We start from the raw sequence: 65,683 nt of genomic DNA, 5'->3' as shown, positions 1-65,683 counted from the left end.
GAGCTGTTAATGAGGAATAGTGCCCAGAGGCCCCCGGGATCGGCTCCAGTACCAGATTCCCGCAAAGAATCGTGGCCGTAGACATGGGAATGGACGTGGAAAGCGTGGACGCGGAAATGGACGTGGCAACCGACATAACCTCGGTTATGGTTCCGGTAAGGGCCGTGGTATCTCTAAACCAAACCGCCCTGCCCACCCAACCAATCAGTCTGCCTGCACCAGTTGCGGAATGTTCAATCACTGGACAAAAAACTGTCGTATTCCCAAGTTTCATTGCGATTTTTATCAGAAACATGGGAAAGCACCTGCTGAAGCTAACATGGCCCTGCAAGTTGATGCTAACGACACCACCATCGAGCCGACCGATCCCATGGACTACGAGATCTCAGATCTCCTCGATTGATTCTTTCATCTGAACATGTGTTGTTATCAAACGGCACACATCTGGACATTCCAGATGCATTATACTCACCCAACTCAAAAAGAAATCTTTTAAGTTTTAAAGATATCAGACTTAATGGTTTCCACATAGAAACCCAGGGTGAAGGGAATAAAGAATCCCTACTGATCACTAAGATCACACTTGGCCATAAACAAGTCCTCGAGACTATACCCGCTTTATCTACTGGCCTTTACTATGCTAAGGTCAGTATGATTGAGGCTAATAATGCTCTCAAAGCCCGGTTCCAAGACTACACTATTTGGCACGACCGGCTTGGTCATCCCGGTACAACCATGATGCGTAAATTAATCCAAAGTTCTCAAGGACACACCCTTCGAGAAAACCGAGTCTTCCCTCAGCACCTCATGTGCACAGCTTGCTCCCAAGGGAAGTTGATCACTCGGCCTTCACCAGTAAAAGTGTCCAAAGAGACATTGCATTTTCTGGAAAGAATCCAAGGAGATATCTGTGGTCCCATTCACCCACCTTCTGGGACATTCCGGTACTTCATGGTACTAATAGATGCTTCGACCCGTTGGTCGTATGTATGCCTGTTGTCTTCTCGGAACCAAGCTTTTGCTAGGTTGTTGGCTCAAATCATCAGATTACGAGCCCACTTTCCAGACTTCCCACTAAAGACTATACGTCTTGATAATGCTGGTGAATTCACTTTCCAAGCGTTTAATGATTACTGTATGGCCATGGGGGTGACCGTTGAACATCCTGTGGCACATGTCCATACTCAGAATGGACTTGCTGAATCATTCATTAAACGAATCCAATGGATTGCTCGACCATTACTCATGAGGTCGAAACTCCCGGTCTCAGCTTGGGGACATGCAGTATTACATGCTGCTGAACTAATACGCATCCGACCATCTAGTGAGCATAGATATTCCCCATCCCAATTATTACAGGGTCATGAGCCAGACATCTCCCATCTCAAAACATTTGGGTGCTCAGTCTATGTACCCATTGCTCCACCACATAGAACCAAAATGGGACCTCAAAGGAGGATGGGAATATATGTTAGTTTTGATTCTCCCACCATCATCAAATATCTCGAGCCGACCACTGGAGACCTATTTAAGGCCAGATATGCGGATTGCCAATTTGATGAATCGGTATATCCAACATTGGGTGGAGAGAAACACAAGCTGGTCAAAGAGCTATCATGGAATCAAACATCCTTAAATTGGCAAGATCCTCGGACTCTAGAATGTGATTCGGAGATCCAAAAGATTATACACTATCAAAAGCTAGCTAATCAATTGCCAGATTCCTTTGCTGACCCGAAAAAGTAACCAAATCGTACATACCAGCTTGTAATGCACCAGTACGAATCACTGTTCCAACGGGACAAGTTCAAGTTGTTACAGAGTCTGCATCACGAAATAAACGTGGCAGACCTCTAGGTTCCAAAGACAAGAATCCACGGAAATCAAAGAAAGGTGCAATAGTTGAAACCAGGATTCCCAATATAACAGACATAGCGCGCGCTGAGACTCACTCTAATGAACCACCAGAAGAGGTTCGGGACGCCGAATCTCTAGGTTCTGACGAGATCGATAACGATGAGATCTCTATCAATTACAACATGTCTGGAACCCAATGGAACAGAAAAGAAGTCGACTTAAATGCACTCTTTGCATACAAAGTAGCACTTGATATTGCGAACACGCAAGAGGATCTAGAACCCACGTCTATCATAGAGTGCACTCATAGAACAGACTGGCTAAAATGGAAAGAAGCCATAAACGTGGAGTTAAAGAGTCTCAAACTCAGGAATGTGTTTGGTCCGATCATCCGGACACCATTCAATGTCAAACCAGTGGGCCATAAATGGGTCTTTGTGCGTAAAAGAAACGAACTCGGTGAAGTCGTTCGTTATAAAGCACGGCTTGTAGCACAAGGATTCTCACAAAGACCCGGAATCGATTATGAGGAGACTTATTCTCCGGTGGTGGATGCAACTACTTTTCGATTCCTCATAAGTCTGGCCATAAGAGAAAATCTAGATTTGCGGTTAATGGATGTTGTCACCGCATATCTCTATGGGCCCCTCGACAATGAAATATACATGAGATTACCAGATGGCATAGAGCTTAAAGATAAGCATGCATCTCGAGATCAATACTGCATCAGGCTGAACAAATCCTTGTATGGACTGAAACAAAGTGGACGTATGTGGTATAACCGGTTAAGCGAATATCTCATCAGAGAAGGCTACAAAAACGATCCCATCAGTCCATGCATTTTCATCAAGAAATACTCAAACAAAGGATTTGTAATCATAGCAGTTTACGTGGATGATCTAAACATCCTCGGAATATCTGGTGAAATCTCCCAAACAGTCGACTGCTTGAAAGCAGAATTCGAAATGAAAGACCTAGGTAAAACTAAATTCTGTTTGGGTTTACAACTTGAGTACGTTAAAGGAGGAATCCTTGTGCATCAAGCGGCTTACATTGAAAAAGTACTCAAGCGATTCAATATGGACCAGGCCCACCCATTGAACAGCCCAATGGTTGTACGGAGCCTGGGATTGGACAGTGATCCATTTGGTCCCAAGAAGGACGATGAAGAAATTCTCGGTCCAGAAAAGCCATACCTCAGTGCTGTAGGAGCGTTAATGTACTTGGCTAGTCACACTGGACCAGACATTTGTTTTGCCGTGAACCTCCTAGCTCGCTTCAGCTCATGTCCAACTCAGAGGCACTGGAATGGTATCAAACACCTCCTAAGATACCTTCAAGGTACTAAAGACTTAGGACTGTTTTACACTAACCACAACAAGGATGGACTAGTTGGTTTTGCTGATGCAGGTTATCAATCAAATCCGCACAATGCCAAGTCTCAAACTGGTTATGTGTTCACGCATGGAGGAACAGCTATCTCTTGGAGATCGATAAAGCAGACAATCACTACCACTTCATCAAACCATGCAGAACTTTTGGCCATTCACGAAGTCAACAGAGAATGTGTTTGGCTACGATCCATGACTCAGCACATCCGATCAGATTGTGGTATGAAAGAAGATAAGGAGCCCACGGTTATGTTTGAAGACAACGCGGCTTGCATTGCTCAACTCAAGGAAGGTTATATCAAAGGAGATCGGACGAAGCACATCCTACCGAAATTCTTCTCAACCTCGGATTGGCTGAAGGATGGTACGATCAGCGTTCAACAGGTCCGATCATGCGATAACTCCGCCGACCTTTTCACCAAATCATTGCCCGCTTCAACACTCCGGAAGCTCATCCAACAAATAGGAATGCGTAGACTTAGAGATCTACGGTGATGCTCTAATCAGGGGGAGTAATGCGTGTTGTACTCTTTTTCCTTCACCATGGTTTTTCCTACTGGGTTTTCCTGGTAAGGTTTTAATGAGGCAACATTCCCCAGCGTATTATCGAGATCCCGATTGACCATCAGGTCCGGTTACTCCGTCCAAGGGGGAGTGTTATAATACATCATATTGGACTTATAACCGGGCCCAATAAGCCCATCAGGGTTATTCATTATGTACTCTAAAACCCTAGGTTTATATGCCTATATATATGTATCATTATTCATGGAATGGAATGAGACAACAATAAGTTTCACAACAGAAATGAGTTAATGAAAATAGATAGAAAATATTAATGTAATGTTTTAGTACAAATATCAAAGAAAAAATGGTATAATTGTGTCACATGAGAGTGGCAGAGAGAATCAAAGGAAGAAAGTGTACAAACACATCCCATTATGGGCCTGACCTCTGCATTTGTAGGACGAACATAAAAGGATCTTAATTAGTGAAAATATTAAAATTTAAGAAAAATAAAATTAGATTGAAAAATGGTGAAAACACGTGTGCACATTTGTTTCTTTTACCTTGGGGGGTAATATTTGGCTGCTTTCGTCATTTCTTTGGATTCCCTTCGAATCAAGAAATAGCTTCAATGTCAACTTTTGTTATTCTTTATTTGGTTTGGATATATTATTAGAGTTTTGATTAGTGGATTGATTTTCAAGCAAGAGCACTAAGAGTTATTTTAGTGCAACAAGATGTAACATTTGAACAACACACTTTACTTTTGATGCAACGACCTAAACTAATTTTTGAATTAAGTGAGTTTGTTTAAATGTTACATCATTGTTATAACTGAAGTGTGTTATCATTCAAAATAATAATTTTTTTGTATAAATAGTTATCGTAAAAAAAAAAATAGATAAAGCACTCTTTATAGTGGTTTTGAATGATAATTTACTCTTGTTTCACTTATTATCAGTACTATATTTTAACTATGGCATTTACCTAAAATAAAGGAGTTAAATTTTCTCTAACGTTTGTGGACAGCAATGGCTGGCGAGTGACATTGAGATTCCGAGTTACGACAAGTTCCCAAAGAGTGTTGTGTTCTTATATTATAAGAAAAAAAAACCCATAGCAGGTCACAGTAGTAATTGTTTTTGTCTCAGTGTGATTGTACCGATTTTGTTTTCTTTCTGGTAAAAAAAGATTTGGAATTTTCCGACGACTTTAGTCCACTAGAAGCAAGTTTACTTTTACGGTGCTCAATCGAAACGTTAAAAGAAAAGCAACCGAAGACAAATTTATAACATGGTAAAAAAAAAATGTTTCTGGGTGTAATTTGAGCCCAAGGCTAATATTTGGGCCCAAAAGGAAACATAAGCCTTTTAGGAATGGGTCTTTTCTTGTGCACTGTAATAACGAATTAGTCGTCATCGTCTTCTTCAGTCATCTTCTACCGGAATAAGCAGTAGAAATTATTCAGTGCTGAGAAGTCAGAACAGTACAAATTTCTATGGAATTACATGGAAATCGAGTATTTCAGGTTATTCTTCTTATCATTTCGGTTTTTTCCAAGTTATGTATCCTTTGTAATCTCTTTGTATTGGGAGATCGACCCTAACCGAGCCTAGATATCGAGATTTGGTTTGGGTCAATCTCACCAATCTCCCAATACTTTACAACATAGTATATACAACTGGACAAAGAACTCAACTTTTTTTCTTTTGTCACAGCAGGTCAGTCTCATTGCTTATGTAGTTTACTTTTTGGTATCTTACTCATGCATTTATTGAAAAAAGAATTTCAACATATCATTTGAATTGAGAGTTTTTCTGTCATCTTTTAGATGACTTGTGGCTAAGGATTTTGTACAAAAGACTCATCTTTCATCTTCTTAAACTATATATGTGGACCTTCTTGCCAGCTTTGACGGACCACATTCTACTTGTTGCTGGATCATCTACACTACACAGCTTGCAGCTTTAAATATAGAACCGTCATTGTTCCTGAGTAAATAAATATCAGAACCCGATATATATCCTCCTTGTCAAGAGAAAATCTTGAGTTTGTCTCCTCTTCTGATTCTCTCTACTGGATTGAATAAAATAACCCAGTCAATATTTCCTTTTTTCAATGTTCATGTATAAAACTTTATTTCAGGTGCAACGTGAAGGCTTCTTCTACATTCAATCCTCTAGTACAGAGGTATTGATTCTGCTTCTCTTATTACTTCTTGAGTTCTAAATGCTTTCTTGATCACTTTAATTAGGTTTGCATAAAGTTTTAGTTTTGGATTACTTTGGACTCTGTTACTTAGTCAAGAGAGATAGATTTCATAGGCATGCGATTAGTTATCTTTTCTTATTTCCCTCATCCTTAGACTATAAAGGTTTTTAATATCATCAATGAGTCGTTTTCTACTCTCGAGTCGAGTCTTCTTGTGTGGAAAAGTCAAAACTATACAAAATACTCAGAATAACATCATTTGCTCATTTTCATTGACTATGAAAATAGAATAACAGCAAAACTTGCAAGACCAATCAATCTCTTTGAATCGGTCTACAACACATTAAAGAACATATATTTCTGTACAGATCATAATAATGGGTCATTATGCTTATATTATATGCACAAATGTATCTGGCGTTTAACAGAAAGAAAAAGAAACATACATGACTGCAACATACTTTCTTTCTTGGAATTTGGTCATCAGAAGTAATATTCACTGCCTTCCTATAACCATGTCTATAGACATATGCCAATGAGGAGCAAAACCCCAACGCCTCTCCGCTTCTCAAATGGAAAGCATCAAAAAGCTGATTCTGACTATAGTTGGAGTGATGTAGGTACTGGGGAGAAGGCGAGGAATGTCTCCGTCCTCTGTGCCATCAGAAGGGCAGCTAAGAAAGTCTTTGCTATTATTTTCTTAGGACAACGAAAGTTCAAGCCAACAGAATGTAGATCTGATCCTGGAGAGAGCAGCACGCTTGACAGAGATTCTACATGTAGGTATATTGGAGCATGATTGCTTTGAATCTTTTAAGCTCTGGTGATGTATGCCTACCATTAAGACAAACAAACTTGAGGGTCTTTCATGGATGAGATATATTTTTTATGCATCTATGCTCTCTGTATTGCTGTGACAATCTTTTTTATCTTGTATATGTGCAGTATCAGGCTGGACTGGCTATTCATCACCAAGCTCTTTTGGAAGGTCAACAGAAAGAAAGATTTCAGGTCAATATCGTTTTTCTGGTTCAAGATTTCAAAGTCCTGGGAAAGATTCTTCTTCTAGCAAAAGTTGGCACCAAGGCCCGGTAATATTTTCTTTTGTGGAGCTTCAAAGGGCAACTGCAAATTTTTCATCGGTTCATCAAATTGGGGAAGGCGGTTTTGGAACTGTTTTTAAGGGAAAGCTTGATGATGGAACTATTGTTGCTATCAAGCGAGCCAGAAAGGTAGTGATTGAACTCCTTTTCTTGGAAAATATGTGGATAAGAGATTGAAGTAGTTTCTTAAAGAATAATTTGGAGAAGAAATGATTGATAACTCAAAATTTCTGTGGCAGAACAACTATGACAAAAGCTGGTTGCTAGAGTTTAAGAATGAAATATACACATTGTCAAAGATTGAGCATATGAATTTGGTAAAGCTATATGGATTTCTTGAACATGGAGATGAAAAGGTTATTGTTGTTGAATATGTTGGCAATGGAAACCTACGAGAACATCTAGATGGTAAGTTGCAAGAGGTACTTTCTTCTTATTCTTCCACTTCTATGTGTATAGACGAAGAAGACAAGTTTAGTCTCTATACTTTAGAGCATAGAGAACGACTTCAAATAAAAAATATCTGGAATTTAGAGTTCTCAACTTTTGTTCCTCTGTATCAAAACACAGGTTTACGGGGTAACCGCCTTGAAATGGCAGAACGTCTTGAGATTGCGATTGATGTAGCTCATGCATTGACCTATTTGCACACATATACGGGTACTCTTGTCATATCCTCTTCTTTGTTTCCTATTGGTGTTACAGTATAGCTTAGTGTGCCAAGATTTTATGCATTAGGGATCATTTTATAATGCAGATACTCCAATAATACACAGAGACATTAAAGCCTCAAATATCCTCATTACGAATAAGCTTAGAGCCAAAGTGGCAGACTTTGGCTTTGCTCGTTTAGTTTCGGAAGATCTCGGGGCTACTCATATATCGACTCAGGTCAAAGGATCTGCAGGTTATGTGGATCCAGATTACCTCAGGACGTTTCAACTAACCGACAAGAGTGACGTTTACTCTTTTGGTGTTTTGCTCATAGAGCTTCTCACTGGAAGACGTCCCATTGAGTTAAAGAGACCACGAAAAGACCGACTTACTGTTAAATGGGTAAGTCACTTTCTCTTTCCCCCTTCACCATAAGCTTGAGATAATCTCAACAATTTTAATCAAAGAAAAACTTGTTTCATCTTGTGCAGGCATTGAGGAGACTCAAAGACGATGAAGCTGTTCTCATAATGGATCCATTTCTCAAGAGAAACCGAGCCGCCATTGAAGTGGCTGAGAAAATGCTGAGACTGGCGAGCGAATGTCTTGCCCCGACGAGAGCTACACGTCCAGCTATGAAAGACATTGCGGAAAAGCTATGGGCTATAAGGAGAGAGATGAAGGAGACGATGATATGTTCCTCTGCCTCTAATTCTTCCTGTTCTTCAACAACACATAGCTTCATTGGTCGTGATTCAGACAGATTTGCGTTGCCGAGGATCGAAGACAACGAGAATAGCATTGAGTTACTCTCTCCTTGATGATATCAATTTGTGAAACATGTTGCTGCTTCCCTTATTTGAAGAAAAATCTTTACTTAGATGAATACAAATACACACGTCACTTAAATTTCTTTTGTTGTTATTGTATAGATAGATACAAATACAAAAACAAATTACTTTTGTTGAGTTTCGGGGAAAATGCTCAAATTCGAACTAACACTTAATGCATTTTCTTACACAAACTAAAATAATGGAGCCAAACATATACAAACTGATTAAGCCATCAAATTTCCACAAAAGCATATGTAAAGTAGAAAGCCAAAGTAGAGAAGATGTTGAATCCCATAAACATCAAATCACAACCATTCCCCAGTTGGCAGTCATTACACATCAAATCCAGAGAATATGACATTGACGATGAAAGATCACTAACAACAACAATCCACAAAAAAAAGGATACAACACAAACACAAAACCCTTCTTTTTGTATTATATATAAATTTACAAAAGAGACTCTTCACGTCTCTCAAGCGAATTTTGGCTTAGGCAAGGCCGAGCCACCAAGGCCGCTGCTGCTGCTGCCACCGCCTCCTCCTCCTCCATGGACTGGTCCAAGCTTCTGGATCCAATGTTTCAGACCTTTCCTTGAGTCCTTACAGATCTTGTGCGAAGACAGATTCAGGTTCCCTTCACGTTCCAGTGAAATCGCAAACTGTTCAAGCACTTTCACTATCTGCCAGAACTCTGGTCTCTTATCCGGTGCAACCGACCAACACTGCTCTATCAGAGCTTTCATGGCTACTGGACAATCTCCCGGAATAGCTGGCCTAATGTTCTGAACCAAAGATCAACATTTTTCATATCTCAAATGGTTGAACCAACTGAACAATAAAGGACCTTACATATACTTGTGCTGTAAGATTTTTGTATGTTAAATTCTAAGCCTTTAACCATAACCATTAGACAGTCCTTGTGCTGAAACATGGCATAAAATTCCACGGAAGATTACAATCATGAAATAGTCAGGAGACCCACAGAATATTTACCTTGTGTACGACTGCGAAAGCAGCTTGAATAGGATTCATGTCCTCATACGGGATTGCCCCAGCTACCATTTCCCATAAAACGAGTCCAAAGCTGTAAACATCGGCCTTACGCCCGTGTGGTTTCCGTTTTATCATTTCAGGTGCCATCCACCGATATGTTCCGGGGTCATCAGCCAACATGTCACAGTACTCCTCCTCGCACGCTATGCCAAAGTCAGCGATCTTCAAATGGAAGTCTTCGTCGATCAATACATTTTCCGGCTTAAGATCCCGATGAATTATGCGTCGTGAGTGAATATATTCCATTCCTCTTGCAATATCTAGAGCAAACTCTATAAGCTTTTTCAAAGGAAGAGACCTATTCTCAGGCTTGTGCAGAAAAGATCTTAACGATCCTTCAGGTAAAACTGCGTGAGGACACAATATACAGGCGGGTCTTTATACGCTCCCACAAACTGTTTTTAGCACACAAATAAGATAAGAGAAGTCAACAAAAACCGTAATCATTTCATCTAGACTGACATGACAATCAACCAAGATAACATAACGAGAGAGAAGAAATCACCTTTATAACATTTGGATGGGTCAATCGAGACAAAAGGGTGACTTCCTTGGTAAACTGTTTCTCTAAACGAGCTCCCAAGCATCCATTATCGTCATCATCAGGTACAGTGATAAGCTTCACGGCAACAGCTTTATCTTCATACTTACCATGGTATAGCCGGCTATATAACCCATGAGCAAACTTAAGCCCAAAGAACAACTTTGACATATCAACACGGAACTCTTCAGAAGCTTCTACAGCACTCACTCTACGACCAGTATTATCAAAAAGCTTAGACCATCCTGTGTCCTTCTTGCTCTTCACCCTCTCTTGAATTCTCAGAGTGCCAAGATCTCTGATAGGACCTGATGGAGACCGCAAATTAAATGATCTCTTTTCAAAGGAGTTTTTATGAGATAACTTAGGCTTCATTCCCTTTTCCGATTCCACCCGTCTCGGATGTGGAGTAGAAAATCTCTTACGCTCCGACCTTGCTTCCTTAAACACATCAGGAACAGCCATTTGAGGCGAGGGAGAAACAGATCTCTGCTTATTAGTTACAGGGTTTGTCTGTATTTCCGAATCAACAACATATACATCAGCTTCCAAACACGAGGTATCTTCCGTAGTCTGTGAGTTACTAGAAACCAACTTGGGATCCGATGATGATGCCGACGACGAAGATGATGATCTCTGGGGTATAGTTCTCAATCCAGCAATCTTATCTTGGTTTACCATAAAAGGGAGAGAAGCCAACTTTGACGAATTCAAACGATAAGAAACCGTTTGAGAAAACTTAGCCCTCCTAATCCAAGAAGTAGCCTCTTCATCCATCTCTAAGCTCGAAAAACAAACTCACTTATTAATAAAGACGCTTGAAATGCTAAAAGCCTAAACCTTTTCTCAAAGACTAAACAACCAAAACTCTCAGTTTCTCCAAAGTCCCTAAGCAAACCCGTGAATACGAATCAGATGACTTTCTGCAATCTCCAACAATCTCATTTCCACGATAATACACAATCTCTTCAAAACCATCGAAGCCCCATTTCTCACCTTCAACCATTAATCAACAACATCTACAAACCCAAAAAAAAAAGAAGAAAACTTTCCTACGAATACTAAAAACTCGAAATTTCTCCAAACGTCCCACCAAATCGCCGGAAATCCTGAATTACATGCCTCTTCCTACAAATCAAGAAGCAATACTCAGGAAACCAAATACATAGAAGCTATTGAGAACAATAATGAGGGTAAAAGATCGATCTAATCAACAAAATTAGGAAACTAATTAAGATTTAGCTAACCTGAAACAAACGGAATCACAACAAAAAACTATGAAGCGTCGTGTGTTTAGAGGAGAAGAAAAATCTCCAAGTGAATCGGAAATCAAGAAGATCCGGCGACTTGAAGCCGGAGGAAGAAGGAATCGAATGAGAAAATCGAGAGCTAAACCATAAGACGTTTTTGGATTCTCAAAGACCTTTTTGACGAATCCAGACCTCTTACGCCTTTTTAGATGGATTTTATTTTTCTTTTTTATTTTCACAGATAAATTCTTTTGGAATATTAAGAAAATTACGTTAAAACGACAGCGTATTAGTCTGTCTGTCAGCATCTCTGATATGCTCTAATTATTCCGTCTGATAGAGAAATTCAATTTAATTTATGTTATAATACATCATATTGGACTTATAACCGGGCCCAATAAGCCCATCAGGGTTATTCGTTATGTACTCTAAAACCCTAGGTTTATATGCTTATATATATGTATCATTATTCATGGAATGGAACGAGACAACAATAAGTTTCACAACACGTTATCAGCACGAGTTTGCTCTTAACAACCCTAACCCTAAAAATCGCAAAACACTGTTCACGCCGACACTGTTCATCGACACTGTTCGCCGATACTGTTCACGCCGACACTGTTCATCGATACTGTTCATCGACACTGTTCGCCGATACTGTTAACGCCGACACTGTTCACTGTTCATCGATACTGTTCATCGGTACTGTTCATCGACAGCGTAAGTTACCGAGGTCTTAAGCTCCCGGTTCAATCCGTTCAACCCCAATTGGTGAAAGGTAAAAACGAAACCTAGCGGCTCAACCGCTTACTTTTGTAAAATCAACGTGTTGTGAAACTTATTGTTATCTCATTCCATTCCATGAATAATGATACATATATATAGGCATATAAACCTAGGGTTTTAGAGTACATAATGAATAATCCTGATGGGCTTATTGGGCCCGGTTATAAGTCAAATATGATGTATTATAAGTTTATAACATAGTTAAATTTTTTCTAGTGTTTAAAACAAACTTTGTAATTTTTTCGAGAAGCGAAAAAACCCACTTAAGATACCAAACACTACAACGTATCCAAACAAACATACACAATACAATAATACATATAAACAAACAGAAATTGTCACCATATTATCTACCAACCAAAAAATCAGCCCGTGGTGTAGGCTGTAGGACGGGTATCAACTAGTGTTGTATTAAAACTTAAAAGATATAATCAAAAACAAAGGGATTTGAGTTTACAAATTTGCTTATTTTTATTTATCTTAATATTTTTACAAATTTTGTTAAATTTATACTTAGTAGACTTTTTATTTTGTTTTATTTATAAAAGAATTAACTTTAGTAAAAAGCAATTGTTACCCGTGCGTGCACGGGAGATAATACTAGTTAATGGATAATCGAACGCGCTCGATTTTCCATATAGGATCCAATTTCGTTAGCCCACACATCTATTCATTTAGGCCCATTAGTTTGGTGTATATATAAATATACATCAACCCTAAAAACGGATCGCGAGGAAAGGCGTTTGTGATTTGCTTAGGTTTAGACTTGAGAGGATGCGGAACGATGCGGCGGCGCCTAAATACGCGACAGCTGAAATAGCGGTGTGGTGGGACATGAAGGACTGTCCGATTCCCGAGGGTTATGAAGCTCATCGGGTCCGTCCGAGTATAGAAGGGGCGTTCAAGAAACTAGGCTACTCTGGTCCTGTCTCCATCACTGCCTATGGCGACCAAACACAAACCCCTGATAATCTCCTGCGAGGGCTCTCTTCAACTGGAGTCCATGTTGCACATGCCATTACCGGTGAGTCCAATTTCTTATCGATCTGTGGGTTTAAATTTCAAAACGTTGAAATGGTTTCCTTTTAATTTGACTGAAACAGAAAGCACATGCGCTCTCATGTATTCGGATATGGTGGAATGGCGACGTCATATTCCTCCTCCGGCGACAATGATGTTCATATCCAATCAGGTGGACCATGTCTTCTCATTGGATCTGGCCCGGCTACAACAAGAGACGCAATACAACCTCTTTCTGGCTTACTCGGTTAGTTCTAAAGCCATACCAGCTCTTGAGACTTCTGCAGAGTGGCGCTGGAACAATTTACTAAAGTCGAAGACGAAGAAGACCAGAGTGGTTAAAATATATGAAGAAGAAGAAAGTGACCGTGCCATGTTTTATTGTAAATCGTGCGATTTCGATTGCCAAAGCTTGAGGGAACTCAGGAAGCATCTCTCGAGTAGATATCATGCAATGGGAGTAAGCCTAATCCTGTCTCTACGGTAATTAATTAACTAATTGTTTCATTTGTCTAAATTTGAGCAACTAACCTTTTGTTTTGTTTATCGCAGGAACTTTTATGCCCTACTGCTACAGAAATTTCTCCTGTAACGATGAAGTGGGGAAGGAACTTCCCGGCCAAGCCTGAATACGCCACGGCTAAAATTCTGGTGTTGTGGGACATTGTGGACTGTCCGATTCCCGAGGGTTATGAAGTTCATCGGGTCCGTCCGAGTATAGAAGGGGCGTTCAAGAAACTAGGCTACTCTGGTCCTGTCTCCATCACCGCCTATGGCGACCAATCACAAACCCCTGATCATCTCCTGCGAGGGCTCTCTTCCACTGGAGTCGCTGTTTCACATGCCATTACCGGTTAGTCCAATTGTTACTGATCTCTGGAATTTCAACTGCATGTATATATAGTGAAATGCTTTCCTTTTTATTGAAACAGAAGTCAGATACAAAAGAATGTTTTCCGATTTGATTCGATGGCAATACCTTAATCCTCCTCCAGCTACAATCATGCTCATATCCGATCATATAGAGGATTACTTCTCAACTTCTGTTGCCAGTCTTCAACAATGTTGTATTAAATATAAATACAACATGTTCCTGGCTTATTCATTTAGGCCTACCAAAATGTTAGCCCTCGTCACCTCTGCAGAGTGGCTCTGGGAAAGCTTACTGGAAGGTGTTTATTTGTCCTCCTCTCGTCATTGAAATCTAATTACGCTGTTTCTGAGCTATATAGTTTGTTCCACAGTTTCAGAGACAAGAAGACACGTTCTTCAAAGGTGCAGTAGTCAAAGGGGTGAACCTGAATCTACCAGAATGTTTGATTGCAAAACGTGCCTTTTTGATTGCAAGAGCCTTGATGATTTCATGAAGCATCTCTCAACTAATGAACATGCATGGGAAGTAAGCATTCTCTCTCAATACATTATTTCATTTTTTCTAACCATTTGAGCAAATACACTACAACATTTTATTAATTTATAGTGATATTAATTTCTCTATAAATCAGTGTTCTAAAAAGCGGTCTAGGTGGTCGCCTAGGCCCCGACTAGGCGCTAGGCTTTCATGCGACGCCTAGATGACCGCCTTGACCGCCTAAAATTACATAGAACTTGTTTAATATTTTTTTAATTTTTAATTAAATTTTATTTATATATATATAGTTATAAATATTCATATATTATTTAATATAAATATAAGTAAATGATTTATCTAATTTTTGTTTATGATTTCATATTTTTAGTTTTTTTTAGATATTTTATATATAATATCATACTTATAATGTTTTATGTAATAAACGTCTAAACCGTCTAAAAATCGCTTAGGTCCCGATTAGGCGTTCTAGGCGCTAGGCGCTGGGTCACCGCCCGCTTAGCGCCTAGCGCTTTCTTGAACATTGCTATAAATTAATATTTATTATTTTGTAGGATAAATTAATATTAATTTATTTATAGAAATATTTTTAAAAAATGAATGATATAACAAGAAAATAAATCAATTTACTTAAATGATATACATAGATTTAATTTATGATTTGTGGCATCAATTTTTGTATTTAAATCGTCTATGCAACTATCGAAATCAAAATGATGTATATTCAAAATTTAAAAATTTACAAATAGTTTTGTATATTTTTATGAAATATTTTTGTAGGCGATGATAAACTAAAATAGTTTAAAAACACAACATAACAGTTTTTTATATCAAAACGTTAGTGATGAGTTAATTTTAAGAAAAATTCATGGGCTATATTAATTTAAAACCACAATTGACCAAAAAATTAAGAATATACTCATAGTTTTTATATTATTAGTTCTCTCTCCTTAACTTTTGTAAGTTGGACCAAAATGCCCCTCCGCATATAACAAATTAGTTAATAATATAATAAAATAGTTATCAACGTTTCTTATTTGATTCTGAATAGATTGTCCGTCAAATATCTGAGTAAGAATATATGATGAGTTAAATGATAATCTATTGGTTTAGCACGATAACAAAATATATATCAATAAGTTTATAAATATATCGTGTTAAAACATATTGTATCGCTATAAGTTTATAATTGATATGATAAAGTTTATATTATCATAGAAAATATTTATGGTAAGATAGTAAATATATAGATAATATTTATATTAACGTGTATAACAATGTTAACATGATAAAAATAAAAGTAACATGTGTTACTTTAGTTCTGTTCACCGACAAGCAAACCCAGAAAACAACATAATTAAGTTTTTTGGCTGCCACTGTCAAATCTTCAATCATCACAGCTCCTCCGTCCCTATCTTCATCTCAACTAACCACTCCATTTGATCTAACTTCACGACACTGTCGCTTTCTCCAACGTAGTTACCGTAACTGATATAATTATCACCACTACTGATAGAATCATCACCACCACTACCATCGGAACCATTAACACGTACAATCATTTATGCCATTTAGTCATTGCTCTTGCCAGAAAACTTAGCCATATACAATCATCTTCATCGTTGTTGTTTCCGTTTCCTTCTCGACACCGTTTATTTCTCATGAGCTGAGCAATGAAGAGAGAGAAAAGAAGATGAGAAAGGTGTGTAAGGATAATAAAGTAACTTTATCTGCTCTTTTACTGTAGAAATAGTGATCAATTCGTCCACCTAATTTTGTAGTCTTATATGGTCAGTTATTGTAGATACCCAAAATTCATTTAAAAAACACAACCATATATTGATATATTATTTTTATGTATATATATATATATGTAATTTACATAATTATTAATTTATGATATTATTGAGATCATATTTATACATAGAAACTTCAAAAAAATTATTATTTTATTATCTTATCGAATTTTGTCAATTTTTACACCGACCCAGTATTAATCTATGGAGGTTTTACTGTAATACTTCCTCCATTCCAAAATATAAATGTTTTAGCTAAAAGCATATATAATAAGAAAGTTGTACTATTAAAAAGTTTAACCAATCATAAACAAGACTATATAAAATTAATCTAAAAGTTGCATAGAAAGTTGAAAACATCTTATATTGTGAAACAAAAAAATCTCTCTAAAACATCCTATATTATGAAACGGAAGGAGTATGTTTTAAGCTTTTTCCACTCTTTGTCAAGCAGGAGTCTTGTATTCATGAGAATCTTCGAACATTGGAGCTCGAGCGAAACATTAACCTCCTAAAGGAGGCAAGTTTTTCTTAATAATAATTTATACATTTTTTTTTTCTTTTTTTATGCATAGAAATCCTTTTTAAATGGTTTCACTTTCTATTGTCCTTTCAGTTCCTTGTTTCCACAGTTTTATGTTTTCACGTTTCCAAATACTCTTGTTTCTTATATACATCTTGTAGGCAGAAGAAGATATTCCAAAGAGCAAACGTTTGAGGAAAGCATTTCGGACGGGTTTTCGTTCTTTCCATATTCATCATCGTGGAACTCGACGTCTTACTAATCGTGGAGCTAAAAAATGTCAATAAATTGGTTGTTTCATATACCCGCATCTGGCTGAAACGAGTGTTGTCTTCCCAACCGCAACATGATCAGCCGGCAGCATCGAGAGGGAGATAATAAAATCGGTTGTGTTTTTTCCTTGTCCTCGAAACTTTTATTTTTCGTTTCTGCCTTTGTTTCAAAATGGACTTTTTATTTTTCGTTTTGTTTGTTAAAGCAATGGATATTTATCTATTTTTAGATTACTTGATCCTAATGTTATGTTTATATCTTTTTAAGATCCTTATGATGTGTGGGTTTTAAAATTTTTCAAGGGAGAATTGATTATATAAGAGAATTATATGATGATTTGTCTATGTATTCATTCTAAATTATACATCGTTAATATATGCTTTTTCAAAATTAAAACCCCATTGTATCCTTTCAAAATAATTTTATTTCCTTAAATAATCTGATTTGTATTTTAATTTATTTTCCTAACTTATCTCTTTATTAATAATAATTCAACATGTAAGAAAAGGAAAATTATACAATAATTTAGAAAAAAAAATTAAATGAAAGTATTATAATTATTATTTTTAATATATATATATATATATATATATATATATATATATATATATATATATATTTGTATATTTCTTTCTCTTTTGTTGTTATAATCCATTTTAGTTGTTGATATTAATGTGCGTGTTTATTGGTATTAAGGACCAATAAAAGAATACCAAATTATGGTGAGTTCCATTATGTAAAAAAAAATATAAGTCAGATTTCATGTCATAAAAAAAATTAATAATAATTTCAGATTCATATAAAAGGATGTTAGTTCCCACCAAAAATAAAAATAAATGGATGTTAGTTCTATTTATCTTCAGTTTATAATTAACGGTCAAGTGGTCGATTAGATTTTGACACGAGTTAAAATAAAATTATTATTCAATTTTTATTATGAATCGGTTTAATTTGAAGATTTCTTATATTTTTAAAATTTTATAATAGTTTGATGAATTAATTATAATATTTTTTTAAAGATTTTATTTCCTTGAATTTGTTTCTAAATTTTCGATTATTTTTTAATTTATTAAGAAATTCTAGATTACACGAAATTTATATTTTAATTTTCGTAGAATATAGGCAAAAAACATAAGAATATGCTTTCTAATTTTTTTGGACGAAGAGTAAATATTAGACAAAGTATTCTAACTTTCGTAGAACAAAGAATAAATGATAGAATACCTATTCTAAATTTAATAGAAATTGCAATTCTAATTTTTTAGAACAAAATTCAGTTCTAAATTTTCTAGAACATGTAGAGAGTATAGAACACTTAATCTAAATTTCAATAGAACATGTTCATTGTATAGAATACGTAATCTAAACTTCAGAAGAAGTATTCTAACCATTTTATATCGATTTTTATAAATAAGAAATGATAAAAAAAAAAAAAAGCACACATATTCTATATATTATATGCCTTCTCATAACCTTTTCATTACTATTCACAATTTATCTTTAAAAAATTGATTGAAATTAATAAAAAGGGTAGTTTAAGAAAAAATAATTTTCAATTTTAGAATGCATAGATGGACAAATCATCAAATAATCCTCCTATATAATCAATTCTCCCAACACCAAATGGCTTTAACTGCAAAAAATGTTATATGTCAAAGACTTCAATGATTCGCAACAGTTGGTCAAGGACAACAGGCATCAATCATCTCGCTGTAAACAAAATTCTAGCCACAAAAGATACTTTTGAGAGCACATATCTCTCGGATGTAGCCCTAGGTTTTCGGAATTTTCGGGTTATTCGGTTAACAAAATCTGATGATACCTAGACTTAAATGAAATGGCATCCAGGAAAAGAAGTGGCCGGCAACCAGTTTGAAAGCCATGTATACAAGATTGGAAAGACATAAATAGCCGCTGAAATCTTCTGTCCTCACCAACCACCAGATCAACCATACTTCCAGGGTTTGTCTCCACTACCTTATTCACAAAATGAGGCAAATGCTTATATCTATTATTACTTGATTGTAATTTGCAATTACATTGTATTTCTTTAACGATTAAAATATAAAAGCTTTCAATTTTGTATAATCTGTACTCTAGGAAGCCTTTGTCAACAGCTCTAAAACAAAAAAATTAGAGTTTTTTCGATCTGAAAAAAAAATAAACAAAATTCAACTGAAACTGAAAATTAAGAAGAAGAAACTTACGAGTTGATCAGGATTACGTGAGAACGCAGAGATCATTTTGGGGCGAGAGAGGATTCTATTGCAGACGCTGTTCCAGGATCGGTTAACACAGGAAGCGAAAGCAAACGATTTAGCCGGCAACCTCAATAGAATGTTATGTAGAAGGTCGTCGTTCATGGAGGCGATGAAAACCATGTCATTCATAGCTGGCTTCTTCTTCGATTTCTCGCTACTTACCTTTGTCATCTCCTTCTTCGTCTGAGAGAGACGCTTCCGCCGCGAGATACAAATTTTTTCCTTTTTTTCTCCGGCGAATTTATTTGGGCTTATTTGTTTGTTAAAAATAAAAGTTACATTGGGCTTTCCCAGAAACGGCCCAATATCCGAAAACGGGTATCGTGAACATGTAATTATACTCCCTCCGTTATTTAATATAAGATTTTTGTTGAAAATATTTGGTTTAAAAAAGATGGATTTTCTCACTTTTCTATATACAATTCTTAATGATAAATTATAGAATTCAAGAAAAATAACTGGGGATGTGCCTTTAGTCAAGTGGTTAAGTCCACTTGACTCCGCCTTCCCACCGGAGTTCGACTCCACTAAGTCGCGTTACCCCGCGTAGTAGGGATTGGCTATGGATCGGGCCTTGTCGATCCAAAGATGTCAAAAAAAAAAAAAAAAAAAAAAAACTAAACATTATTGGTTTAGAGTTGTTGGAAATTATAAATCACAAAAAATAATGTATTTTAATATGTTTGTTTATTATATCTGAAAAACTAGAAAATCCTATAATAAAGAACAGAGGGAGTATTTTTTAATTGAGACCCAAGTATTTCTAGAGAAACACTTTTTGAAACTGAATAGTTCTCAAGTAATAATTATGTAAATTTTGGATCTCTATGCCTTTTAATGTAAGGGTTTTTTTCTGCACGTCTGTAGAAATCATTTCAGTTATCAAAGCGCAACGAAACAAGAATACATAATTGCTAAATTATAAACCAAACTGGATTAAACCAAAATTTGGTTTTTGGTTCACTCAAATATCCTACATTCCGGTACTTAGTCGGTTATCTGTTGTCTATACGGTTCGTAAATTTTGAATTTGTAACTGAAAATTATTCAGACATCGCATTGACAAGACAAAACAAAAGAAGAAACCCACAGAAACTGAGATAAAGCCTTAGAGAAGAAAAATTCAAAAGGGAGCCCATAAGAATTGAGCTAGTAAGAAGGAACAAAAGACGGACCAATTTGGCGTTAATGCTCTTGCTTCCAGCTGCAGCCATGATTATCGATCTGAGAATCGCAGGACGATGATCTTCAGCTCAAAACTCTTTGAGGAAGAAAATTGTTCTTGGAGAGACAGGCTTGGATCCGATTTCTTTTTTTCGACAAATGAAAAAATGTTTTCATTAACCAAAAAGGGCAACCAATCTTCATTTGCCACGTTGCTCTAACATCCGAGCGAAAACACTTCTTCCGGGAGACCCAACATATGCCTTTTATCACTGTTTCATTATTTCTCTATTTTTTTAATACTCTAACACTCGACGACATACACCGTTAATGATGGTCTAACAGAAGTGTTATTATATAGATGTTGAGGCAATTGAAAAGAACTTCTTTTCCTTTATTAAGAATCACTTAAACAATCTACAAGATATGTTTAATCAGATTTACACGACGTTGACACAACTCGTCACTGACCAATTCTTAATCTACCCAAACTCACAACACAGCAACAACTATGCATACACTCTGTTCACTCACCAAGAACCCTAACAGCTTCTAGCCTAGTACTTGAGATTCACAGAGATAGTCTAAACACCCACCTAAACCTAAAGTCTAGACTGCGAATATAAAGGAAGCATCATAGACAACTTTCCTAATCTTCAGATCACACCAAATCTTCTTTCCTTGATTTGATCGTATCTTCAATACACCGAATAACTTGAGCATCACGTTCTGGAAACTTCCAATCACCAATCACTGCTCGCCACGTCATCTTCATTTAATGTCTCGCAGTTTCCCGCATACAGCTCTCTCATGTGCTCCATAGGATCTTCCTGTAGCCCGACATCCATATGTCTTCAATCTCCCCCTTTTTACCTGAATGTGACACCTCAAGCTCCAGAGCTACCTGTCAGGGTTAGTTTGCCAAGATACACACCAAGAAGCACCAATGTATATTTCAAACTCAAAAGAATTCTGAAATAGCATTCATTAGCAAAACAGAAACTGCTGGGGATTCAAGTTTCAACACCCAACAGAAGCAAATACAGAACAGTAGTGCAAAATCTATCAAAGACACACTACACATTTTCTCCCCCTTATTACTAGGCCTAGTCTAAACTAATCAGCCACTAGTCTCCTCATCACTAGGATCCCCAGCAGGATCTCCATTAAAATTACCATATTCTCCCCCTGCTTGAGTGCACATTCATGTAAAAACCAAAAGCCATCAAGTTATGCAAGAAAATCAGATGAAGGAGAACAAACACTTACCATCCAGGCGATGCTTCATCCAAGATAGCTACAGCCAGGAGATCTGCAAGATCATCATGAAGCAAGGTTCTTGATGTCTGAAATGGAGGTGCAGCATTCTAAGCTTCAGCAGTCTCGACCCTGAATACTCCAAGAGAATGAGATAATATATCAGTTGGCAGAGTCAGAACAGCTCTCTGGGAGGACAGCACCATATCTATCAGCAGAAGACGATCAGGCCGCAGAGTAGTCCGATTTGTGCCAGGAATCCAGTACACAAATGTAAGACTGTCAGCACAAGTTTCCAACTCAGCAAGATTGGCATAAAAACTCCTTCACAACCAAGCAGACCTGTAATTGCATCAAAAACTCGAAATTCCAATAAGATACATAAACCGGTTTTAACCGGTGAGATAACCAATTCACCCTTGCTTTGAAATTCGTTTTAACATGCACTATGTACTGTACAGATTGACACTGTTGAGCACAGGAATATCACAGGCAACCACTAAACAACCAGAGGCAGGAAGTGACCATGTCAGAGATCCAAAATTGTTTTTCATGAAACACTTTATTTGAAAATTAAGATCATTTTGGAGTCACTCAGTAAATGTATCACGTCATACCTGTGAACACAGAGTTCCTGAAGTAACATGATATGCACAGGAACAAGCACATCGAACCGAAAACCGGATTCAACCCACCAGCTCAGTGAGGTAGCTATTTCTCTGTTGAGGAGCTTTCACACACACTGCTTCACTCAGACTAGTCTACACATCTGCATACTCAGCCAGAAAACATTCTCAAAACAGCTTTCAGCTCCTTTTTTATTATTTTTTCTCATCAAAAATGTAGGCGAATAGTGGTATCACGGGAAATTTTCCTAACCTCGCTTCCATCTTTGTGTGATCATCCCTTTCGAAGTAAAATAATGAGGTCATAGGAAATTTTCTTACCTCTTTACTCAAAAGAAAATCATTTCATCTTTTCATTCCTTTGTTTTCTTTTTCTTTTCTCTTGTTTTTCAATGACCAAGCTTGATATGCTGAGTGCACAGGAAAGCCATTTCTGTTGAACATCGTCGAAGCCAAGTATGCAGAGCAGCTCTTTTTCTGAGAGAAGTTGCCAATAGGAGGTTTTTCTTGCTGTAGTCAGTACCACATTAACCAAGGGATTAAAAAAAAACTGATGTACTCCTGTGCAGTGATCCTGTTCCAACAATCCCTTAGTGACAAAAACCAGGTCAGTTTTCACAAATACCAAGTGACTTTTGTAAATTTGTGAAAGTGCTCAAATCAAGTGGTTTAGTAAAAATATCAGCCAATTGTTTCTCAGTATCAATACAGAGGATCTCAACAAGTTTCCCTTCAACTAGCTCTCTGATGAAATAGTGCCTAATACCAATGTGCTTAGTGCGAGTGTGATGAACAGGGTTCTTAGTAATATCAATTGCACCTGTAGTATCACAGTTTATCAACAGAATTTCAGAAGTCATACCATAATCCGCAAGCATTTGTTTCATCCATGGCAGTTGAGTACAGCAGCTCCCCATAGCAATGTACTCAGCCTGAGTGGACGACAGGTAGACGCAGTTCTGCTTCTTGCTATGCCAAGCGATCAGGTTGTTTCCCAGAAAGAAACATCCTCCAGATGTGCTTCGTCTGCCATCAAGACATCTTGACCAGTCTGCATCACAGAAACCTGCATTTAGATGGGATACACGTAGACATGCTTGGTAACGGGCACACAGACCAACACTATAACACAGGTCTGGTCTGCTAGTTATCAGATACAGCAGACTTCCGATCATGGCTCTGTAGAGTTTCTGATCAATATCCTGACCATCTTCATCAATCTTGTTCTTGAATATCCACATTGTGCCCACAACATTTATCTGTGCAGGTCGAGATACCAGATCACACACTTCATTTCTGGAAAACTGATTTAGTTCCTCTGTACAAGTACCATACCAGAATTCATCTTCAAGAGCTGCAGCAATATTCTTGGGTTCAACTAAACACACAAACAGGAGTGCTGCAACATTTCTTTGAAGTTAAGCTGAACACCTCTGGTCGTTCTTTCATTCAGATCTCCTATCACATCAGCAGCTGAATGATACTTATGAACAACTAGTTTCTTTGTCGTAGAAGGTACAACAGGTGACTGTGCCTCAGATGATACTTCTCTGTCAGTGAATTTTTCTTCAAGAGCTGTTTCAGGTACGTCTACTGCAGGTGCTTCTGCAAACTCGTCTGCTGTAGGTGCTTCTGGAGACTCGTCTGCTGTAGATGCTTCTGGAGACTCGTATGCTGCAGATTCTTCTATGTACTCGTCTAGCACAGGAGGTAACACAAATCTATTTTTATCATCAAAGACCACATTGACAACATCACCAATTACCTTGGTTCTCTTGTTATACACTCTTTATGCTGAGCTGTTTGTAGAGTATCCCAAGAAAATTCCCTCATCACTTCTAGAGTCGAATTTTCCGAAGTGCTCATTTTCATTAAGAATATAACACACACATCCAAATACACGAAAATGGCTCAGATTCGGATTTTTTCCCTTCCATATCTCGTATGAAGTGGTCTTTGTGCCAGGTTTCACATAAACCCTGTTGACAATGTAGCATGTTGTGCTAACTGCTTCTACCCAGAAACCTTGAGAGATGTTATTACCATGAATCATAGCACGAGCCATTTTCTGCAGTGTTCTGTTTTTCTGTTCAACAATTCCATTCTGCTGAGGTGTTCTGGGTGCTGAATATCGATGTCTGATTCCTTGCGTTTGACAGAACTGTTCAAAGATCTTATTCTGGAATTCTCTTCCATGATCACTTCTTATCTGAATGATCCTTCCCTTTTCATTCTAAAGCTGTAGGGCAAGAATCTTAAAGCTTTCCACTGCTTCAGACTTCTCTCTTAGGAACTGAACCCATGTGTACCTTGAAAAATCATCTACCAACACAAGGATGTACTTCTTCCCATTGATACTTTCCATTTGTACTGGACCCATGAGATCTATATGAATCAGCTCAAGTATTTTTTTAGTTTCAATTTCAAGTACCTTCTTATAATTGACCTTGATCTGCTTTCCTTTGTTACATACATTGCATACAGACTCCAGTTTGTCAGCCAGTTTTGGTACACCTCAAACCACTCCAGCGTTCACAATCTTAATCAGGGTCTGAACGTTCATGTGTCCAAGTCTCTTGTGCCACAGCTCCAGATCATTAACAGACACAGACAAACAGATATCTGATGCCTTCCACATGTAGCAGTTATTGCCTGAGCGCACCCCACACAGTACAGTGTTTCCATTTTCATCAACAGCTTGACAATCAGTCCTAGTGAAGATTACTTTCAGACCATCATCGTACAGCTGACTTATGCTAATCAAATTTTCTTTTAAGCCTTCAACGTAGTACACATTTATCAGTGATGGTTGATCATCACATTCGATGTTTCCTTTGCCTCTTATACGTCCTTTACCACCATCACCAAATGTAACTTTTCCACTGGCCTCTTCTGTGAAGGTTGACAGAACACTTGAATCACCTGTCATGTGTCTTGAGCAGCCACTGTCAAAGTACCAAGGGTTATTTGCAGTTCCATCTGTAGATGTGTAAGCTACCTTTGCAGTGAACTCCTCATCTTTATCAGACTCATCCAGTTGTACAATCGTCACGTTACAGGTCAGACTGATTTCTTCAGATTCAGAGACTGCTTTGTTGTACTGTTTCTCATCATGCTCTGAATCTTTGTTGTATAGGTCTATCTTGCGGACCCAGACTTTACCAAACTTGGATGGTTCAATAAAGCATTTCCGTGCTTGCCACAATTGCTTGATCTTGTCTTGAAACTTATAACAAGACCTTCTGATATGACCTGGTTTTCCACAATAGAAACATTCAAACACTTTTCGACCTCTGTTTGACCTGGTCCACTTCTTTCTGGATGCAGTCTTCATGTATTGTACAGCCGTATTATTGTTTGTACAGCATAGGTTCAACTTCACCATCACTATCTGATTCAGACTCACTGAAGCTCAACAAAGATTTCTCTTTACCTTTCTGTGAACTTGGACATTCTGATTTTACATGACCAAATCCATTACACTCATAGCACTTCAGCTCCTTGCGTCTTGCAACAGGACATTCAGGTCGAGTATGTCCTATACCTCCACACTCGTGACATTTCAGATCACGTTTCCTTCCTGATGATTCGCTCCTTACAGGCCTGCTGCCTGACTTTTCAGCATCACTTCTGTTCCAGCGACTGATCTCTCTTGTGTCCCTGCTGTCTCTTTCCTTACCCTCTTTAACCTGTTTCAAAGCTTTTCCGAAATTTTTGGCCATGAGAGACAGATTGTCTCTGATTTCTTGCAGCAGATCTGGACCCCTTTCTTCATCAGCTTTGACCGCTATTCCTAGGCCTGGGCAAAATACCCGGAACCGAATACCCGAACCGAAAAACCCGAACAATACCCGAACCGAACCCGAACCCGATTTTTAAAAATACCCGAATGGGTCCTAACCTCCTACCCGAAAAAAACCCGAACCGAACCCAAACCGAATACAATACCCAAATGTACCCGAATACAAATATACTCCTAAAAATATTAGTTATTTTTATATTTATAATACCCGAAATACCTAAAATTACAATTATAAATCCGAATATATTAGGTATTTTAGATATTTTTGGTTATATTTGGGTAAAGAGTAACCAATGTATTTTCGAGAAATCGGGTATTTCCGTTAGATTTGGGTATATATGAGTTAAAAACCCGAACCCGACCCGAAGCCGAAAATATTCCGGGTATTTTTGGTTATTTTCGGGTATTTTGCTTTTTTATTAAAATACCCGAACCGACCCGAACCCGAACCGAACCCGAACCAAATTTTTAGAATACCCGAATGGGTCTTGACCCCCTACCCGAATAGACCCGATACCCGAAAAAAAAGAACCGAACCCGAACGGGTACCCGAATGCCCAGACCTAGCTATTCCTTTGTTCTGGTTTCGTTGATCTTCAGCAACTTCCATCTCTTCAGACTTTAGAATCCCAACCAGATCTTCATATTTCAGGGTATCTGTGTTTCCTGAAACTCTCATGATAGCTTTGTGTGCAGCGTATTTCGGTGGTAGGCAACGAAGCATCTTCTTCACCAGCTTTTTCTCCTTGTACGTTTTCCCTAATGATTTTGCTTCGTTTGCAATCCCACTCAGCTTAGAACTGAACTGAACAATTGTTTCTGAAGGATCCATCTTCAGATTTTCAAAGTCTGTAGCCAACTGGTCCAGCCTGGTGCGTTTTACACCAGTGTTGCCCTCATGGGTTTTCTGCAGAATATCCCATATCTGTTTAGCATTCTCACTTCCTTGAACCAGATTGAATTCATCATCATCAAGGCATGAATAGATAGCATTCATAGCCCTTGCATTGAACTTGGATAAATTCTTTTCTGCATCAGTCCAGTTAGCTTTTGGTTTCTTCACTTTCAGACCGTCTTCTGTTGTGCTAAACGGAGGTTCCCAGCCATCTTCAACTGCAGTCCAGGCGTCCTCTCCCTGTCCTCTGATTAACTGCATCATCCGAGTTTTCCAGTGACCGTAGCCTCTGTGATCCAGCATCACCGGTCTGTTGAGTTCTGCCTTCGACATCTCTAATCTGCAGGATCTTAACCTGTATTGAGTTAGTACTCAGGTCGGTCACCCGCTCTGATACCAATTGTTATTATATAGATGTTGAGACAATTGAAAAGAACTTCTTTTCCTTTATTAAGAATCACTTAAACAATCTACAAGATATGTTTAATCAGATTTACATGACGTTGACACAACTCGTCACTGACCAATTCTTAATCTACCCAAACTCACAACACAGCAACAGCTATGCATACACTCTGTTCACTCACCAAGAACCCTAACAGCTTCTAGCCTAGTATTTGAGATTCACAGAGATAGTCTAAACGCCCACCTAAACCTAAAGTCTAGACTGCGAATATAAAGGAAGCGTCATAGACAACTTTCCTAATCTTCATATCACACCAAATCTTCTTTCCTTGATTTGATCGTATCTTCAATACACCGAATAACTTGAGCATCACGTTCTGGTAACTTCCAATCACCAATCACTGCTCGCCACGTCATCTTCATTTAATGTCTCGCAGTTTCCCGCATACAGCTCTCTCCTGTGTTCCACAGGATCTTCCTGTAGCCCGACATCCATATGTCTTCAAGAAGGAGTACAGTATTTTATTTCACCAAACCGGATATTAAAAAACATGAGTATATACCGGTTCTAATCATACCAATTGGGTCTATTAGTTGTGGTTTGACTTCGTCGTTTTGATTTTCTTTTTGTTGTCAACCAACCACCGTGCTCAAAAAAAATCCAGTATATATCGGTGTTGACTGTTGATGAGCTTCGACTTTTAGTATTTACCAAAAATAAATCTGCAAAATTATTAATTACAGGAGTATCTTTTAAGTCATGAATGTACAGTAAAACCTTTATAAATTAATAACCTCTCTAAATTAATAAATTCTTCCGATGCCGAGTTGGGACCAGTGTAAAATATGACATAAATCGATAAATTAATAAGATAATATTTTTTTTGAAAATCTCATGTAAACCTATGGTCCCATCTATATTATAAATTAATAATTGTATAAACTTATCAATATATATGTATGTTTAACTTAATATATATATGATATAAATATATATATATATATGTGTCATATATGAATTACTATGATATATATTTAAAATATATGCAAAAAAATTAATAAAATATGACTATATTATTCAGAAAAAGTTTGTGTTGTTTTTTATACTTAATAATTGCTTCTCTACTTGCAATTGGTTTTAAAAAGATATTGCTTATAAAAAAAATTATTTTTAAATAGAAATTATTAAGAAATTATATTATTAAAATCTCTCTATAAATTAATAATTATTAATTTATAGATAAATTAATACCTTTCTAAATTAATAAAATTTCATGGTCCCAACATTATTAATTTATAGAGTTTTTACTGTATTTAGTTTGACTAGTGTTTTTTATAAAGAAGTTATGACTATTTTATCTGCTAGAGCATTAAATCAAATTCATCATTTGGCTTTTTACTGTCTTACTGGTACCAATAAGATTTAAGGTTAGTATTATTATAATCATATCCAAGTCATACGATAATATTAGCACTTACAGTTTCTGATAATTTTATGTTTATAAAATATCTTTTTTGATAAAGATTTACTTCAAAACCCTATACGAGTATCTTCAAGGACTTTCTCTGTAAATTTCGGGTTTGTAACGTATTTAATTTTATCAAAAAAATGAAACGTGCACTGTAAATTTCTCTGTAAAATTTTATCAAAAAACAAAAACGTATTTCATTTTCACGTGCACTGTAATATATGTGTGAGGAAAACTCATATAAGATGGAGAAAAAAAGAAAAGAAAAGAAAGGTATGTAAGATAGATACTCTTTTTACATGTAAGTCGAGAAAAAGAGAAGAATCCAAGTCGGCAAGGTCCATGTGTAAGCCTCGGGAATACAAATACTTGTCCCACAGTGCGATCCAGAGTTCCTGCTACACACGTGTGAAGTCCTACTTGGCGCCACGTCAGGATTCATTGCATGGGAAATTTGAGGTTGATAACTGATACTAATATCATCTCCATTGCTTGGAGAAGTCTCAACTCGAAGAGGTACGCAGTTACACACGGTGAGATTTGTGGATGTGATTATTAAAGTATTTTTATTTTTATTAGCACTACTGTCTACTAACTACTAGCTAGTGTCTCGCTGATTTTGGAGATGACCGCATTTTTAGATTGAACTTTTATAATACTGTAGTAGTATCTACAAATTCGCTTTTACTGCACTAAACTCGAAAATCGAATATTTTAAATAAACTGTTTTCGGACAGTGAGAATCAAATTCTGAGATCACATACATTACGGTGGAACTAAGACGTTTGCGAATTACACTTGGTTCATCCAAAATTTAGTACAAATATGATGCTGTAATATACTGATATACATGTATATACTTATTATTAGTATAGATATTATAAGATTCGTATATATCAGAGATCAATCAAATATGTTAAGATTAGATTCTCTACCTCTTGTATAAATATGAGACCATATGTGAATAAGAAAGTATCGGTTCATAATCTTTCTATATGGTATCAGAGCACTTCTGATCAAAACCCTAAATTTTTTCTCTTCTTCTTCTCTTCCGCCGCCGATCTCTTGTCTCTCTCTCTCTTTGTCTATAATGGCAATTGAACCTTCAACTCCTTCTTCTTCAACAGAATTGGCTCCAATCTTTAACGCATCTGAACCACAAAAGACTTTGATCTCTCTCAATATATCTAACATCACCAAGCTAACGCAAAACAACTACATCACATGGCGTCTTCAAATTCGTTCTCTTCTTGAAGCCCATGAACTCCACGTCTTCATCGGCGAGGACGATCTGACACCACCACCAACAATCACCATCGACAACACTGCAAATCAAACAAATCCAAAGTTCACAGCTTGGATCCGTCAAGATAAGCTCCTCTTAAGCGCCATACTCGGGTCACTTTCTCTCCCTGTTCAAGCTCTTGTTGCTAGAGCCACCACCACCCGTGGTATGTGGGAAACTCTCCATCGTACGTACGGCAATGCTTCTCGGAGTCACATAAAAATCATCAAAGATCAAATCAAAGCCAGCACCAAAGGAAGCAAATCCATCATCGAATACATGAGAGGCATCCTTGAAAAATCTGACCAACTAGCATTGCTTGGAGCTCCTCTTCCACATGAAGACCTCCTTGAACACATCACTGATGGCCTTGGAGATGACTACAGAGCAGTCACAGAGATGGTGAACGGACGAGACACACCAATCTCAATTGAAGAACTTCATGAGAAGCTCATCAACCGATACTTTCTTATTCACATATGGTCTCATATTTATAGAAGAGGTAGAGAATCTAATCTTAACATAGTTGATTGATCTCTGATATATACGAATCTTATAATATCTATACTAATACTTATATAGTAGTAGTAGGAGTATACAGTATTTTTTTAACAATGCATTTGATTAACTTTGACCAACATAACCAATTAATTATCATCTCTAACTTTTATGTAACGGAAGTTTACTTAAGTTGCTCCTTTACTTTTATGTAACGGATTATTTGATTTTTCATCGATTTCAACCAATAACAAAACCAGCTACTACACTCCTCTTAAATAGAAACATATTCCTAAACTAGTCTCCTCGGTTCGGAATCTTTTAATTGTTAAAAGAGAATTAACCATATGGTTAAAGTATTATAAAAATTACTATATATATATACATGTATATACATTAAAACCAATATGTAAATGCATTAAACGATGTGCTTTATGAATCGAAGGAAATATGTGAAATAATGTCACCATTGTTCTTCCCATTTTAGGGCGAATTTTATAACAGAAGCTCGTTGGTACTTTAGGTTTAGCCGTAGCCATAGGTATTGGTTGTTATCAAGAATGCCGTGTTCACTTCATCATGAACATCTCAAGTTAACAACATGTATTTTATGCCACTAATCAGTTGTATATAAGTTTATTTATTTAAATTTCTGAAAAGAGTAAGAAAAGTGTGCTGGAATTTGTAACAGCGTCACTGTTATTATTTGTCATTTCATTAGAAAGATCATAGATATAACATTGCTTATCTTACCTTTATTTTTACTTCCATTGGTTATCTTATCTCTAATCCATAACAATACAAACTTCTTTTAGCATATGAAAGCAAAAAGTAGTAATAATTAAGATGGAGTTATTTTAAAAAATATATCCAAAACTTGAAAATTTGAAAATATATCCAAAACTTGCAAATACTGTAAAACTTTTTGAAAAAAAATCCTTAAAGTTATTATATTTTACACAAGATAAAATTTTGAATTTGTGTAAATGGAATTTCTTTGATAATTCGGTTTCAAAATGGTAACGTTCGATTTGAATATGTTTAAAATATTAAGTATACAAGTATACAACCATATTCAAACACAAAAATCATCATTATTGAAAGTTTAAGATAAATGAAAAATATATGATCGGACAATCCATTAACTGTCAATCTAGAGAATTAAAATGGTGCTTTGACAGTTTTAACTATATAAAGAAACACAAATTGCGTGAGTATTAGGTCTATTTTGACTGAGAAACAATTAAACGAAGTATTAATTAACTACTAAAATAATAAATCAATAAAATAGTATAAGATTCACGTATAAGTCATGTTTAAAAGGGAATAAAACAAAATATTTTACATTTCTTTTTAGATCTTGAGGTCCACAGTTCCACATTCGTACCAACACCCCAAGTGGTTCTTTAGAGAGAGAGGGCGTGAGAGAGATTTAAAAGTTTCTCTTTGGGCATTACAATTTTTTTGGTGAACATAGAAACACTCAAAACTTAAAACAGAAAAATATGGGAGAGGTTCAAGAAAATCCCAAACTCTCATATCATCTTTTCAAATCTCCATGAATAATAATACTCCCTCTGTTTCAAAACAAGTGTCATTGTAGAGAAATTTTTTTGTTACAAAACAAGTGTCGTTTTCGACTTTCAATGCAAAATTTATTAATTTTAAAGTGCAGTTTATTTTTCTATTGGTTGAAATGTGGTTAGGTGTATAGGTAATTGTGTTTTTGTATAGAAAATATGTAAAATTAATTGTTTTCTTAATTTGTGTGAAAAGTCCAAAGATGACATTTTTTATGAAACAAATGGAGTAATAATAATGATTTTGTTCTAATTAGACTCTATTTTTTTGTTTTGGTTTTAGGAAGAGAAGAAACCAGAAGCAGCAGACAGGGCCGGTCATGGACATAGCCAAATGAAATATTCGCCTAGGACCCCCGATTTTTTAGTTACAAAATAGGCCCCTAATTTTACAAAATACGCCCCTAATTTTGATATCTCTGTGTTTGTATTCTCAGGTCCCCGCAAGGAACTGTTCTAAAAAGTAAAGCAATCTTTAATCAGAAAGCTCCTAAAGTTGCTTCCTTCTCTTCTCGCGGTCCAAATACTATTGCGGTTGATATTCTAAAGGTAAAACATTTTTGTGCTCTTGATTATTTATTTTATTTCCTGGCCTGAGAGACAATGGTTGGTGGTGTGTATTGCAGCCAGATGTAACACCACCAGGAGTGGAGATTCTCGCTGCGTATTCACCTTTGAATTCACCATCTGAGGTATGGTTTGATAAAAGACATGTGAAGTACTCTGTTCTGTCCGGAACTTCGATGGCTTGTCCACACGTTGCAGGCGTGGCTGCGTACATCAAGACTTTTCATCCTGAATGGTCTCCTTCCATGATCCAATCTGCCATCATGACAACTGGTAAACAAGTCATATACATCTTTTACTTTCTTGTCTTGCAAAACTCATATCCAGCTTTTACTATCTTGTCTTGCAAATAACTGTTCATAAACAGTCTATTAATTAATCTTTGCAGCTTGGCGGATGAATGCTACCGGAACCGGGGTTGCATCAACCGAGTTTTCTTATGGAGCAGGACATGTCGACCCAATAGCCGCTCTTAATCCCGGACTCGTATATGAATTAGACAAAACAGACCACATCGTATTACAATCTGAGATTGAAGGAGAGAGACGGTGGAGAGTTTATTAAAACTTTCTTATTTCTTTCCTTAAGGAATAAAAGCTGTACAATGTTCTCTTATATATAAGTATTCTAACTTAACCAAAGAATGAAATTAAGCTATACATTATGCTATACCAACTAAACCGAAGTAAACCAAAACTAAGAGGATCTATACTCCAATAGTCCCCCTCAAGATGAGAATATGTTGAGAATACTCATCTTGGACAATAAATGAGCAAACTGGTAAGGGAATAGAGGTTTAGTAAGGATATCTGCCACTTGATCCTCTGTTTTAACATGAAGCATCTTAAGAAGACCCTTGTCCAGCTTCTCCCGAACTGTATGACAATCGACTTCTATATGTTTGGTGCGTTCATGAAATACAGGGTTAGTGGCTATGTAGATAGCTGCGGTGCTGTCAGAGAACAGAACAGGAACCGCACCAGTGTTAATCTTCAAATCAGAGAGCAAAATAGCTAACCATGATATTTCACATGATGCCAAAGCCAATGCTCTATACTCTGCCTCTGCTGAAGACCGAGAAATAGTAGGCTGCTTCTTGGACCGCCAAGAGATTAAAGAGGAGCCAACAAACATAGAGAATCCTGTTGTTGATCGGCGACTATCTTGACATGAAGCCCAATCAGAATCAGCATATCCTTTAAGAGTGAGGTCAGAGTCCGATGAATAGAACAAACCTTGGCCAATAGTCCCTTTGATATATTGCAGAACCTTATAGACTGCAGTGAGATGTGCAGTCCTTGGAGCTGAGGAAAACTGGCAGAGTTTGTTCACAGCAAAAGTTATATCCGGACGAGTAATCGTCAAATACATAAGTCGTCCCACAAGACTTCTATATTGCTCCTTGTTATCCAAAAGCTCACCATCAGTCTTTGATAACTTGAGATTTGGAATCATAGGAATAGAAGACGGTTTACAAGCTAGCATACCAGTGGATGCAAGTAACTCCAGGGCATACTTTCTTTGACAAATTGATATACCTTCAGATGTTCTTGCTATTTCCAACCCCAAGAAGTATTTGAGAGGACCTAAATCCCTCAGTTTGAAACTAGCTTTTAAAGCATCTGTTAATTGTGTTGCAGCACCTTCTGTTGTGCTTGCAATGACAATGTCATCCACATAAACAAGAATAGCAAGAAAATCAGACCCACTGCACCTGACAAATAAGGTATGATCTCCATGTCCTTTGATAAAACCCATCTTCAACAAACACTCAGAGAACTTCAAAAACCATTGCCTGGAAGCCTGCTTTAAACCATAAATGGATTTCTTAAGGCGACAGACTGCATTCTTGGGAAACAAGTCCCCCTTACTCTTTGCATACCCTTCAGGCAACCTCATATATATATCCTCCTGCAAATCTCCATTTAAGAAAGCATTAGATATGTCAAGCTGAGTCAGAAACCATTTCTTAGAAGCTGAGATTTTCAAAAGCAACTTGACTGTAGCCATTTTAGCAACCGGAGAGAAGGTCTCATTGTAGTCTAAACCCTCTTTCTGAGTCTATCCCTTGGCAACAAGACGCGCTTTGTATCTTTCCAAACTTCCATCAGCAAAAAACTTTAATGTGAAAACCCATTTGCATCCAACCGCTTTCTTTCCCGGAGGTAAACTAGTAACTTCCCAAGTATCCGTATCTTCCATGTATTGAACCAAGTGAAGAGAAAGATCTCCATAAGATTGCCTCAGAATATGATTGAGGGATTGGAATTTGAGTAATATGATTTATGTATGATAGATGAGATGGGGTGATTTGTGAATAAGAGAGAGATGATGAAATGGGATAAGTGATTTCAGTGTTTAGAGAATAACAGTGATAATCTTTGAAATGAGCAGGAAGTTTTCTAGCGCTTTGTGGAGAAATTTGTGTTGATGGAGAAATTTGTGGGGGAGGAGATGAGAAAATGGTACCTGAAGGCAAAGAATCCTTTGGTATGAGCAATTCTGAATGTTTCTCTTTGGCCATGGGAAACACATCTTCACAAAACTTAACATTACGGGAAATGAAAACCCGATGACTTTCCAAATCCATAACCTTATAGCCTTTGTAGCCTGCAGGATAACCCAAGAAGATACAAGCTTTGGACCTAGGCAAGAACTTGTGACGCTGTTTTGGTGAAGTGGAACAATAGCAAAGACAGCCAAAAGTACGTATTTGATCATATAGAGGCTTCTTACCAGTGAGAATCTCAAATGGAGTCCTGTTTGAAAGCATTTGTGATGGTGTTCTATTAATGAGAAACACAGCCGTCAAAATGCAGTCACCCCAAAGAGATATATCCACCTGAGATTGAAACATTAGTGATCTTGCAACATTAAGTATATGTTGGTGTTTTCTTTCAACAACCGAATTCTGTTCAGGTGTCTCGGGACATGAATGATAAGAGACAATGCCTTTAGCCTGATAGAAGTCGGAGAACTTTAATTCTTGTGCATTGTCAGAACGTATAGCCTTTACTTTCGCATTAAACTGATTCTCTACTTGATTGATGAATGCAGGGAAAACAGTTAAAACCTCTGATTTTGATTTGAGCAGATAAACCCAAGTAGCTCTGGAGTGGTCATCTACTATGGTTAAGAAATATTTAAAACCTTCCAAAGTTTCCACTGAAAATGGTCCCCAAATGTCGATATGTAATAACTCAAAAGTTGAATTACATATATTGTTTGAAGAAGGAAAGGACAACTTCTTTTGTTTAGCCAAGTGGCAAACATGACAATAAGATGATCCCTTATTCTTATGCCTAGTAGTCCCCAAAGCCTCTGATATTGCATCCAATCTTGAATAAGACGGATGACCAAGCCTCTTGTGCCATACATTAATGTCCACCACCGCATTGACCAATACTGAAGGAGGAGGAACTGTATCAAGCACATAGAGATTCCCAAGGCGTCTAACTTTTCCAATGATCGATCCCCTGGTTAGATCCTGTATTTCACAACAATGTGGATCAAAAATCACTCTGGAGCCAAGAGAAGTTGTCAAGGAGCTGATACTGATAAGATTCAAGCGGAATTCAGGTATAAACAGAACATTTTGAAGTTGTATGTCTGTAGTAAGCTGAATAGTTCCCACTCCACTGATCTTAACAGTAGGGCCTGTAGGAAGATTCACATAACTCACAATAGAAGTATCAATGGAGATAAATAACTTTCTATCATGAGAGACACGATGAGTAGCACCAGAGTCTACCACCCATGTCTCATTGGAAAGAGTATGTTGAGCAACATTCAGAATTCCAATAAAACAATAGGTAGAAGGAGAAAATGAGATACCAGAGTAATCAACTGCAGCATGAGAAGGACCTGCATCATTTGTAGAAATTATGGAAGAAGGCTGTAACTTATCACTGAAGAAAGCAATGAAATTCTGAAGTTGATCTTTAGACAGGTTACCAATCAAGCTCTCAAGATTGGGATTCTGAGCAACAGGTTGAGGAGATAAAGCAACCTGAGCAGCAATGATAGGTGATTTCTGAAGCTTGTCAGGTATTTTTCCCTTAAAACCTGGTGGATAGCCATGCTTCTTATAGCACCTCTCAGCAATGTGTCCAACTTTGTTGCAGAAAGAGCAGATAGGACGACCCTTATTTGGTCCTTGCTGCACATAGCAAACCATTTGTGGATCACCAGAAGAGTCATCTGTAACAGAAGCAATCTTTGAAACCTGAAAAGCAGCTGGATGAGCAACAACTAGAGAGAAATTCTTCTGACTGTCATCTTGGTCAAGAATGTTGTAAACTTCCACCAAAGAGGGAAGAGCTTTCTTAGCAATTATTTGTCTTCTGACAATTGCATAAGATTCATTCAGACCTGCGAAGAACTTAACAATTTTACCTCTCTCAGCTTTCTGTTGTAGTCTGGCTGCCTTACCACAAGTGCAAGGTTCATCTAAAGCTTCTGCACTATCAAGATGATCCCAAAGGATTTTCAGTTGAGTAAAATAGTCAGACAGAGACATGGTACCCTAACGAAGATCCTGAATCTCCTGTGTGAGATTATACGTGCGTGGTAAGTTGGTCATATGAAATCGACCATAAATATCACTCCATATAGAACTCGCATCACCTATACGCAAGATACTGCGATAGATCGGAGGAGAAACAGTATTTAAAATCCAGGACTTAAACATGCTGTTGCATCTGGACCATACACGAAAATGTTTATCTGATTCTAGAGGACGTGGCAAACTACCATCAATAAAACCAGATTTGTTCTTCGCATCAAGAGCAATAAGCATAGCAGTACTCCAATCATCAAAGTTTGTACCGTCTAAGCGATTAGAAACAAGGATCAAACCTGGATGATCAGCGCTATGCATAAAAAATGGAGAATGCATCGGATCCATCAAATCTGGTAGCGGAACACCTCCGGAAGCTTCAGAAGCATGAGAAACAGCAGCGGTAGGAGAGATCGGAGGAGAAACAACCATACCAGTAGATCGAGACGCTTTTCGTGAGATGGAGCTCGTCGACACCTTCGCACGAGCTGATTTTCGAGTAACGCGAACCCCAGGCACCATCGAAACCTTGATAGAACGATGATGAAGAAGGATCGAAGAAGAAAACAAAGATCAGATCGAAAAACTAGAGGAATTTTGAGCTGGATTGCTCTGATACCATATTACAATCTGAGATTGAAGGAGAGAGACGGTGGAGAGTTTATTAGAAACTTCCTTATTTCTTTCCTTAAGGAATAAAAGCTGTACAATGTTCTCTTATATACAAGTATTCTAACTTAACCAAAGAATGAAATTAAGCTATACATTGTGCTATACCAACTAAACCGAAGTAAACCAAAACTAAGAGGATCTATACTCCAATACATCGCCTTTCTTTGCGGTTTGAACTACTCTTCAAAAACCCTTCAGCTCATCGCCGGTGAAGACGTCACTTGCACTAGAAAGAGCTTACCAAGAAACCTCAAATATCCTTCAATGTCGGCTAAACTTTCGGAATCTAATAGCTCCTTCACCGTGACATTCAACAGACCCTTGACCAACCTTGGTACCCCAAACTCAACATACAAATCAAAGATTGTCATAAATCACGGATCTAAACTCAAAGTCAAGGTCTCCCCAAGTGTTCTATCTATGAAGTCCGTGAAGGAGAAGCAGTCTTTCACAGTGACTGTTTCAGGCAGCAATCTCAACACAAATCTGCCTTCATCTGCAAATCTAATATGGTCTGATGGAAAACATAACGTGAGAAGCCCCATTGTTGTTTATACTTATAGTGGTTAATGACTGATAAAGCATTATCACTTCACCATAATTATCAATCATCATATAATAAAAATCAATATGATAAATTAATGAGAGTAAGAACACAAAAAGTGTTTAGAAAGAATTATAATTAGACTCTCATAAGATTCATTTTCCAAAATACATCGATATATATAGAGAAAGAATAAATGTAAATATTCCAAACTAATATATGATAATCTTCTAGATCCTTCTTGATCTTCATGATTTCCTTATTCTTGGGCTTCTCATCTCGACCGTCGATCTCGGTTAATCTCCGGTTCAACCAATACCCCCGGGCAAGCTCATACGTGGTAACACGTGTGCGATTGGACAAATCTTCAAAATAACGGCTTTATACCTGGCCGTCGGGTCATCATCGACGTTTATACCCGGTCGTAGGGTCAAAGCGGCTACAAAACCCAGCCGTTAGGTCATCGACGTTTATACCCGATCGTAGGGTTCAAAGCGGCTACAAAACCCAGCCGTTAGGTCATCGACGTTTATACCCGATCGTAGGGTTCAAGTAATAAAAAAAACACCTGGATTGCGAGGTTCAGATGTTGCTCGCGATGGAGAGACTAAAAAAAAACAACTCATGAGGGCGAGTAGTTTAATCAAAAGGAGAAGTTAAACTCGCGAGGGCGAGAAAACATCATTGTTCCCGAAACTGATTTTTTTTTTTTTTCTTTGCGGAAGCTAACGTAACGGATCCAAAATCCCTAGAAAGGATCTTGGCTCTGATACCATGATAAATTGATGAGAGTAAGAACACAAAAAGTGTTTAGAAAGAATTATAATTAGACTCTCATAAGATTCATTTTCCAAAATACATCGATATATATAGAGAAAGAATAAATGTAAATATTCCAAACTAATATATGATAATCTTCTAGATCCTTCTTGATCTTCATGATTTCCTTATTCTTGGGCTTCTCATCTCGACCGTCGATCTCGGTTGATCTCCGGTTCAACCAATACAATATTGTTGTTGTTGTTGAGTTTCTTTATTCAAGAATAGTGTTTCAATCTTATTTCACAGTTTCAGAGAGCTCTGCATCTATTTGAATTTAAAACTCATTCATACATCCTAAACACACAAAATTCAATTCAAGCATTCTCATTATAACAATCAAGAATCCTGTTAGATTCAAATTCTAGGTTAAAAGTTTGATAGAGCTAGCAGAAAACTAGCTCAGCGAATTGAAACAATAAAAATCAAAGAAAAATTGCAAAGCTAGGGATGATGCTACCCGGAGAATTTGGCCGAGAAGAAGCTTTCTCATGAAGAGGAAGACGGCGACAATGGAGATCTTGTACCGATCGATGGAGAGACGCGTGGATGCGGGTCCATGGTAAGATTCCAACACCGTCCGCACCAGATGATTTACTCCCGCTTCTCTAATTATAGTTGGTGAGAGCCCATGGTGGGCTCTCACCATTTTTTTAAGATTAAAATTTTCAAATTTATGAGATGAGAGCTTTTGTTAATTTGGGAGAAAGTCCTATGAATTTAGCTCATACACTTGTGTTTATATTAATTAATTGTTGATAATTCACAAGTGTTTATATTATTGTTAAAATCTGAAAAATATTACAATTCATAACATATTAAAGATACAATAATTTCATACATTTGAAAATAAATTTGAAAAAAAAAACGATTAGTTATTCTGTTGATTGTTGCGAAATTTTCTCCATATATGCTCAACCAAATCACTTTTCAATTGTTGATGCATATTTTGATCACGAAGTTGATTTCGCATGCCCATCATATTCTCGATATTTGGAGGTATACCTGTAGAATACGATAAATCGACTTGTGAAGTTTGGTTTCCTTCAACTTGTAGGAATTCTGAAACATCAAACTGAGTGTTGTACCCATCTCGTTCGTCTTCGACTATCATATTGTGCAGTATGATACATGCTTTCATAATATTTCCAATTTTTTCCTTATCCCAAACAAGAGCTGGGTTTTTAATAATGTGAAAGCGAGCTTGCAATACTCCAAATGCACGTTCGACATCTTTACGGGCCGCTTCTTGATGTGTAGCAAATAAAGTGTCTTTCCGAGTTTGTGGTAGTCGAATAGATTGGATAAAAGTCGCCCATTTCGGATAAATACCATCTGTGAGATAGTAAGCTAAATGATACTCCCGGCCATTGACTTTGTAATTCACATTTGGAGCTCGACCTTGTAATATATCATCAAAAATTGGTGATCGATCAAGAATATTTATATCGTTTAAGGTACCTGGAGGTCCAAAAAATGCGTGCCAAATCCAGAGATCTTGTGATGCGACCGCCTCTAAAACGATGGTTGGTTTTCCAGAGCCACGTGTATACTGGCCTTTCCAAGCGGTGGGACAATTCTTCCACTCCCAGTGCATACAATCGAGACTTCCTATCATCCCGGGAAATCCGCGTATCTTTCCAATATTGAGTAGTCTTCTCAGATCTGTGGCTGTAGGTGCTCTTAGATATTCATCTCCGAAGAAAGAAATAATTCCCTCTGTAAAATTCTCCAAGCAAGACATCGCAGTGCTTTCACCCATACGGAGGTATTCGTCAACCGCATCAGACGCATAACCATAAGCAAGCAAACGAATGGCTGCCGTACATTTTTGTATTGGAGAGTGTCCAAACCTTCCTGTGGCATCTCTTCGATGTTGAAAGAACGGGATTTCACTGGAGAGTCGCTCAACAATACGCAAGAACAACGGCTTGTTCATTCGAAAACGGCGGCGAAAAGTTTGAGGTGGAAACATCGCATTATCACTAAAATAATCGTTCCATAAAAGGACGTGCCCTTCTTCGCGTTTTCTATCAAAATAAGCTCGTTTCCTATTTTTCTTTGCAACCTCTTCGCCATTAGACAATTCGACGAACATATTCTCGAATTGTTGATCAAGTGGTTGAGAGTAGCTTTCTTCCATGGCGTCGTCGAATGGAGTACGGGATGAAGAGGCCATATTGTTTGGTAGGTTTAAGTATTAAACAATATAGATATATATAAAAGCTTTGGTGATTGATTGTTTTGTGAAGCAAAAGCTTTGTAGTTGAAGCAAAGAACAATATTAGAAAAGCTTGAGTTGTGAAACATCTAAAGACGATGGATATTATTTATAGCAAAGGCAAAACATAAAGAATAAAGTTTGTGGTACACAAAGAATAAGCTCGTTTGTGGTACAAATTTGCTAGAATAAAGTTCGTGGTTCACAAAAAACATACAAATTATTTGTGGTACATATTGATCTCTTTGGCATCAGACATTGAACCACTTGCACACATTGCTCTCTTTGGCATCTAGCAAAAAAACAAGACAAGTTAAAACATGATACATGATACACAACAAGACATATCATACATTACAAATCAATATCATACAAGACAAGTTACAAAGCTTTAGAGTACATAGACTTAAACTAGAACTTTAAACAATATCATACATGAGACATAATACTAGAACTTACAAAGCAATATCATAGCTCCGTGACCAAACTAAAACTTTAAAACTTAGGACCAAACTAAAACTTTAAAACTTAGGACCAAACTAAAACTTTAAAACTTAGGACCAAACTAAAACTTTAAAACTTAGGACCAAACTAAAACTTTAAAACTTAGGACCAAACTAAAACTTTAAAACTTAGGACCAAACTAAAACTTTAAAACTTAGGACCAAAGCTCCGTGATTAGCTTATTTTTTAGGAACAAGTCAATGTCCGAAAGAGGCTCAGTTCTTGAAAGTAGACTTTCAAGCATCTGATACTTGCTTTGCTTCTCTTTGCGATCCCAATCCTTCTCCTTTAGTTCCCACAAATTCTGAAAATGTTCCACAGAATGGCCTGCTTCTCCTTTACCCGTGGCTGGCTTCTTTCCTTCGTTAACAGTGGCTGACTTCCTTCCTTTCGCTTTGGCTGCCTTCACACCAGGAGGTCGAGTCATGACTGAATCATCTTCAACATTGATAGGCTGGGAACTTGCATTACCATCCCCACACTTCCTTCTTTTAGCATTATCCTTTCCTCCCCGAGTAGTTTGATCACACCATTTCTGATCAAACTTTAACTCTCTCCATGCATGATCTAAAGTGAAATTCTTCTTGGTATCATTGTAGTAGATCTCGTGAGCCAGCTTCATAACATCATCCTCTGACTGACCACTAGTTTTATGAGTTGTTGCTGTCTTATGACAACCCACAAACTTGGTGACAATTTTATTGACCTTTGCCCACCTTTGTTTACATTGAGCATGCTCTCTCTTTGGCATTCCGTCGAGGGAAGGACTAGCAGCAACATATGCTGCAATCCTCTTCCAAAAGGATTGACCTTGTTGGTCATTACCAATCACAGGATCCTTGCTTGTATTAAGCCAAGCACTGACGAGAACAATATCTTCTTTTGCTGTCCATTTCTTTCGTGATATACTTTGCTTTGGTTTGACATCTGATGCTTCATTTCCTTCTTCTTCACTTCCTTCTTCAGACAGTTGACTACTAAATGCTGGGACTTCAGTTGATCCACTTGCAAACTGAGACATGTCTTCTTGTTGACTTTGCAATAGGTTCATGAAACCCGATGAGTGATAAAATGGATTCATATCATCCATTTTTTAGATAAGAAAGTGAAAGTGATTGTGTTTTGTGTTAGGCTGAAGGTTAAAGGAAGTGAAAGTGATTGTTTTAAAGGAAGTGATTGTGTTTTAAAGAAGAAGATTGAAACTTATTGAAAAATTAGCAATGAATGGCAAAGTAAAGACACTAATTGTCTTTACCTAAAATACTCCAACTAGAAAGCATTTATTTCAAATAACAGAGAAAGCATTTACAAAAGCAAAAACTGTCCTAATCAAACACAAAGAAAGCATTAATCACAGCACAAACATGTAATTAAATGAAACAACCACTTTGAAGTGTACCTTGATTTAGAGGCTGTTAAATCGATGCCTTCTCCACTTGTGAGATTTGTAGTTTCAACCACTCCATTTAACCTCACCAAAACAGAGAAAAAAGAAAGAAATATTAACATAACATTAAAAAATCAAAATGATTCAAGTAATTACTAAGAATTGTTGGCTAAGAATTGTTCAAATCCAATAACTTAATAGAAACTAATGCGAATAATAAACTCACCAGGGACATCAAAGAAAATATCTTGTGGCTTTCTTCGTCGCCTACAAGCAAAGGCTATTGCAGGAGCATCAAACAGCAAAGCAGCACCTGCAGCAACTCCACCAGCTATTGCTCCAGTTATACCATACCCACCTGAACTCAAATTTGACACAAAACTATATCAATTAGTTTATTGGCAAGATGGGTTATATAAGACATAAATGAAAGTTGATGGGAGAACTCACAACACTTGAAATGAGAATTTCAGAATAAGTTGATGAGAGAACCAACTCCACCAGCTATTGCTCCAGGTCCACATAGGTCTAAGTTATTAGCAAAACTGCACAAGGAAATGTGAATTTCAGAATAAGTTCAGACACTGACACAACAACTGAAATACTGAAAAGGATAAATCATATAACCTGATGGGTATTAACATAAGATTAAAAATTCAAAATGATTCAAGTAATTACTAAGAGATATTAAATCAGGTATTCAAAATGATCATGCCTCCGAGAAATACCAAGTATTTACCTTTCCACATGACTCAAACAAAGAAAAACCAGACTCTATGTGTGTTGGTTAATGCCTAAAGCAACTAGAGCTTGAAAGCTTTAACTAATCTTTTCAGCTTTGATGAAGTTTATATTTCAGAATAAATACATAAACTATTTATTAAGGAAACTATACACTATATAGTCTCATATCATCCATAATTCAAGAATCAAAGCATTTTGAAGAAAAGATCTACATACATTAACGAAACTATTTACCATAAATCAAGCATACTATGACTCAATTTGATTCAATCCTGACAAGGAAATATCAATGAAACCCCTAATGAAACAATCCTGACTCAATTTGATTCAATCCGAAACTATGAACCCTAAAAATCAAACATGCAACGACTCCTCCTCACTTCAATCATGCCAAATAACAAACACATAGCCTCTAATTTAGTTTGAAAACCCCTTATCAATGCTTACAACTAAAAACCCCAATTTTCGAAATATGAACCCTAATTTCAAAAATTCAAATAACTCTAAAAAGAACATCAAATACCCCAAATAAATCATGACATAACGCACAAAAGAAGTAGATGCTCTTACCAATTACCATCCAAGCTGAATCGATTACTCTCCATCCATTGAATTTGGATCTCCAATTTGCAGTGATCTCTCTCATTCCCGAACGAGACATGCGATGCATCATCATTATCATTCCCGGCCTAACCACTCAATTCTTCCCTCAGTCGTCGTCGTCTGCCTCAATCGCCGGAGAAAAACTTTACCAAATCGCCATCGCCATCGCCGGCAAAGAAAGAAAGAGAGTGTTTTTTTTTCACGCGACAGTTTGTGTTTTTTTTTTTGCGTTTTTTTTTTTCTTTTGTTTAAAATTCGACCAATGAGAAGCTGCCACGTGTCGGTTCTCTTAACTCTCAAAAGCTCTCTTGTGAGAGCTGGCTCTCTTCTCATATCTACATTTTGATTTATTTTTGTAATTATTTTTGAAGAGAACTGATTGAGAGAACCCCAAAAATTAACCATTGGGGGTGCTCTAATTATAGTTATTGAGTCAGATATGTTTACAAATGGACCCGTATCCAAACTAAATATGGCCATATTTTTTTTGGATATGAATGCATTCTGATGTGTGGGAGAAAGTCCTATGAATTTAGCTCATACACTTGTGTTTATATTAATTAATTGTTGATAATTCACAAGTGTTTATATTATTGTTAAAATTTGAACTAACACATAAATTCACTTAGTAAAATTCGATTAGCTCATACACTTGTCAAGTTTTTAGTTTACAAATTTTAACTATATAAATTTAAGTTGAAGCATGTTTTGGATATGATTAAGTATATTTTATTTGCAACAATTGAGCATTTCTTAAGCAAATTTTAAGTATATGAATAGTTTAATTGGTCAAAGTATTGCCTCTCGTCAATGCGGAAGTTGCGGGTTCGAGCTCCATCAATCATGTCTTTGTCTAAGCCCCAAACCCGTAATTTCCGCCTTAACGGGAAAATGCTCTAACCAACTAAACTAATCATATGTTTAAAAATTGCTTAAAAATGATCAAATGTTGCAAATAAAATATAGGGTCTGACTGGTTGATGTAAATAGAAGAAAATAATTGGGAAGAAAACTAAATATTCTCAATTCCTCTATCATTTCTCCAGTCAAGAATAATTCATTCTCCATCAAAATTAAACTTTTTCTTCTCAATTCCTCTACTTTTTAGTAAAACCAACTGAAAATTTCTTCTCATAAATACACGGTAGAAAACATTCTTTTAACTTTCAACATTTCTTTTCTTTTGTTTTCTTCTCTTTTATTTTCTTCCCTTTTCTTCTCCCTCTTTCCAGTCACAACCATACTTAATCATGACCATATCACGTGCTTCAGAAATGTCGAATAATATTAATAACACTAATTTCCCGAACATTGCTAACCTTATGGGAACCACATTGACCAAAAAACTGAATATACCAATTGTAAGAAAAAAAAATTAAGGAATATATTTATTTATTATAATATTTTTTTTTGTACATGTCGCACTGATTAGATGATCAGTACACAAAGATCCATATCTTTTGAGGAGAAATAGATCGCATCGTTAAAAGAGAGAAAGTATATAAGATATGAATTTGAATGATTTGTTTATTAAAAGGAGATTACAAGAGATTATATTGGAATACATAGGAGATCATACTAATTAACTTTAATATGAAAGAATACTAATTAACTTTAAATTATATGAAGAAAGACAATTAAATATCGTAAATGTTGAGTTGGATCATATATTGAAATATTATAGGGTATCCATACTCCATATGCTTGAAGAAATATCTGAGAGTGAAATAGTGAGGTAGGAGAATCAAATAGAGGTTGCACTTTCGGCAACCCTAGATACAATAACTGATGTTCACTAGATTTTGTACTTGCACGCAGAGCCGGCGCAGTAAATATAGGGGCCACAAGCCCAATTAATGTTTGGGCTAAATTATTATGTGAACAAAGCAAAAAAATCAAAAAATGTAAAAACTGTCTTTATGAGGGATCGAACTCAGGATACCAGATAGTATCTTTTAACACTTAAACCACTAGACTAACGAGACATTTTACAAATTTGGGGCCGATTAAGACATTTATATTATGGGACCACAGGCACATGCTTCATTGGCTTGTGCAAAGAGCCGGCTCTGCTTGCACGTTGCGCGAGGTTTTGATTTAAAATCTCTTCGGAAGAGTGGAACTTGTAGCGAGATCATACCAAGTTGAGAAATAATGAACATATTAAAGATTTAAAAACGAAAAAAAAAACATGGGAGTCGTTCTTCTACCTGTTGTTGGAGAGAGGAGCATGAAGGAAATGAAAATTGCAGACACAAGCCGAGGAGAAAACTTCATCTTTTCTGACTAAATGAGAGAGAGAATATAAATTTTTGGAGAGATAACTGTTCGTAGTCAACTTAATAATTAATTAATTAAGTAATTCATTGCATAATACTATTACCATGTTTTTTTTTTGGCGGCAAATAAATTACCATTAACCACTTCGTCCGTTACAAATTTATTTAAAAGTTTTTACCAAAAAAAATTTATTTATGTTGTGAAACTTATTGTTGTCTCCTTCCATTCCATGAATAATGATACATATATATATAGGCATATAAACCTAGGGTTTTAGAGTACATAATGAATAACCCTGATGGGCTTATTGGGCCCGGTTATAAGTCCAATATGATGTATTATAACACTCACCCTTAGACGGAGTAACCGGACCTGATGGTCAATCGGGATCTCAATAATACGCTAGGGAATGTTGCCTAATTAAAACCTTACCAGGAAAACCCAGTGGGAAAAACCATGGTGAAGGAAAAAGAGTACAACACGCATTACTCCCCCTGATTAGAGCATCACCGTAGATCTCTAAGTCTACGCATTCCTATTTGTTGGATGAGCTTCCGGAGTGTTGAAGCGGGCAATGATTTGGTGAAAAGGTCGGCGGAGTTATCGCATGATCGGACCTGTTGAACGCTGATCGTACCATCCTTCTGCCAATCCGAGGTTGAGAAGAATTTCGGTAGGATGTGCTTCGTCCGATCTCCTTTGATATAACCTTCCTTGAGTTGAGCAATGCAAGCCGCGTTGTCTTCAAACATAACCGTGGGCTCCTTATCTTCTTTCATACCACAATCTGATCGGATGTGCTGAGTCATGGATCGTAGCCAAACACATTCTCTGCTGGCTTCGTGAATGGCCAAAAGTTCTGCATGGTTTGATGAAGTAGTAGTGATTGTCTGCTTTATCGATCTCCAAGAGATAGCTGTTCCTCCATGCGTGAACACATAACCAGTTTGAGACTTGGCATTGTGCGGATCTGATTGATAACCTGCATCAGCAAAACCAACTAGTCCATCCTTGTTGTGGTTAGTGTAAAACAGTCCTAAGTCTTTAGTACCTTGAAGGTATCTTAGGAGGTGTTTGATACCATTCCAGTGCCTCTGAGTTGGACATGAGCTGAAGCGAGCTAGGAGGTTCACGGCAAAACAAATGTCTGGTCTAGTGTGACTAGCCAAGTACATTAACGCTCCTACAGCACTGAGGTATGGCTTTTCTGGACCGAGAATTTCTTCATCGTCCTTCTTGGGACCAAATGGATCACTGTCCAATCCTAGGCTCCGGACAACCATTGGGCTGTTCAATGGGTGGGCCTGGTCCATATTGAATCGCTTGAGTACTTTTTCAATGTAAGCCGCTTGATGCACAAGGATTCCTCCTTTAACGTACTCAAGTTGTAAACCCAAACAGAATTTAGTTTTACCTAGGTCTTTCATTTCGAATTCTGCTTTCAAGCAGTCGACTGTTTGGGAGATTTCACCAGATGTTCCGAGGATGTTTAGATCATCCACGTAAACTGCTATGATTACAAATCCTTTGTTTGAGTATTTCTTGATGAAAATGCATGGACTGATGGGATCGTTTTTGTAGCCTTCTCTGATGAGATATTCGCTTAACCGGTTATACCACATACGTCCACTTTGTTTCAGTCCATACAAGGATTTGTTCAGCCTGATGCAGTATTGATCTCGAGATGCATGCTTATCTTTAAGCTCTATGCCATCTGGTAATCTCATGTATATTTCATTGTCGAGGGGCCCATAGAGATATGCGGTGACAACATCCATTAACCGCAAATCTAGATTTTCTCTTATGGCCAGACTTATGAGGAATCGAAAAGTAGTTGCATCCACCACCGGAGAATAAGTCTCCTCATAATCGATTCCGGGTCTCTGTGAGAATCCTTGTGCTACAAGCCGTGCTTTATAACGAACGACTTTACCGAGTTCGTTTCTTTTACGCACAAAGACCCATTTATGGCCCACTGGTTTGACATTGAATAGTGTCCGGATGATCGGACCAAACACATTCCTCAGTTTGAGACTCTTTAACTCCACGTTTATGGCTTCTTTCCATTTTAGCCAGTCTGTTCTATGAGTGCACTCTTTGATAGACGTGGGTTCTAGATCCTCTTGCGTGTTCGCAATATCAAGTGCTACTTTGTATACAAAGAGTGCATTTAAGTCGAGTTCTTTTCTGTTCCATTGGGTTCCAGACATGTTGTAATTGATAGAGATCTCATCGTTATCGATCTCGTCAGAACCTAGAGATTCGGTGTCCCGAACCTCTTCTGGTGGTTCATTAGAGTGAGTCTCAGCGCGCGCTATGTCTGTTATATTGGGAATCCCGGTTTCAACTATTGCACCTTTCTTTGATTTCCGTGGATTCTTGTCTTTGGAACCTAGAGGTCTGCCACGTTTATTTCGTGATGCAGACTCTGTAGCAACTTGAACTTATCCCGTTGGAACAGTGATTCGTACTGGTGCATTACAAGCTGGTATGTACGATTTGGTTACTTTGTTCGGGTCAGCAAAGGAATCTGGCAATTGATTAGCTAGCTTTTGATAGCGTATAATCTTTTGGATCTCCGAATCACATTCTAGAGTCCGAGGATCTTGCCAATTTAAGGATGTTTGATTCCATGATAGCTCTTTGACCAGCTTGTGTTTCTCTCCACCCAATGTTGGATATACCAATTCATCAAATTGGCAATCCGCATATCTGGCCTTAAATAGGTCTCCAGTGGTCGGCTCGAGATATTTGATGATGGTGGGAGAATCAAAACCAACATATATTCCCATCCTCCTTTGAGGTCCCATTTTGGTTCTATGTGGTGGAGCAATGGGTACATAGACTGAGCACCCAAATGTTTTGAGATGGGAGATGTCTGGCTCATGACCCTGTAATAATTGGGATGGGGAATATCTATGCTCACTAGATGGTCGGATGCGTATAAGTTCAGCAGCATGTAATACTGCATGTCCCCAAGCTGAGACCGGGAGTTTTGACCTCATGAGTAATGGTCGAGCAATCCATTGGATTCGTTTAATGAATGATTCAGCAAGTCCATTCTGAGTATGGACATGTGCCACAGGATGTTCAACGGTCACCCCCATGGCCATACAGTAATCATTAAACGCTTGGGAAGTGAATTCACCAGCATTATCAAGACGTATAGTCTTTAGTGGGAAGTCTGGAAAGTGGGCTCGTAATCTGATGATTTGAGCCAACAACCTAGCAAAAGCTTGGTTCCGAGAAGACAACAGGCATACATACGACCAACGGGTCGAAGCATCTATTAGTACCATGAAGTACCGGAATGTCCTAGAAGGTGGGTGAATGGGACCACAGATGTCTCCTTGGATTCTTTCCAGAAAATGCAATGTCTCTTTGGACACTTTTACTGGTGAAGGCCGAGTGATCAACTTCCCTTGGGAGCAAGCTGTGCACATGAGGTGCTGAGGGAAGACTCGGTTTTCTCGAAGGGTGTGTCCTTGAGAACTTTGGATTAATTTACGCATCATGGTTGTACCGGGATGACCAAGCCGGTCGTGCCAAATAGTGTAGTCTTGGAACCGGGCTTTGAGAGCATTATTAGCCTCAATCATACTGACCTTGGCATAGTAAAGGCCAGTAGATAAAGCGGGTATAGTCTCGAGGACTTGTTTATGGCCAAGTGTGATCTTAGTGATCAGTAGGGATTCTTTATTCCCTTCACCCTGGGTTTCTATGTGGAAACCATTAAGTCTGATATCTTTAAAACTTAAAAGGTTTCTTTTTGAGCTGGGTGAGTATAATGCATCTGGAATGTCCAATGTGTGCCGTTTGATAACAACACATGGCCCTGGCCGTGGCCTTCTATTAAGTTCGAGCTACCCGCTATTGTGCTAATATTCGCGGTTTGCATGATTAAATTTATGAAATAACTCTTGTCTTTGAGGATAGTGTGGCTGGATCCACTATCCACCACTATGATATCTTTTTGAGTGTTCATATCTTCAATTTAAACAAGAGGTATGATTTAAAAATGAGTAAATCATAAGATTCATAAATTAATAAAATATCAAAATGTCTGAAAATAAATAGCAAATAAAACAGATCCCCAAATGAAAAGAAACAAAATCAAAATAAGCAAGTGTTCAGATGATAGAATCAATCGAGGAGATCTGAGGTCTCGTAGTCCATGAGATCGGTCGGCTCGGTGGTGGTGTCGTTCGCATCAACTTGTTGGGCCATGTTAGCTTCAGCAGGTGCTTTCCCATGTTTCTGATACAAATCGCAATGAAACTTGGGAGTACGACAGTTCTTTGTCCAGTGATTGAACATTCCACATCTGGTACAGGCAGACTGATTGGTTGGGTGGGCAGGGCGGTTTGGTTTAGAGATACCACGGCCTTTACCGGAACCATAACTGAGGTTATGTCGGTTGCCACGTCCGTTTCCGCGTCCACGCTTTCCACGTCCATTCCCACGTCCATTCTCATGTCCATGGCCACGATCTGAGGATCTGTCTCGCTGGACATTGTAGGATTCTTTGCGGGAATCTGGTACTGGAGCCGATCCCGGGGGCCTCTGGGCACTGTTCCTCATTAACAGGTCATTGTTTTTCTCGGCCAAGAGCAAACAGGATAACAAATCTTCGTACAATGTATGTTTCATTGCACGATATTGTTGCTGAAGCACAATATTTTGGGTATGGAAGGTGGATAATGTTTTCTCGAGGAGATCATTATCAGACACCTCTTCACCACATAGTTTCATGATTGAAACTATCCGAAAGAGTTCGGAGTTGTAGTCATCCACAAATTTGTAATCTTGGAACCGGAGTTCCTTCCAGTCAAACTTGGCTTGTGGCAAGAGCACCGTTTTCTGGTGATCATACCGTTTTTTCAGGGCCACCCAAAGTTCGAGTGGGTTCTCAAGAGTGAGATATTGCTGTTTGAGGCTTGCGGCCAAATGATGGCAGATATGAAATATCGCCTGGGACCGGTCTTTATCAGATGCGGTGTTATCCGCTTTGATACACTCACCCAGTCCCTTTGAGTTGAGGAAAATCCTGGTGTCCAGGGCCCATTCGAGATAGTTTTCACCGGAGACCTTGAGGGCCTCGAACTCGACTTTCTGAATGTTTGACATCTGAAACATGAAATTGATTTCATTAGGGGTTTGTTAAAAGGATAGTTATATGAAAATAATTAAATTTTCTATTTGAGGAAACTTTATATTTGAGGAAAGTTTCTAATTTGGGAAACTTTCTAAATGAGGAAAGTTTTCATTCCGGGTCATTTGCTATTTGAGGAAAGTTTCTATTTTAGGAAACCTTCTAAATGAGGAAAGTTTCTAATTTGGGAAACTTTCTAAATGAGGAAAGTTTCTATTTGAGGAAAAATTTCTAAATGAGGAAAGTTTCTATTTGAGGAAACCTTCTAAATGAGGAAAGTTTCTAATTTGGGAAACTTTCTAAATGAGGAAAGTTTTCATTCCGGGTCATTTGCTATTTGAGGAAAGTTTCTATTTGAGGAAACCTTCTAAATGAGGAAAGTTTCTATTTTGGGGGAAACTTTCTAAATGAGGAAAGTTTCTAATTTGGGAAACTTTCTAAATGAGGAAAGTTTCTATTTGAGGAAAACTTTCTAAATGAGGAAAGTTTCTATTTGAGGAAACTTTCTAAATGAGGAAAGTTTCTAATTTGGGAAACTTTCGCGGGAATCGTAAATTTTAATGATACGGAACATAAGTTCGGTTTAATGGTTTAAAGTTGGACCGGAATATTAGATTCCGGTTTGGGCCGAATTGATTTCCGGTTTAGAATAACCAGTTTGAACCGGTTTACCCAGATTGAGATCCGATTATTATTTTTGGAACAGGTTTGATAATCGGTTTAACCGATGAACCGAATTGATATTCGGGTTTAGGAGTTAACCGAGAATGATTTCCGGTTTAGGGGATACACGAAAATTGCGGTTTTGGATTTGATTTGATTTAGGTTTTAAGATTTCGGCCATGGCTTAGTGTTTTCGATTTTGAGTGTTAGGTTTAAGTAATACAAGGTTTTTGATCTTTAAGCTTTTAAGGTTTTGTTTTTACCTTTCACCAATTGGGGTTGAACGAATTGAACCGGAAACTTAAGACCTCGGTAACTCACGCTGTCGATGAACAGTACCGATGAACAGTGTCGATGAACAGTATCGATGAACAGTGTCGGCGTGAACAGTATCGGTGAACAGTGTCGATGAACAGTGTCGGCGTGAACAGTGTTTTGCGATTTTTAGGGTTAGGGTTGTTAAGAGTAAACTCGTGCTGATAACGTGTTGTGAAACTTATTGTTGTCTCCTTCCATTCCATGAATAATGATACATATATATAGGCATATAAACCTAGAGTTTTAGAGTAAATAATGAATAACCCTGATGGGCTTATTGGGCCCGGTTATAAGTCCAATATGATGTATTATAACAATTTAAAGTTCTGAGAGACTGAAAACTATCCTTTATTCACATTCCACGTACGTCAACCTATTCGCCCAAGGATTTGATTGTCTTTTCGAAATCTTAGTATTTAATTTAAATAACATTATTAGCTAATAAGATTAAGTTAATCTGATTAACCCACTAAAAATATACTCCACTAATCCTTCCCGCCTTTTTCACCTCACAAAATACATTGAAACTTAATTGTTGATAATTCCACAAGCGTCTATATTATTGTTAAAATTTGAACTAACACATAAATTCACTTAGTAAAATTCGATTAGCTCATACACTTGTCAAGTTTTCAATTTTCAAATTTTAACTATATAAATTTAAGTTGAAGCATGTTTTGGACATGATTAAGTATATTTTATTTGCAACATTTGAGCATTTCTTAAGCAATTTTTAAGAATATGAATAGTTTAATTGGTCAAAGTATTACCCCGTCAATGCGGAAGATCCAGGTTCGAGCTCCATCAATCATGTCTTTGTCTAGGCCCCGAACCCGCAATTTTCTCCTTAACGGGACAAACTTCAAGCTTTTGCCTACCCGCAAGACTGAACCATTATATGCATGTCTCAAATTCAAAGTTATATGTGGTTCTGCAAATATATGCATGTCTCACATTAGAACTTTGAATTTTTTTCTTATAATATATATACACATATAACAAAGTTCACTAGCTTTTGAAGGAGGGCAAATACAACTAACATGATGATCACAATGGCTGACACATGAGAGAGTTTCATTTTGATTAGAACGAAAGAAGGATTTGTTTTGGTAGAAGTTGAGTAAATAGGGTACCACTATTTATAATAGAAAAGATGTACCGTAGTAAATTTTATCTGTTAAATTTATGTAGACAAAAATGATTTAGTAACTTTTATTTGTTAAGTATGTATGATTCTAAATCATGTACCATATATCTTGGCATTACCAAAATTCTAATATAATGTACTTATAAAAGAAATTACATCACATTCTATCAAAAGACATAACCAATATTACAGATTTCTGTTATATGAAAGTTCCTCTGTTTTTTTTTGTTAGGCTTTTGGCTGATTGCATTAATTAGCTGTGTTAAAATAGTAACTGTGAAAACAGACACCTTATCTTACACATACTAAAATGAGTAACTTCAATATAAAAGAATAGTCATTAATCCATACTTGATACTCCATTACATATGCTTCTAAAACATGAAATTTACCATTTCTATCTCCCGTCTTGAGAGAATAACGGGACCACAATATTCCACCTTTATTAGATTAGATACCTCATAGCTACAACCTATAGAGTCTTAACCATAGTTAAGTTAATCAATGACAAAAAAAAAAACACCATAATTAAGTTAATCAAACTAATGTAAATATGTAATATTCACAACAAATTACTTTTTGTTTGTAAATATGCAATAATCACAACAAGTTACTTTTTGTTATAACATAATTAACTTTTTATTTACTTTTGTAAGTTTATTTATTAATTTTCTTGCTTTCATGAGAAATTTATTTATTTTCGTTAAATCCATAATTTATTTTACACCTTTTATCTGTTAAAAAAAAGTTGTAATCCACACATCGTACCGTACAGATTCCAATTTCTCATAAACTAAAACTAGAAGTTTTAGTTTGGTTAAATGCATTATTTTGAGGGGTAGTTAATGATATTATTGCTACATTTCTTTTTACGAAATAATATTAAAACAAATGGACCTTTATGAGCCTCTAAAATATCTTTTATACCATGACCAATACCCCAAACATTTTTTGAAGAGTAGCTAGCGAATTCGAATATAAAATACATACATATATAGTACATGATACCTATGCTTGATTACATATGAGATATGTGGGCTTGGACTATAAACATATAGCCCAATATTCCTCCTCAAGTTTAAGCATCAAGATCACCACATACTCAATTAGTCAATTTGCTAAGGAAAAACCTAAATAGAACACTCTTTAATGCTTTAGTGAATATGTCTGTTGTTATTCGAACAAACTGTAATTTGATGGAACCATCTTAATAGCATCGCGAACATATGACAATCTAGTTCAATATCTTTGGTGCGCTCGTGAAAAACTAAATTATTAGCAATGACATGGCCGATTTGCCATCAAAATGTAAAAGAATAGGCGTAGGTTAATGAATGCCAAAGGATTGCATAAGAGAATTGCACAGGCTGGCGTTAGCGGGTATGCTCGTTAGTGTTTGCGGATACGCAAGCTGGTAAACATGCTAGCGTTGGATAGTAAGTTTGCTAGCGTTAGCCAGTACGTTGGATGGTACATAATACACCGTATGCGATATGTATTTGGTACGTAATACGTGTTTTTTCTTCCGGTCAATGGTCTTACTCTGTGGGTTGTGTTTTGACTTTTTGTTGTGTATATAAACGAAAGATTGTTGAAATTTTTATTTTTAAAATATGTTAGCAATCAATTATACGAATATTACTCTTTTTTTTTGGATATGTTTAGACACCTAAATTATCCTTCAAAATAATTGTAGTCAACTAATAAATTATTTCATTGCATATATTACCATGTACGTATTTAGCGGCAAATAAATTACCATCAATGTTCCTTCCATTAACCACTTCGTCTGTTACAAATTTACAAAATTTCTCATTTGAGGAGTTTTTAAAATACCTTTTTATTCACATTCTACAACTCTTGTTTTTCTCACGAAGAAGTGAATCATGTGATCGTCTTTTCGAATCTTTTTGAGTATTTTAAATTTAAATAACCATGTCCATTAACTTAAAAGAATAACACAAATCCTTCCCGCCTTTTTTCTCCTCTTTACCCCCATTTAGTTACAGTCGGATAGAGATGAAGTTCAAAAGTTACAAAATTGGTTAAAAATTTTATGACCCGTCCGATCTCTTAAAAATTAGCTCATTCACACCACTTGGCATATTCCACGGGCTTAATATTAACTATTCATTTTACTATTAGCATTTGATATATACATATATATATATATATATATATATATATATATATATATATAATTGAATATGTTAGTTGTGTATGGCAGAATGAAAATAAAGAAGACTAAATTTCATTAGTTTTGTTGCCAAACAAGTGGTTTTTACTAAATATTGGATATTACATTCTATAATTGACTTATATATTCTTTTGGTTGTTCGTAGATATTGTCTTAATAATGATGTCATATAAAGTACAATAGGAAATTAGAGAGGATTTTGGAAAAATATCGATTTGAAATTTAGTGACTAATACGTATATATAGATCCTTATAATAATCACTAAACAAATATCAATATTTTCTAGTTATCAGATTTTGTAGTCTTCTTTGCTCATTTTTATTTTAACTTCGGAGGTATATATACATATTGTCGATTAATCCTTTATAATATAAAACACAAGTCACATGGCCAATCAAATTTTGCCACATCCTTTATAATATAAAGCACAAGTCACATGGCCAATCAAATTTTGCCACATAGATTTCTATTTCATAATTTAATTAAAAGATAATAATTTATTTTCAAAAGAATAATTCTTGAACAAATTAGAGATCGTGTAAGAAAGGGAAAAAACTGTAAAAACAAAACTGATTATTAAGAAAAAAAACAAAACTGGGCTTCCTATTTTTAAGGCCGTATCTATTAATTTGGTTTTGGTAATGGTAAAGGTAAAGAAAAACGTATTTAATTTTCTTCTCTCTTATATTGTTCCAGAGAAATCTGTAAAAAACCCATAATCCGTAAAAGACGATAATCAAACAAAATAACTGTTTCACGAGGCACTACTCCACGATCTCTTTTTCTCGCCCATCCTTCTAAAAAAAACCACTTCGTGATTCTCATATATAAACATGTTTCGATCTCTCATCTTTGCCTCATCTATTAGGGAGTTATATGTAAATATAGTATAATTCCTAGAGTTTTATGTTAATATCCTTAAGTATGTTTAGGGTTCCCTGTAATATGTATATATACTCTTTCTTTGATATGAATAAGACACAACTTTCTCTTTATTCTCTTATCCCTTTGGCATGGTATCAGAGCTAGGGTTTTAAGAAGAAAATCAAACAAAGGGAGAAAGAGAAGAGACTATGGCTGATGGTGAGAATAGCGGAGGAGGAGAGCTTGCATTGAGCAAGAAAGCTGCGGAAGGCGGCGGTGGAAGTGGACTCACGGTGGCGGAGAAAGCTAGGGCCTCTCCACTTTACCTCCATCCTTCTGATGGACCGGGTAATGTGATCACTACTGTTCAATTAAAGGGAGAAAACTATGAAGATTGGGCTAAGCATGTGCGGAACGCCTTGCGAACGAAACGGAAATTAGGGTTTATTGATGGGACCTTGGAGAAACCTACCAAGGATGATGAGATTGAACAGTGGGAAGTGGTTAATTCTATTTAATCGCTTGGATTATGAACACGATTGAGCCGACTCTCAGGACATCGATTTCTATGGTGGATGAAGCTCAAGCGTTGTGGGAAGATTTGAAGCTTCAATTCTCTGCGGGAAACGGGCCAAGAATCAGTGAGCTTCGGGCTGATATAGCAAACTGTAGAACGGGGATACGATAATGGTATACTATGGGAGACTTAAGAAGATGTGGGATGAATTGGCAATTTACAAGCCTATTCGATCATGTGGTTGTGGAAAACTGGCTGCTCAGTTGGAAGAAGACCGTAATGAAGAGAGAACCAATACCTTCTTGAATGGTTTAGATTCTGCGAAGTTTGGTATGGTGCGTTCTACTATCACAAGTATGGAACCACTACCCAAGCTCTCAAAAGTCTATCAAAGGATCATTCGAGAAGAGAGACAACTCACGATTACTAGGAATCGTGATGCCACTCCGGAGGCTGTGGGGTTTGCGGTCCAGGCTGCGCAACGGGGTCAAACTTCCAATTTTTATCGCGAGAAGGACGTGACGTGTACTCATTATGGTAAGTATGGGCATGCAAAGGCTGATTGCTTTCAGATAATTGGCCTTTCTGAATGGTGGGGAGAGGTGGACGTGGACGTGGAGGACGTGGTGGCCGATTTGGATGTGGTCGCGGGTCCGGTGGTAGGGCTAACGCGGTCACGGGTGTTCAGGCAAATATTGTTGGGGGAATACAAGCTAATTCAACAAGAACACCGGCTGATTTGGATCGTCAATCTCTCCCCCAAATGAGTGATGATCAATGGAATGCTCTCAAGGGTCTCTTTGCTTCTCAAAAGTCAAATCCCAATGAGAAGTTGAATGGTAAGAAAGAATGGGTTGACTTTATTATTGACACAGGTGCGTCACACCACATGACTGGTAATCTAGACTATTTGTCTAATGTGGTGAATACCAATCCTTGTATGATTGGACTTCCGGATGGTGATCATGTGGTGTCCACGACACAGGGAGATATATGTCTCGGGGGTGATTTGTGGTTACAAGGAGTTTTGTATTCAAAAGATTTAACATGCTCCTTAATTTCTGTTGCAAAGTTATTGAAAATGGTTAAGGGTTCCATTACATTCACTGATGAGTTGTGTGTTATACAGGACCGTGCTATAAAGACGCTGATTGGGGTTGGTGAAGAGTGTGGGGACGTGTACGTGCTTCGAGGGGTGATTGGTGCGAAGATACACAAGACTGTAAGCAGTTCAGGATCATGGGAATTATGGCATCGTCGTCTTGGTCATCCGTCAAGTCGTGTTGTTCCTTATTTATCGCATTACTTAGATATTATGAAACCAGTGAGTTCCACAACAGTTTGTGATATTTGTTTGAGGGCGAAACAGACCCGTGATTGCTTTCATGAAAGTTCTAATAAAGCTGCTGGCATTTTCGATTTAATTCATTGTGATGTTTGGGGTCCATATCGCATATTATCTACTTCGGGGGCTGCGTATTTTCTGACGATTGTAGATGATTATTCACGGGCTGTTTGGGTGCACTTGTTGCGTGAGAAAAGTGAAGTAGCAGTGACTCTTAAGAATTTCTTTAAGATGGTGGAGCGCCAATTTGACAAAAAGGTGAAGGTAGTTCGTAGTGACAATGGTGGAGAATTTATGGGATTGAAATCTTATTTTGTGGATGAAGGGATCATGCATCAAACTTCGTGTGTCTATACTCCTCAACAAAATGGTCGAGTGGAGAGGAAACATAGACACATTCTGATTGTGGCTCGCTCATTGATGTTTCAAGCCACCTTACCACGTAAGTTTTGGGGAGAATGTGTTCTTACTGCTTGTCACTTGATTAATCGCACACCATCTATAGTTCTTCAGGGCAAGACACCTTATGAGATGTTGTTCGGTACGGCACCTAATTTTACGACATTACGGGTCTTTGGTAGCTTATGTTTTGCTAAGAATGTTCTTCGAGATAAGGATAAATTTGGGGAACGGAGCCGGCGTTGTGTGTTTATGGGTTTCTCTTTCGGACAGAAAGGATGGAGGGTGTACGATTTGGAGAAATCTGAATTTTTTGTTTCACGAGATGTGGTCTTTCAAGAAGATGTGTTTCCATTTCAGACGTTGGAACAGGGATCGATCGATCCACAGCCGGGATCGATCGATCCACTACTTATTGACGATGCTCCAATTTTTCCCAGAGACTCGGGATCGATCGATCTGCCACATGGATCGATCGATCCGGCTACATTGTCCGACGACGGAATCCCAGAGGCTGAGCGATCGATCAATCCACAGAGGGGATCGATCGATCCGGACCGATGTCAACAAACCTCCGAGCCGATTGGATCGATCGATCAGTCTCCTGGATCGATCGATCCACCTGTAGAACCAACGGGAGTTGAAATTCAGGGGTCTGAAGGTCCTAAGCATACATCGGTTCTTACTTTGGACGAAAGGGGGAGTGAATCATCACCAACTACTGCAACATTGAGTGATGATAACTCGAATGGGAAAGTGATCAAAGTCCGCCAAAGTGAACGGGAACGAAAACTTCCGGGTCATCTAAGTGATTATGTACTTCATACTACACGTTGCTCCATAGATCCACCCACACTCTCATCTGCCTCCTCTCCAGCGTCTTCTGCTCCAGGTACGGTCCTCTATCCTATTGCAAATTATGTGAGTTGACCGATTTTCTGATTCACAGAGAGCTTTTCTTGCGGCTATTACTGCTGTGTCAGTTCCTAAGTCATATTCTGAAGCTGTTAAGGATGATAAGTGGTGCAATGCGATGTCTGGAGAGGTGAATGCTTTGGAAGCAAATGATACTTGGGATATTACTGATCTTCCACCAGGAAAGAAAGCTATTGGCAGTCATTGGATATTTACTATCAAGTATAAGTCGAATGGGGAAATTGAGCGTTACAAGGCTCGTTTGGTGGCCATGGGAAATCGACAAGTCGAAGGGTTAGATTTTGATGAGACATTTGCTCCGGTTGTGAAAATGACAACTATTCGAGAGTTTCTTAAGATTGCGGCTGTCAAAGGATGGGAAGTACATCAGATGGATGTTCATAATGCATTTCTACATGGGGATCTTGAGGAAGAAGTTTATATGAGACTACCTCCTGGCTTCGTTTCTCAAGATAAATCAAAAGTTTGTCGACTTAAGAAATCTTTATACGGTCTCCGTCAAGCACCACGCTGTTGGTTTGCTAAGCTTGCAGCAGCACTAAAAGGGTATGGGTTTGCTCAGCAGGTAGCCGATTACTCTCTTTTTACCTTGGAGCGTGGATCTATGCAACTCTTTGTGTTGGTCTATGTTGATGATTTGTTGATTGGGGGAAATGATCTTAAAGGTATTCAGGAGTTTAAGGGATATCTTAGTGAATGTTTTCATATGAAAGACTTGGGGGCTATGAAATATTTTTTGGGCATTGAAGTATCTCGGTCTCCTGATGGTTTTTATTTGTCGCAAAGGAAGTATGCTTTGGATATTGTAAGTGAATGTGGGTTGTTGGGATGTCAACCAGTGTCTACTCCGCTTGAGCAAAACCATAAGTTGCCGGATGATGAGGGAGAGTTTTATGAGGATGTCGAGAGGTATAGGAGGCTTGTTGGGCGTTTGGTATATCTTACTTTTACTCGACCAGATTTGTCCTATGTTGTGCATATGTTGGCTCAATTTATGCAACAACCACGTGCCAAGCATTGGGCTGCAGTTACACGGGTTGTCAGATATCTTAAAGGCTGTCCGGGTCAAGGTATTGTGTTGAGTGCTGATCCTGATTTACAATTGACAGCTTATTGTGATTCGGATTTTTCTACATGTTCCATGTCTCGGAGATCGGTTACAGGCTTTATTGTTATGTTGGGTGATTCTCCGATTGCTTGGAAGACAAAGAAACAAGATGTGGTGTCATTTTCTTCCGCAGAGGCTGAATATCGTGCAATGAGTTTTACTGCCCGAGAGTTGAAATGGAATCGTGAGCTTTTAGGATGTTTTGGAGTGTCTCATCCGCAGGCGATACGTTTGTTTTGTGACAATAAGGCAGCCTTACATATTGCTGCCAATCCAGTTTTTCATGAGCGGACGAAGCATATTGAGAGGGATTGTCATTTTATTCCGGATGAAATTCAGGATGGTTCACTGGTTACTGCACATCTTACCACTACGGAGCAACCAGCGGATATCTTTACTAAGGCTTTGGGTTCTCAACAATTTGCTTATTTACGGCGCAAGTTGGGCATGTATAATCTTCATGCTCCAACTTGAGGGGGAGTATTAGGGAGTTATATGTAAATATAGTATAATTCCTAGAGTTTTATGTTAATATCCTTAAGTATGTTTAGGGTTCCCTGTAATATGTATATATACTCTTTCTTTGATATGAATAAGACACAATTTTCTCTTTATTCTCTTATCCCTTTGCCATCATCCTCATAGTTTGGCTTCTTTTCATTCGTTATTTTTCTTAAAAACCAAGAATTAAAGCGTGGCTCCAAATCAGATTCTTAGGTTCACTTTCAATCTTCCGTTTAATCTTTTACAATTTAATATTTATGTTTTCTTGCTTGCTCACGTCTGGTTTCTCATCGAATCAGCCATGGGCAAAGAATTTCTTACTGTTTGTGTCTTAGTAATTTATTCAAGTATCCCTCAGGAGAGATAGACGACTCATCTTTACCTAATCATTGGAACGGAGGGGCTGGGAATTCTAGGTGATTGGAACTTTATCATCTTTACCTAATCATTGCTTAGGTCATTGGATAATTCCCTGTCTTGAATTTTGAGAATTGAGAAGATTCGCATTTACTCTTTTTTAATCTGATAGTTTATGTATTTGGCAATATATGCAGAGTTCAAAGAGTTGCAGAGTGATATTTGGCAATCTGATAGTGAAGGTCTTTATTATGCTTCACGCCTTGAATTTGTAAGAGAAAACAGGAAGACGCAAAGTAAACAACATGACTAATTCAGAGATGCAGTTGCTAATCATAAGGGCATCACGTTGCCGACCTACATATTTTGAGGAAACAAAGAAAAGTAAAGGTACTCAAACAATAATTTCGAATTATTGTTTACTCTAAAACTCTAATTGTAATACCAATTTACCAAGTTCCAAATGATTAATCTTTTTACTTTACTCTAAAATTTTGCAGAAAAAATATGCTTTCAAGTAGGATAATAATTCAAGGGCTTTCAGGGAGTTGGCAATAGAAAGAAAAAAAAAACATTCCACCATGGTTTCACATTCATTTTTACTATATACCGGTGGGGATTGTTTAAGTGTTTGGTATAGAAGCAAGCCGATGAGTTACAAAATGATAATTGCCATGTCAAAAGCAAGGAACGCCTTAATTAGATGGCCAGGAAAACTAGCTATTGGTTGGTGATGATTCATGAACCAACTTAGAACCTTTGTATATTCTACAAGTGTATGAAGCTTAAATCACTTACGCAAAAACAAAATGAAGCTTAAATCACATATTCACATTTTAGAAAAAAGAATGAGAATGAATACACCCGATTCAGCTCAATTAAGGATGGAAAAGACAAGACCGGACCGGTAAGTCTCAGAAGAAGAATCAGATCACTATATTTAAATATTCAATGGCTGTGTATCTTTTATTGATGACGAAACACTCCACCATCTTAATTGTTAAAAGATTAAGTAAATATTTAAAAGAATAATCATATTAATCAAATGAAGCAAAAGATCAAAGATTGATGCTAAAGATTTTACCAAATGCTCCCATAAGTTGATAGTAATTGATCAAATACGTGGATGTTCCTACGAACTTATATATTCTAATTATTTAACTGGCAACTAAATTTGTAATTGATTTTGACTATACATTTTCTTACAAAACTAGATATTTCTATTCTACGAATAATGTTCTAAGTTTATCAAAATATAATTTTATTTTACAAAAATTTAACTAATCCTCAATTGTTAAAAAATTTATATTGTGAAGTAAAACATTTAGGATATATTATATGATTTTAACAGTTTTAATTCCGTGCGTATGCACGGGTCAAATACTAGTTCTTCTATAAACTGAAAAAAAAAAATCCAGAGCTGTAAGGATTTGTTTTAATTAGAAAAATAAAAAAAATAATGGAATTTAATGGGTCATTCATTGGTTTGAATTTAGGGTAAATTTCAAGTTATGGCAGTTGACCAAGTTTTATTTTCAAGTTTTGGCAAAGTGAGAATGAGCTTTCATGTTTTGACATTTTGGCCAAAATCGGACCATTTTACCCCTACCGATGTACTGTTCACTGTACGGTTTAGTTAAGCGTACGGTTCAGTTAAGCGGTTCACTGTACGGTTCAGTTAAGAGGTTTAGTTACGTACACTGTTCCGGTTACGCAATATATTTCGCTCTTAATTGATTTTGTGCGGGAGTACAGTGACAAGTTGGGATTAAAAACATTAAAACACAATGAGACATCAGTATTTAATGCCCAAAAAGTTTAGACATGACTCATGTCACAATTAATGCAAAAGTCATCATTACTTTTTCTAATATTAGTTTTTATGCGTGAATAGTTGTAAGAGACAAACATGATCCATGAAACAAACAAATTTTTCTGAACGAATGTGATTCTGCATCGGTTTGATCTTTTTGATTTACAAAGTTTGGAGCCAAGACAAGCATTGAACGTGTAAGTAATGAAATTGGTTAAGAAGTTTTTTGTTTTAACACACTAGGGTCTTGATTGTGTGCTAAGATCAACATTGTTTTTATATAAAAACCCAGAATATTTTTATTTCCACTTTTTTTAGTTGAAATTGCTAAATGAGGATAGATTTATGTTTATAAGTGTGTAGTTGGGAATTCTTTTTGTTTTTTTGTAGATATAATCATGCTTTCATTTGCATTTAATGGGGTTCTGCTGAATTTATGATGCAGGTTGGTAATGGATATTCCCGTATTTACTATGGTGGGTGAGTGGAAATGCAAAGAAGAAGAATGGAAATTTGAACCATGGGAAGGCTGGTTTGGTCGTTGTGTACGTGTTAGGCAAAACATGACGTACACGGCATTTGTACGTACATTATGCGAGGTTTTCAGTTTGAAGTGCACCGAATGCAATCCAATAATTAGTTACTGGATGCCGGGAAAGATGTCAGTGATGATAGAAAGTAAACGCCCTCCTGTATACATTGACAATCAAATGAATCTGGATACATTCTTTTTCATTCGTGGTGGGGATCCTAGTGTCACCTTGTTTGTCTCTTTCAAAGCACTCGGGAATACTGTCCCTAGGACCGATGGTGAGAGTTACCGTGTGTGTGGGAGTGCAACGACACCAAATCCCATCGTAGCGGCTTCAAATGTAGATGGAAATAATGAGGCCGTAGATGAGCAAGACGACGTTGAAGACGATAAAACAGATGAGGATGAAGAAGAGGAGGAGGACAACGAAGATGGTGCTGGGTATGATGATTATCAGGGTGATGATGGATCTATGGGGGGGAAGTACCCTCGATCCTACTATAGACGGTAGTGAAGGCAG

General features: G+C 37.2%; 4 protein-coding genes, 1 long non-coding RNA gene and 1 pseudogene across 10 annotated transcripts; 4 read left to right on the top strand and 2 right to left on the bottom strand.

Annotated features, from left to right (window-relative positions):
• The first annotated feature begins 5,163 nt into the window (after positions 1-5,163).
• On the top strand, positions 5,164-8,733 carry LOC9319618 (calmodulin-binding receptor-like cytoplasmic kinase 1). 5 transcript variants are annotated; one of them, XM_021030408.1, is made up of 8 exons: positions 5,164-5,283; positions 5,901-5,945; positions 6,573-6,745; positions 6,912-7,198; positions 7,309-7,477; positions 7,640-7,729; positions 7,827-8,125; positions 8,215-8,733. In XM_021030408.1, the coding sequence occupies exons 1-8, from the start codon at positions 5,264-5,266 to the stop codon at positions 8,542-8,544; spliced, it is 1,413 nt and encodes a 470-aa protein (XP_020886067.1). In that variant the 5' UTR covers positions 5,164-5,263; the 3' UTR covers positions 8,545-8,733. The 5 variants fall into 5 exon arrangements, with proteins under 5 accessions (XP_020886067.1, XP_020886064.1, XP_002885670.1 ...); XM_021030405.1 differs by having other exon boundaries at positions 5,165-5,283; positions 6,492-6,745; XM_002885624.2 differs by having other exon boundaries at positions 5,173-5,283; positions 5,665-5,945; positions 6,492-6,745.
• Positions 8,734-8,829: 96 nt separating this feature from the next.
• Positions 8,830-11,613, bottom strand: LOC9321736 (annotated as a pseudogene). Its single transcript, XR_002333082.1, has 4 exons — positions 11,400-11,613; positions 10,117-11,280; positions 9,552-10,006; positions 8,830-9,340 (listed from the first exon to the last, which is right to left on the bottom strand). The product of XR_002333082.1 is annotated as a serine/threonine-protein kinase HT1 (transcript).
• Positions 11,614-12,903: 1,290 nt separating this feature from the next.
• On the top strand, positions 12,904-17,439 carry LOC9319617. Its single transcript, XM_021030404.1, has 7 exons — positions 12,904-13,212; positions 13,292-13,668; positions 13,761-14,061; positions 14,141-14,380; positions 14,453-14,607; positions 16,828-16,893; positions 17,058-17,439. The coding sequence occupies exons 1-7, from the start codon at positions 12,963-12,965 to the stop codon at positions 17,181-17,183; spliced, it is 1,515 nt and encodes a 504-aa protein (XP_020886063.1). The 5' UTR covers positions 12,904-12,962; the 3' UTR covers positions 17,184-17,439.
• Positions 17,440-18,797: 1,358 nt separating this feature from the next.
• LOC110229699 (F-box/LRR-repeat protein At5g63520-like) lies at positions 18,798-19,623 on the bottom strand. Its single transcript, XM_021030415.1, has 2 exons — positions 19,377-19,623; positions 18,798-19,146 (listed from the first exon to the last, which is right to left on the bottom strand). The coding sequence occupies exons 1-2, from the start codon at positions 19,599-19,601 to the stop codon at positions 18,964-18,966; spliced, it is 408 nt and encodes a 135-aa protein (XP_020886074.1). The 5' UTR covers positions 19,602-19,623; the 3' UTR covers positions 18,798-18,963.
• Positions 19,036-19,807, top strand: LOC110229700. The gene is made up of 2 exons (XR_002333083.1): positions 19,036-19,131; positions 19,388-19,807. It is a non-coding gene; the product is annotated as an uncharacterized LOC110229700 (long non-coding RNA).
• A 9,887-nt stretch (positions 19,808-29,694) lies between these two features.
• LOC9319616 lies at positions 29,695-33,595 on the top strand. The gene is made up of 4 exons (XM_021030414.1): positions 29,695-30,835; positions 32,695-32,960; positions 33,038-33,251; positions 33,367-33,595. The coding sequence occupies exons 1-2, from the start codon at positions 30,139-30,141 to the stop codon at positions 32,739-32,741; spliced, it is 744 nt and encodes a 247-aa protein (XP_020886073.1). The 5' UTR covers positions 29,695-30,138; the 3' UTR covers positions 32,742-32,960; positions 33,038-33,251; positions 33,367-33,595.
• The last annotated feature ends 32,088 nt before the right edge of the window (positions 33,596-65,683 follow it).

This window comes from Arabidopsis lyrata (assembly GCF_000004255.2).
Source record: "Arabidopsis lyrata subsp. lyrata unplaced genomic scaffold ARALYscaffold_3, whole genome shotgun sequence".
NCBI classification, from domain to species: Eukaryota; Viridiplantae; Streptophyta; class Magnoliopsida; order Brassicales; family Brassicaceae; genus Arabidopsis; species Arabidopsis lyrata.
The sequence above is the reverse complement of the archived record's forward strand: the minus strand, read 5'-3'. Positions and strand labels throughout refer to the sequence as shown.

Coding starts and splice junctions, on each gene's coding strand:
- LOC110229699 (XM_021030415.1), bottom strand. CDS start 19,601: ATGACAAAGGTAAGTAGCGAGAAATCGAAGAAGAAGCCAGCTATGAAT. Junction 19,147..19,376: donor CACGTAATCCTGATCAACTC/GTAAGTTTCTTC, acceptor TTTGTGAATAAG/GTAGTGGAGACAAACCCTGG.
- LOC9319618 (XM_021030405.1), top strand. CDS start 5,264: ATGGAAATCGAGTATTTCAG. Junction 6,746..6,911: donor GCTTGACAGAGATTCTACAT/GTAGGTATATTG, acceptor GTATATGTGCAG/TATCAGGCTGGACTGGCTAT. Junction 7,478..7,639: donor CCTACGAGAACATCTAGATG/GTAAGTTGCAAG, acceptor ATCAAAACACAG/GTTTACGGGGTAACCGCCTT.
- LOC9319617 (XM_021030404.1), top strand. CDS start 12,963: ATGCGGAACGATGCGGCGGCGCCTAAATACGCGACAGCTGAAATAGCG. Junction 13,213..13,291: donor TGTTGCACATGCCATTACCG/GTGAGTCCAATT, acceptor TGACTGAAACAG/AAAGCACATGCGCTCTCATG. Junction 16,894..17,057: donor ACATTAACCTCCTAAAGGAG/GCAAGTTTTTCT, acceptor TACATCTTGTAG/GCAGAAGAAGATATTCCAAA.
- LOC9319616 (XM_021030414.1), top strand. CDS start 30,139: ATGGCAATTGAACCTTCAACTCCTTCTTCTTCAACAGAATTGGCTCCA. Junction 30,836..32,694: donor GTCTCATATTTATAGAAGAG/GTAGAGAATCTA, acceptor TTTTGGTTTTAG/GAAGAGAAGAAACCAGAAGC.